At 41.1% G+C, this 72,089-nt stretch overlaps 1 protein-coding gene across 3 annotated transcripts; it reads left to right on the top strand.

Moving 5' to 3' along the window:
- Window positions 1–15,545: 15,545 nt before the first annotated feature.
- LOC308167238 (paired box protein Pax-2a) lies at window positions 15,546–41,810 on the top strand (the record flags this gene model as incomplete). Of its 3 annotated transcripts, none has more annotated exons than XM_080541624.1 (10): window positions 15,546–15,594; window positions 17,383–17,548; window positions 18,321–18,518; window positions 22,357–22,436; window positions 22,658–22,777; window positions 29,559–29,734; window positions 32,317–32,431; window positions 39,515–39,622; window positions 41,306–41,392; window positions 41,670–41,746. In XM_080541624.1, the coding sequence occupies 10 exons, from the start codon at window positions 15,552–15,554 to the stop codon at window positions 41,744–41,746; spliced, it is 1,170 nt and encodes a 389-aa protein (XP_080397750.1). The 3 variants fall into 3 exon arrangements, with proteins under 3 accessions (XP_080397750.1, XP_080397748.1, XP_080397749.1); XM_080541622.1 differs by having other exon boundaries at window positions 15,552–15,594; window positions 41,689–41,810; XM_080541623.1 differs by having other exon boundaries at window positions 15,552–15,594; window positions 29,523–29,734.
- Window positions 41,811–72,089: the final 30,279 nt, after the last annotated feature.

The raw sequence follows: 72,089 nt of genomic DNA on the forward strand, positions 1-72,089 counted from the left end.
CCCAGGGGCTCAAACCAATCTTTCTTGTCTCCAGCCAGTCTCTCTGCCTGAACCTGCAACGGCCATCAAACCCATTAATCCATCCGCCGAAGATGACTATGACTGATTTGGCCGCCAAACAATCAATTTGTATCTCTCTCACTCTCTCTCTCTCCTTTTGCGGATGTACAAAATATCATGAAAGAGTGTCAGTGGTAATAGTTCCACAAGAGTGAGATAATAGAGTAATAAGGCAATCAGCGTTTGACCTTGGAGGACAGCTAATTCATCGGCCCATCTATCTTAATTATTTCCTCTGAAATGGGTACAAAAGAGAAACTGAACAATTCATTCATTCTGCTATGACAATTCCATTTTTTATCCCTAGTAACGGTTCTATTTTTTTTTTTTTACCTGATGCAGCAATTCCTCGCCTTGAATTTTTGGGAGCTTTAACAACAATAGTAGTGTGGGAGCTATTGGAGATGAAGGAGGGATAGCTCCTATCAACTAAACTAATTACATAATAACATTTATTTTTTTATGAATCAGGTCCCTACACACATGCAGTAGAAAAGTCTATATTTAGAACACTTTCAACCAAAATGTATAATGAATTTACAAGGCTGGCTAGTGGCTAATGATAACCAAGAAACAACAATAAGTAACTTTCACATTTTACATTTGAGAAAGACTCTGGCTATGTAAACCACATAACCTACCTAATGACATCATAACTGGGCCTAATACATACATATACTGAGGTCTGAAGAGATAGAGCACACCAAGTTGCCTCTCCATTCTCGCTAGGCTATCATACAAGCATGCAAAGCAGGCCATCTGATGGATCAGAGAGCAGAAGGTAGGAAAGCATGTGTCTGGGGGAGAGACTGTGGAGGAGCATTTGTCAGGAGTCACAGTGACAAAAGGGGGTTGAGGGGGCCTTGCTCAATGCTATTCACAGACAATTTGTAAGCCCGGCTGTTGAAGCCAGGCCAAAGCCTTGCGAACAGCTGGAGCCCCACCGTGATTGATAAACGCAGGCCCCCAAGAACTTCATTTCGATATGAATGAAGACAAAAGCGCGACAACATTCAGTGAGTGTTTAATATTACCGTCATTAAGTGGCAACAGTGGACAAGCCCCCCAGTCCTCAGCTGGGGATACACAAAGCCAAAAGGGAGGTCAGCACCCCCTGTTAATTAACATTTTTATGACAAAATACCCTTTTTGTAACAGTTTCATAATGAATTCACATTTCAGGCTGGATGATTAAATGGACGTTTAATCTGGATTTGAAGGATCTCTTCTTGGAAGTGACGGCCATTTAGCTCACACACAGGAAAACAGAGGATCTAAGGGGATAATGTCAAGTACCCCCATGATCTCCCATTTTCCATTTTTTCCAAAATTATTTAGTGAAACATTATGACCATCCTGCAGTTTACCTAAATATATTGCATCGAAAAATAACTCCTTGCCAATACTGCTAGGTTCCTTGAAGAAAGAAATACCTTTAACATGGTTTGTCATCTTCATGTGAAGGAAGGTACCATTTAACATTATCACACATATCTGTCTAAGAAATAGATAGCCCCATTATAGATATGCTAATGCTAATAGAGGTTATAGCCTTATGGCTCCCTGCCTGTGTTAGCCGTTAGCATACAGATAGACCCTGGCTAGATACATAACTCACACTACATGGTAATCCCTCAATGGTTAGAACCCCAATACTTGAGAGGAAAAAGTCTTGTCTCTTTTATCACATTAAGAAGTTAGCTAGAGCCTAATCTAATTGCATGGCAAAGCAGTTTGTCATGCTAATCATGGTATAACCAAATTTCAACTGATATTGACAGGAGTGCATAAAAGAGTTTCACTGCTTCTCTGTCACAGGCTTTTGCAGATTTTGTGACCCATGTGAGTATAGGTCATTGAGACACAGGGTGACCAGTTCAGTCATGGGTGATATTATCCATTCAGTTACTGGGTTCGCTGACTTTTAAACCTACCAGGAACAACTTTATTAACAATTGATTTTACAAAGAAAGAAGAAGAAAAAAAAAGAACATCAAATCATAAATTCCTCTGGAAGTGGCCGGTAAGACTCTTGTGTTCATAATCCATAGTATCTTTTGGAAATCCAAATAAGCAATTTTCTCCACCTTACACAGATTTTTTTGTGTCTGTCTCTAGAGTAGAGTATACTAGGCACATTCATCCCTGACCTATTTAATGGCTGGGTAGTGTTAAGGACCTGAGGAGGAAATTGAAAAGTTTTCCATCACTAAGTGAAATGTATGGCTGTGACCGGAGTCTATAAAAAAATTGGGGAATGTTCTGTTTTAATTTTGAATTCAATCTCAGGCATTCCCTTACTGTGACAAAGGAGAACATCCATCCACTAACACAGTTCAGAATCGAAGCTGCCAGGATTCACGATGAATGAGTGAATATTTAACTTTCAAACTTCACTGGATTTTTTCTTCTTCTTTTACCATCACCTCAGTAGAGAATGGGATGGGATGGGGGGAGAGGGCTAGGAGGGGTGGGGGGTGGGAGGACTCTAGGCACCTTGTGGAAAGAAGCGAAGCACCTCTCTCAATATTCAGAATCCCAGTGTTCTGTATGAGGTCTCAAAAGGAGATATCAATCTCACTTTGAAGCACTGGGGCTTCATTTGTTTGTGAAGGATGTGAGGTGCTGCCTAAATGACTTTGCCAATTCTTCAAAACCCACTTGCAGTTGACACGCCAGTGCTTCAGCATTCATTGTTTTGGGCCCAAGTTTGCAGAGACCCATGATTGAAATTGTGCCCACATTTCAAAGTCGTGTACGCAATGAAGATCTAGACACTAGCCATTGATATTGGTTACTCTACTCTACTCTTGAATTTGATATGACAAAGGACACAAAACCTAGACCTATCGAATATAAATTGATTGAAGTTACATGAAGTCAACGAAATCTTATCTAAACCATATACTGCACTGTACACCCTTAGTATAGTCTTATTTAGTTAGGGTGCTGAAAGTATCAATTTAATAACATTTGTGATAGTTAATCTTCCCAGACTCCAAACCATTTTAGGACTATTTGCAAAAGTCTTTCTAAGCTAATCCCTATAGATCCCAGCACAGACGTCTAGCCCTACACCCACACTTGCCCAATGCCAGGGTTAAAGCAGCGAGTCTCCAGCCATCCCTCTCCTCTTCCAGTTTTAGCTGTGCAATGGGCCATGCGGCTCCCTCAGAGTGTGTTTAGAAGAGGGCCCTCCATGTCTGCTCAGTTGTGCCTGGTTTACCAACACTATTGATTGCAGGTGATGTTCTGGACAGAGTCCATCTGACCTCTGGAGGGGCTTAAATACATCATTGTCCGAGAGGAAGACCTCCTGAGACTCTGGTTATACTGTGTGTGCAGCCCTGGTGCCTGCCTGCACTCCTAGACATACTGATAAAGTGGCCACAGGAAAAAAGTCAACAGGACACATAGATAAGCACTTCTTTCTCTTTTGAAATATACTGCAGAATCTAAAAATATAATCATATTTGTGGATGGACTATTTTATTGGTTGAGGGTCTTGGGGGTACTGGTTCATGCCCAGAAGTATGACTTCTTACCCAATGTTTCGTTGTATTTAGTTTTGTTGTCTTTTATTATTGTCAATATAATGTCAAATGTATTTCATCACCATTGACAAGAAATCATCCATTGTCCAGGTATGACAATATGATCCTCTACCTTATGTTTGGGTTGAAGGGGCAATCTCCCATGTACAGTACATATCCTGATCTTTATTGGTCTGTTCTTCCTTTTACTTTGCCGTGAATACTAATTGGGATTATTAATAAGCAATCATGTTAACACTCTCTGTAATCTGTGTGGCAAGCCTTTCTCCCCAACATACCTCAGAGCCGTTGATGGAAACCCAATGAGACATAGGCTTACCTGCCATGAAAGTACCTCAGCAGTCGTCAACAACACATTGTGTGGGGAGTGGGGGAAGTACGCTTTAAATTAATTAACATCAGACCTCGTGTAGCAGTTCATTTCTGTAAACAAACATTCTAATATGCAGTAATTAATTAAATCTGCCAAGCTTCTCTGTTCCTCCCATTGATCTTTCCCTCACTTCACTTTCTGTTCATGTTGAAGAGTTTATTACTGCTGGTGAGAGGAAGATGCTGGACACGTAGCCTTCTGACATGTTCCTCACAAAAGAAGAAGCGGGAGACCTGGGCTATAAGCCTCGATACAGTATTTTCATTTTCAGCTAAAATAAGAGGGAAGTAAGAGGGAATATTAATGCAGCCAAGAGCTGCTGCGAGTGAGATCACACCTCAGCTGTGTGCATATCGTGAAAAATATATTTGTCCACACTTCTCAGAAATATTTGTGAAATAAGTATACTGTATGGACTGAGCGGTGTGCCATGCGAGATGTTGGCTCAATGAGACAAAAGGAAATGACTTGAAAATGTGTGACATCAACGTGCAATTGCATACCACAAAAGAACAGTGTATCTGCGAAATGGAATTTTTTCAAAATACTAATTCGGGAATATCATTCACTTCACATGAGGTAACTTTTCTCTGGGTCTATGTTCCACAAAGGAAAACCCTATCTGGTCTAAATAGAAGGCCACTTACAGCTCTCCATGCCTCCTGTTTGATATCTGCAATGCTCACACAACCAGCTCTACATAAGAGCTGCTCATGGGTGATGATTTTGGAATCGATTTGCCATTCTCACAAACGAAGGGCACAAAAGGCTGAGCAATCAGCCCAAGGCTGGCTGCCTTTGGCCCAGAGAGAGGGGAGATGCTCCACAAGCGGAGGGCAGGCATGGCTGGTCTGAATCATGAAGAATAATGTTTAGCCTGGCAGATGATTAGGGATGTTAATTTTGGGGGGTAGGGGGTTGGGGGGGGGGGAGAGAGTTGGGAGGGGAGGGGGGTGATAGAGAAGGGGGTTGGCGCTTTGTGATGTCACTTTGGATATCTGAGCAATCTGGCAAGGCTGATCCTGGCGAAATGCTGCTCAATTTGCTGGGTCTCCTGCTCCATTTGCCTGTTAATGAGCACTGTTGTTGGAGGTACCCATGTGTACCATGTCACGAGGCTAGCAGGCAGCACCTTCACCTGACGCTCTGACCACAGAGGAACATGGCAGCCAGGGTGACAGATGTTTTTCCAGGCTGGGGGGAGAAATCCATGAGAGACCAGTACAGTCAGAGGGCTTGGATATATAGCAGGCAACAACTGCCACAACATGTGTCTGCCTCTAACATCCAACATGCATACAAAACAAGGCCTCAGCTGTTTTTTCTTTGAAAGGATATCAAAGAGACATGACAAATATGTCACATAAGTTTGCTGAATATGTCTCTTGTGATAGTAAACGACAATGCAAAAAGTCTTGGATTAGAAAATATCAGTGAATCATGAATAAAAAAAACATGTTTCTTGGTGATGATGCAGCTCATTACAAAGACAATGAGAGACAAATGTATACAATTAAAAATCATATCAGTAAAATGTAGTAGAACCTAATCTAACATTCAACATGGGTAGAGGTATTACTTGATTTGAGTTTGATAGCTGTTAGCATGTTGTTGTGGCGCTGTGACAGCTATTGTGTGAGTTAGTGATTTACTGGGAGGGGCTCTCTCCTGAGTGATTCCAGTGTCACAGGATGGATGGGGAGACTAAACTCATTACGTCACAGCACGACAACAGTAGTTAATTACTAATGAAAGGGTGAACTCTCCACAGTCCTCTCTACTTACTGGATGGGACTGAGGCCTAACGCAGGGCCCTCCCTGGCCATTATCAGTGCTAAAGGTTGTACACACATACTGGAGATGGATGGAGAGAGTATACAGATACTAAACATGCATTATACTAAAGTATCTCTCATGTATAGGCCTCTATTTGTTTGAATTCAAAATTGGATTCTGAAGAGTTCAGTTGAAGGTTGAAGTTGTTATTTAATTACGCTCCCGAATGAAATTGTGCCTATAGCTTTTCTGTGCATTGCAGCGATATTGCACAGTGCTTCATTAAACAGATCCATAAAAACAGCCAGGTTACCAGACCAAATTTTAATGACAAAGCACTGATCTGAGATAAGTATAAATATGGTGTAATTCAGCAAGGTTTCATGCCTGGTTAAGCATGTACATCTTTTGGCGGCCCACAAACTGATATTACTTCAGTGCAATATTTCAGAGCTGCACATCAACACCCGGGTGAAATTAACTCTGATGTGTGAGCAGACCCAGGTCCAGCGCTCCCAACTGTCTTCCGATTATATCGAGATAGATAGAGCAAGCCGCGTACAAAGCTCCCACAATCTACAAGCTGTCCCAGCACATTTAAATACGCCTTTAAAAAATGAAGGAACCTCCTCTAATGTTTGTGCCAGTGGAAAAGTAGGTAATGGATGCAATGCCCTGAGACTGTTACGGAGACAGTTGATTTCTCTCCCCCCTCTGATTATCCAAGCCGGCGTTGATATACAGATGTAAATATGCTTCTTAGAAGTCTCCCTTCCCCTCCCTCCCTCCCTCTCTCTCTCTCTCTCTCTCTCTCTCTCTCTCTCTCTCTCTCTCTCTCTCTCTCTCTTCCTCCCTCTTCCATCTGCCAGACAATAGCTTAAAATTCTTAATCCATGAGCAACCATTGAACATTAGTGAATTGCAAATTACAGATGTTTTACTGTCTCCAGCTTTTTTCTGTTTGGGTTCCTGCATCCCACTGTCACTCAGTGTCGTGCTCACGCATCCCTCGCGCCTCTGCATTCATTAGGCGCCCTGTGCCATCATGGCACCATATGACACTGTCATCATTTGGTAATTAAACCTTTGCTCGTTTAAATATGAAAAGCTGGCATGGGTGTGATCATAAACAATGTCGCGCAAACCAGATTTTCGAGACTAAATGAGATTTCAAGCAGTATCATAGCAGGTTTTCTGTTTTGTTTTTCTACTTGGAACAAAACCGTCGTTTGCACATAACCGAGACACATCCAGAAGTTGCACTGTGTGTGTGAAATATGTCCACTTTGACACACATCTGTTGAGATAAATTACTTCATCACCTCATTTGTACAGATTCACAGTATTGCTGTGTTTTCTTTATTACAGTAAAAGTTGTATTAACAATAGGCCTATTCTTGTGTAATATTGTTGCCAGAGTGTGGTCTGAGGAAATAAAGCTAAAAAAGATCATACCAAACAGTTCGATGTGATATCATGGCATTGCACTAACATAGCCTAATAACAGAACTCATCATTTCAATCATACTTTGAATGACAGCAGGGTAGGCTATACAAAGTAAAAGAGGCCTGGAAAATTAATGCTTAATGCTGTTCCAATGAAGGAATACTTGAAGGAATGTCCTTTCCAATCTCAAAGAAGAAGTATAGGACATAACACTATGGCTGAAGCCTATTCCCAAAATACAGTTAAGAGCTCAATGATGTAAGAGGATGCACAATAAAATCCAACCAATGCCTGAGGACGATCATCAACAACTCCCAGAGTCTACATCTACATTCACACAGGGCGTGTATCACAAAAGGCTTAGCCAAATGGGTTTCAGAGGAGGAATGCCCGAACCATTTCAGCCCCACTTCTAGCTTTTTATTACCACTAAACAATCTTAGTTGGATCCCTCCTTTGGCTTACCTCCATGCTCTGGGCAGTGAAAAGTATGTGGGAGGAGGCCATTCAGTCACATTATGGCTTTCCATAGATCAAGGTCACAATTTTCATGATCATTACACCACTGAAGGTGACAAGAAGCATTTACAGAAGTGATCAGGAGCTTATGTGGAAACTGCTCATCCGTAGATTTCAGGGGAGAGCCATATAAGTGTATACACAGTGTCTCACACACAGAGTATCACACATACACACGCACACACACACACACACACACACACACACACACACACACACACACGCACACATGGAGAGCACAAAAAATATAGAGAGAATTTTAAATACCAAGTAAATAAAGACTTCAAAACATTAGAGACAACCTGAACATATCTGAAAGTGTCACCAAAGACATTTATTGACTGAAGATGACAAAGAAGATACCAAACAATTGTGAGCTGAAAGGTTAAGAATACACACATTCTGATATTTGCAAAGACAATTCATCATGGCACCAGAAATATGCTAATGGACAAACATAATACATTCACTATTAGCCATAGGCTAACACATGTCACAGGCCCACCGGACAAAGGCTCTGTTCCCCATATTGCTGACATGTGATGGGAAGCTGTTCTCTGTCTGCTTGGGATAGAGGCAGCTGGCTGGCCACCTCTGGGTAGCCTCAGGGCGATCTCTCCTAGACACACACACTCATACACTGATTATAAAGACATTGGATGAGCCTTGTAACTTAGCATTACATCAGGAGCTTATGTGTTACATGTCTGTTGATAGTGAACCCTCTTCCTCTCTGAAAAAGTGTTGTATTATAGTATTTTCAACATCAATATTCTGGTTTTGTTTTTGTTTGTTTTTTAAAATACTTTTGATCTCATCCATCTGAAATGTGACGGTGCACAATGTTGAGAGGGGTTGGGTGGATACATAGATGTGTCTTAGTTATCACTTTAATTGCATTAAATATTTGTTCATAATCTAATAAATAAATAAATAAATCTGATATTTGTGTATGACTATAGACAAATAGACAAACAAATAAATAAAACATATATTTTTTATTAATTTGGTTAACGGAGGGCCTGTTGTATCAGCAGGCTATAGTATACCCAGTGTATTCACAATTAGTTTTAATGACCTATATGATACCAAACCAAGTCATTACAAATCCCCTCTGTAGTCTTTGTGAAGTTCCGACCAGAGGGGCACATATTTGACTATCCATGTGGAAAGTTTGAGGGGGGAGGGAAACTTCACCCCTTTTCCCAGTACAATGCTGTACGGAGAATATTTCTGAAATGACATGAACATAGTCCTATTTTTAATCCGGCACTGCAGGGCACATTTAACAATTACCCCCAAATCTGCATATTGTATGAACTGCAAGAGTGCATTTTAAGTCTTTAATGATCATATTTTATCCCTAAGTGTTTTAATTCTAGAGCGATTAAAAAAAATAACTGAATCCCTATTATCACAATGTATCATTTGATTGACAGTCTGGAATAAAGGCCCCTAACATACAATAAGGGTGAGGTCATACCATGCCATGTGTCAACTATCAAACCATTATACAGTACAAATTGAACTTCAGATGATACTTTTGGCCTAATCGTTTAGTCAAGGCATGGTGTTCTCCATTAACTGTTCCAGTGTCAGATCTAGTACGCTAAAGGAAAGGTGCAGTGCAATATTTCAGAATTTAAAACTTCCAATATAGTTTATTTTCACTTTCCTACTGATATGAATATCATAAAGTTTTGAGCTATTCCAACTGTCTAGGAGTTGGGTAGGCCAGGGGTCCATATTCATGAATTGGAGTGCCCCTTCTGGTCAAAGTAGTCGGTAAGGACTCAACCTGTGGATAATACGTGCTGTATGTCTGACAAAAGGGTTGTAGCCGATAACGTAAAGAGGCTATTAATTATTCATAGTAGTAGTAGTAGTAGTAGTAGTAGTAATAATAATAGTAGTAGCAGTAGTAGTAGTAGAATTGTTATTATTAATAATAATTTCAATAATAATAATTTCGTCAATCCACAAATGCGCACAGTACTGTATTCATTCGCGTTTTAAATGCAAATAAGATGTTAATTTTGGTTAATCATTTGCTGTACCCGGGGCATGAGAGCTCAGAAGCTGTACAGTCTGACTGCTTTTGTGCTTAGGGTATGAAAAGTAATTTAACAAAGTGTATACTAATCAAACTAATCTAACCTGAATCCTCATTTACTTGCATTGGATTTTTCTCTTACAGCATAATGGTATGAATAAGAACTGTGTGTGTGTGTGTGTGTGTGTGTGTGTGTGTGTGTGTGTGTGTGTGTGTGTGTGTGTGTGTGTGTGTGTGTGTGTGTGTGTGTGTGTGTGTGTGTGTGTGTGTGTGTGTGTATGTATGGGGAGAGAAAGCGTCACAGAGAAAGAGTAAGAGAGAGGCATAAGATGAACCTATTGCTAGCTGTCATCTCATCAGTTGAATGTATTTCAAATGGAATAAATGTAATATATGGGTTTAAAGGTGTCGTGTTTTACAGCTGCACTCAAAGATACAGCCATACTCGGAGAAGCAAGTCCGATGTATGGATTTTATCATCTGAAATATGGCCCTAAGTTGTAAAACTTTTAAAGGGACTTTTATTTCTATTCTTAATTTTTGACGATTTCCCATGAAAGACAGTAACATTAAATGGGCTGCAGTCATCCACGAGCAACACTTGAATTGACATATTTCGTTTATTTCGGTTCTAAAGTAGACCTACAATCTACAGAAGCCTTCTTGGTCAAGCAGGTTGGGACTGCTATTTGAGCCATAGTCCTCGAAAATATCACACCTTAACGTTGTGGAGCTCTATTGGTAAATTATATGACGACAGGACTTTCCTCATCAGTCAGAAATATCAATGTCTGTAACTACAACTTGCAGAAATACAGTACGGTGAAACGTAAATAGAGTTAATGCATTAACGGTTATCATCATGTGGAATGATCTACCTCAAACGTCGAAGAGAATCAAGACGTCCAGCCTATTGGATAGGTGGGCAAGAAGGCGGACCATTGGATCACTGGACAAAAGTAATAGCTCTAAACTTAGGGAGTATCACACATCATATGAGGTCCAACCGTCCCGTATAGGCCTATATCTGAGTACACGAGTGCACCCAACACTGGAGAATTGCCCAATGTGCAAACTAAGTCAGAACTGGATAAGTTTATGTCTGTATAGCCTGTGTGTGTGTATGTGTGTGTGTGTGTGTGTGTGTGTGTGTGTGTGTGTGTGTGTGTGTGTGTGTGTGTGTGTGTGTGTGTGTGTGTGTGTGTGTGTGTGTGTGTGTGTGTGTGTGTGTGTGTGTTATTAGCCTAATTATAATTATTAGTATTATTATTATTATTAGTATGATTACTATTATTATGATTATGATTAGTATGTGTATTATTGTTGTTGTTGTTATTATTATTAACATTATTATTCTGTGTATTATACTTATTATGTTATTCTATTCTTTTTTTTATGTTTTGGAGTTTGATAAGTTTTCAGATCTTTGAAAGTTCACATTTGGTCAATACGATAATTCATGCATTAACATTAGTCCTTTGAACCTATCTTAATACTTTTGAAAGCTATGCTTTGCTTAGTGCAAACTGTGTAGGGGGTTTTGCATATTCATTTTGGCGAGCAGTTGTCCATATTGTTGTCCCATGCGGTTAATAGAAAACATAGATCACATACTAATTCACCTTTTAATTTTGGAATTAAATGGGAAGATCAATGGAAAACAGTTGTAATGACCTAATTAATTATGGTAAAATTAAAAGCAAGTGCAAAATCAATCTCTGATAGTGTCGAGGATGGAATCAAATTGATGCTCCATCTGTTCCCCAGGACGCGAGGAAGCTATTTAAAGTCGCAGCTAATAGAACTGAGCTCAGAGTACCGTTTCGAAATACAATACTAAATAACTCTCTTTTAGCATTTTGCATATGTATTGCAATTTAATCTAATTGAATTGAAGCCTAAACTGTTCGAAGAATCACTTTGAACGCAAAGTATACATTGCAAAAGATAATGTTGATGGTGTACATGGTGTACACTTCCCAGTGTGTCAGAACGGCAGACGACTTGGGTTCCACGAGACCTTCATGTTATTATCTCATATATCAAGAAAGTTTTGAAGAAAGCAATGTAGCCTTGGATGACATGTGACATCACATACAAACATAGGTGTATAAGACCTCATCTTCAAATGCTCAATATTGAAACTCATTAAAATATTAAATCATTCAGAATGTAATAATTATAATGCCAAAAATAAATGAAGGGGAGAGTTTAAAACGAACAGAATGTGTAACACAATTGAAAAAAATGCACATCAATAAAAAAGGCTATATCCTTTCAATAAGATCTACAGTATGCAAACGCACATATTAGCCTGCAAATACACATTTTAACCAAGACATTGTTTCAAACAGTGTACGCTTCAAAACATTTCTTTATTCAAAACTGAGACATTTGCTGAGGTTTTTCATGTTACAAACATTCACACTGCTGATCTATCTAGAAACAAGTGATCGTTTAGACAGCAGCTTAATGAAATATCTAAATCTCAACAAAGTATTCCTCCTGAGATCCAAAGGATTAATTTTCGACTTACAACCAGTGATGTCAGCTCCCAACTGAAGTACACGCCAGCTAGAAGGGAAACTGATATCGATTGGTGACGTTGACATAATTATACGAAGGCAAGCGAGATCGCGGGCCAGCGGTAACCGATACCTAAAAATATATTTTTCTCTCTTAAAAAAGAAAAAGTTAATGACTGCTCACTTGCCTTAATTCTGATATCGCGTCACCGAAGAACTGAAAAGATGAAACCTTTTGATCTGGACCCATCCTGCGTGCGGAGCTCCCAACTCTGTGCCATTCCTCCTCTTCCCTCTCCATGCCACTTATAGGCTGCACAGGCCATTAGCAAGCAGGGCTAAAGATAAATTGCTCTCTGTCAATATCAAACCTCTTTTAATGGGTGTTATAGCTACCAAAACATTCTCAAAACTCTAGGCGTCAATCCTTCCCGTTATATGTTATCGTAAATTATTCAGAATAGTAGCCTATACAATTCAAGTGTTGCAGAAATGAAGGATATATTATCTATAGGCTATTTAGGACTTCATGCTGACATTCCTATATTCATACCACAACATTACACATTGTAGTCTTTTTATATTGGCCTGTTGTAGTCTACCAGAAATGGATTGGGTTTGCTCAAAGTATGGACCAGAAATGTATTCAACTATCGTCCTGCTTAATTTTCATTGAATAGCTTTTAAGGGGGATCTGACCCTGTGTAGTTCGTGAATGGAGTGGCCCCTCTCTAAAGAGAGAGGCTACATGACCCAGGGACTGAACAGAGGGTCAAAGACGGTACGGTACACGCGTGCTATTTAAATGATGTGCCAATAAAAAATAAACAAGTCCGAATCCTGTAGTCATTTACCATAAGTGTTTACAATAATCTTCATATTTTGTCCCCTGATGGAAAAAGGCATTAACGTCTAATTTTTGCACTGGCAGACCAAATCGCGCAGAGCACAAGGGCAGGGAGAAAGAATTGGGGGGTCTTATAGAAAAAAGAATGTAGCTTTAGGGGAAATGTGCAGTCGAGTGTGAAATTACAGCCTATAGTGCTACATATTGTACCAGAAGCTCACTCCAAAAACAGTAACAAAAAGAGAAATCATCCCCTAACCTGACCAGAAGGCAAAGCACTAGATGTGGCCGCCCGCTCCTCAGAAATGTCCCCGAAAATGCCCAAATATCAAGTGCACTTTCTTCAAAGACTGTACCTTCGTGAGGGCTTCCCTACAGAGCTTGGAATTTAAAATCGAATTTGAGACATATAGGCCTATTCACACCAATTCAATTTGGACTGTGGAATATCTAATTCTCTATAATAATATCAATCATTATCATTATGATTATGATTATTATGATTATTATTATGATTATTATTATTATTATTATTATAGCTGTTGACCCAAATCATATCACCATTATCAATATTCTTAGCATAATTTCGAACAACACTTGCCTCAAACATAAATCATCCTTATAATGTGGGAATATATTTTTTCAATAATATAAATGCAAACATATACATATACAATGCAACAATCTAATACTTTTAAAAGTCTTTATATAATTGAATATGTTGAATGATTTAGTTATTTTCTGGGCTAAAGGTATATGTTAGGGAGGCCTTTGGACTATTTTGATTTATTTCTGGATCACTGAAGTAATAACCACAACTGCATTAGTTATACAACACGATTCAATAAGTCACTGTCTCGCTTTTTCCTTATTTGTATCAAAAATGTAAACATATAAATATTCATATTAGTTTCATCATTAGGCCCAGTAACACCCAAAGTTTCCCTTCTGGGGTGGACTTCTGTAACACCACTAGTGTCGGTTTAAAGGTATATGACAAATGAAACGAAGGAGCGCCATCTACAGAAGGTGTGGAGCACTGCGAAGTATTGACACACTTGCCATCACCAGTCCAATTTCACCTACAACCCCTACATTCAACCCCTACATTCCTACCCAGTCAACGCAGGTTGTACATCAGGAAGGTGGTAATGATCATAGAATCAATAAGGAATACAAAAGGTCAATGCATCGACGACCGATTGTCAAGTCTAGGCCTCCTTACCCTTTGCAATGATGCTTCATAGCATAGCTTACCTATAGCCAATTCCTCAGACAACGTTTGTTTACATGAAAGTGTAAACAGATGCATTGAGCTATGCATGTATATTCCATGAATCGAAAAATACTTGTACGAAATGCATTCATGTCATGGTACTGTATTACAGCGATGGCACTTGAAGTCCAGAACTTTAGCAGCCCTAAAAGAGAATGTCAACTTATACAAAATTGCTTACATGTGTTATTTGTACAGTTATGTCAACTTCTAAAATGTCTAAAACGCTACTGTAGGATACATTCAATCAAACCTAACTGTAAGCTATTCCCAGATGTGTTAGTGCATAAAACAAATTAATGCATGATTTGAAATATTCAGATAATATTAGTCAAAAATAGTTTTCATTTACCCCCTCATTCCGTTATAATGTCTGCAAAACTCTGATCGTAAACTCTGAATGCAATTCCATGTTTATTTCCCTCCCCTTTCGGTGTGTCAGACCAAAGGACCTCCTCATTTGGGCTCCAGGTTTTTGCGTTGGCGAATCACAAAGTGTTGGAATCTATTGCCTTTGTCTGACAAGTCATCCATATAAGCAAGGGTGTCTGCGGAGGGGAGGGGGGTTGCAGCTTTTAGAAACGCACACACTCGGAGAGGGGCTTCATTCTCAACCCAAAGATTCAGGCTAACGCATCCCTGCATTGTAGAGGGAAGGGGAAGCCACCAGACTCCCACAGTGTGTCCATGTTTCTCCTGTCATCTCTGTGCGCATCTGAACGTCCCCGCAACCGGCACATCAAGGCCGCCAGGATCTAGGAGATACTACAAACTGGACATGAGCATTTTTAGACACATGGGTCGTCTGTTCTGAAATCATCATGTTCTGAAAATACATCTCATCATTCCAGGTTTTGAAAATATTGATCAACATTTCACGTTTATGAACCAATCGTCGGTCCATGTTCTGCACCTGACCAGCCTCCATTCTCCGCACGGACCGTTAAACAGAAGAGGCAACTTACTTTTGGAAGAAGTTCCTCTCCCCTCTCATCGGCTAAGGACGGGGGGCAAAGCGAGACTTCAATCAAATAGAATCTTCCGTTTCTTCACAATTGTATCTGCATCACGAAGGCGAAACGGCGACTTCAGTTGATTATCCGTCTTTTCTTTGCTATCCAATGGATATTCACTGCAAAGCCGACCCGTTCTCTGCGATGCACCGTAAGTATACCCAAAGAGTTTAGTTGAGATTAGTCCTGGGTTTACACACCATCGGAGTCCGACACTAGAGCATACTGTTAATATCATTATTGAGAAGAATTCCCTGAACATTTCATTGAAAATACGTCAAATACAATATCAGCCTTGCATGCACCTGTGACAGACGAGAACCTCCTACATCTTCGTTTAGTAGCCTATACATTAGTAGATCAAATGCCAATTAAATCAAGTTCAATAACCAAAAAATAATCAAACATGGTGTCAATATTTTAGTCATATAGCCTACTGTATTAACACATATTATGTGCGTTTCTCAAGGCCGTCGCACGTGCAAAGATGATGTTTTTTTTTATCCACCTACTCTAAATTGCGATGCTAAAAGGCCACCAAATACTAAACAAATGCTTTTTTTCCTGAATTTAACGTTTAGCTTAAACACAGTAAGATAAATGCAATTAGTACATGTATTGGCAACAGAAGAGACACGAACAATCATAAGATCCCGAAGAGTCAATGACAGGTCCATGCCGATTTATTAGGGCAATATTATGTATATATAAATGTATATTAATTGTTTAGCCAAATAACACTTAGAAATAAACAAATCCAGAGAAACAGTAAGTTACAATATTGAAATAGCTGGCAGATTGTAAATGCATTTGGAGTAATATTGTGTAGGCTATAGGCCATATGTATATTTTTAGATGTTCTTTTGCACATTTATTTGAATAATTAATCCCCTCTTCATTTACTAAATAATATGTAATATGAGTAATCAAGGCACTTTAATTATTTACAATTTCTGAGCAAGGAAAATGAAAGAGCGTGTAACTTAATATCCGACGACCGGAGCCGTGGGCATGCGTAGACAATAAGGGGTTATAAACACGTATTATAATGTTGGAAGGGCTTATAAACACGTATTATAATGTTTACAGCGTTAGAACATATAGCAGGCCTAATCAACGTATGGTAAATCTTCAAATTATCTCATTAACAATCTGTGCCAGTGGTTTTCCCTCAATAATGCCTTAATTAAGCCTTTCCTTAATTGAGGTGTAAAATGCAAGTACAGTATTGCACTCGAACCGATTACAGTGAACTTTATTCCCTGTACGGTTAGATGCACAAACATTACAGTATTTCACTGTTATGAACGTATCTAACATGATGTTGCCTCCTCTCGTCTGATGGATAAAAGCATTAGTCTACAATGATAGTATGTTACTACTTGACCTTGTCAAGCTCCTCTCTGAGTACAAACTTAACCAACATACAAAACATGGGTCGCCTATGGAATGGAATAACTACAAATGCTGTAGTTTAGACTGCAGTCTAATATCGTGACGTTAGAATTATAAGGTTCTATCTCCATTTTTGTCAAAATTGAGTTTTTTTACATAATCTGATCCATTAGGTGTTTATTAATGCCTGTGTGGTGTTATTTTTAAAATGTCGACATTTTTGAGTTAGTAATTCATAAAAAAACAAAGGCTCCATCTCACAAAACATAATGGAATGTCAAAACTTTGACGCTCAATATCTCTGAACTGCCCTAAACGGAGATAGAACCTTATAATTCTAAGCTCACGATATGGCGGCAACCAACTACGATTAAAATCACAATCAAGGCCATACATGCATATTGCATATTGCGCTTTTAAATCTATAGCTACTAGGCCTGTGTAATACCACCAATGCTGATAGGCTGCTAGGCTGGGGTGACATGCTACTACAAACTGTATGTAATGTTGGGGTTCTCTGTCTGTGCTGTTGTGTCCCACATAGGGCACGGGGGGGTGAACCAGCTCGGCGGGGTGTTCGTCAACGGCAGACCCCTCCCTGACGTGGTGAGGCAGAGGATCGTGGAGCTGGCCCACCAAGGGGTGAGACCCTGTGACATCTCCAGACAGCTACGGGTCAGTCATGGCTGTGTCAGCAAAATACTGGGCAGGTAAGAGGCAAACCAATCATGTGACGCACGCACGGTGTTGGCACATACGACAGAATTGACCCCAAATACCCAAACACATTATGGAAACGTTGACAGACGAAACATGCAAGTGGGTATACATATACGTATATAAACAGTAGGTTGGATTATCTTGAATAATTCCTATACATCTTGACTTGAGAAGAGACATTTCACTGTGTATGGATACACAGTTAAACTGGCATCCCCATGAGTGAAATAATAGCGCCAATATCAAATTACAAATTGTATTCGGTTCGTGTCAGTATACGACATTTGAATGTTTTTAAAATATTTTTCAGCTATCAAAAGGATTTTAAAAGGTAGCTATTTGTTTTATGCACTTGGAATGTTTGTCAAAAGTAGTAGTTTATCAACAATTGGTAGCATGTCATTTTAAAATAATTGCATGTTTCCTTTAATTTTTGGCACTGACGATAAACTTGGATACCATTTCAATTGGTTGTATCGGGATAGCATATACATAGTTTGGTTGCCAGTCTTTACCAATGTTTTGTCTTTACACGGATTAGGCTATGTCACTCTACCTCTTACATGACATATATTGTAAGTTTGCCTCGTTTTTTGGAGGAACATTTTTGAAGAATTGATCAATCAAAACTAGACGCGCCAAACCGTGTTGGGTGCATATCACTCGAGTTCCTTATTCACAAAACTGAGATGGAGCGGTTTTTTTGTCCAGAAGTGCATGGTAGATATGTCTCGATCAATTTGTTGTTCATTATTTTCACAGATACTACGAGACTGGCAGTATAAAACCTGGAGTTATTGGAGGGTCCAAACCAAAAGTGGCCACTCCAAAGGTTGTGGATAAAATAGCGGACTACAAGAGGCAGAATCCCACCATGTTCGCGTGGGAGATCAGAGACAGACTGTTAGCCGAGGCAGTTTGCGACAATGACACTGTTCCAAGCGTCTCGTCAATTAACAGGTATGGCCATAAGGTGCATTTTCTTTCTAACTGTCATTAGCCCATTATGTGCTCAACACGCTGGGAAATTGATCGTGATTGGGGAACTAAATCCCCCTAAATCCAGTAAAATCCCAATTATGGTTTTATAAACTGCCATGCCTCCGCCTATCCATATGGTTCTATTTTTATGTTCAACAATCGATATGGTCTATAATATTGGGACTAATCCAAGCTGAAATGTTTTGAAGTTAGGGTTACAATAATATAATATATGTATTTGGTGTTGCCCTTCGGTGCAGTAAATCAAAGATGTTGGTAAACGCTATTAACTACTGCTTGGTACAATACAGGCCTATATTAGAAGGGGTCAAAGAAAGGTAATTGGAAATAGCCAGTAATTCATCACAGTTTTTTTTCTTCTTAACTTTTTTCGGTTGACTGTATAGGCCTAGTAAATACTGCAGAATATAGCCTATAGTGTTTGACAAACTTTTTCGCCCACCGAGGGTGGTCTCAGAGGTGCAATTCAATCTTTCAGTCCAAACTCCCTCAACAATCAGCAGTACATCTAGGACTGAGTGAATCTGTCTCGATGAAAACCGATCAATATACGGTGACCAGATCCCGTGGCTCTAGAGGTATAAAGTACAGCAATTGTTCAATAGCAGATGTAATGTATTAGAGTGGAATTTTTCTTTCAAATAGGTTAGATGGTTTTGGTTCAAGCTTTGTAAAGCAATGGAAATATGCGTCCCCTCTTCTTCTTATGAAAAATGTAAATATATTGACAGACGTTCAAGAGGTATTAGCGTTGGAATACTGTTTAATAGCCTGTTGTAATGCGACATCAATCCTCTCGTTCTTCTTCTAAAACATTGCACCTGTAATTCAACCTCTAATCTCAGTGTCAGTTGCGTTGTGTTTGACTTCTTCCTGTGTTGTGTATTGTAAATAAAGTAGGCACATACATGGAAAAGGCTAATAGCCTGCCAAAACATTACTTAAACCTGCCTGGGACGACACGAAAGAGCAGTTGTAATTTTTGTTTAAAAAGCATATGGTTTAGAAATTAATTAGAAAATAAAAATTAAGTAAATATATTCTTAAAACTACTACAAAACGATTAATTTGGAGAGGAGCCCTGTGCATCATGTCTTTGGGGTTCAGATAGTGTAGTGGGCTGTAATCAAAAGAGGCCCATTTGTTTTATATGCTTGCACAAAGCTTTCATTTTTAAAGAGTGATAAGTAAACATCACGGCCAAAGACTATAGGTATAAGATCAGGGGCAGTGAGAGAGGGAGAGAAAGAGACCCCCCACCCCCACCCCCTCCCTTGCCCCCCTGCCAGAGATCCCCGGTGATGAACTTTGGTTAAGAGGCAGTGTTCCATAGAACCAGCATCAGCATTACATTTTAATGAGCTGACGGGAGAGCATGGACAGCTTCACAGAAGACATCTTTTAAATAGAGAAAGGCTGAAGAAAAATTCATTTCATGCCTCGTGGTTGCTTAAAAAGCCCTATTTAAGCAGGCTCAGACACATGTATGTGATAAATTCAAAATGTACATTAATATCATTAAAAGCCCCCTGTAAAGTTTTCAATTCTAATTAAATTCAAGATTGGCTATTTGGAACTAGAAAGCCCTATGTGTCTTTGTTTATGTGGGAAATTAAAATGTGAATACAAAGAAATGTAATTCTATTACCCTACGATGAGAGCTACTTTGAATTTCTTTTATTGCATAATGCTGAATATCTCCCTTTGTGAAGTAACCTTTTAGCAGATGAAAAGAACAGTTTCAATGTGTTACCACCTTATCCTTACCCTAATGAAACACACATACAGTACATATATAAATGCGTATGCACTGCACGAACACAGTACACATACTACACACACTGCACTCACGCATGTGCACACACACACACACACACACACACACACACACACACACACGCACACACATACACACGCAAGTCTAAAATAGTCTACAGAGAGATTTCTCAGTTTCAGCTAAATAAAACACATCAAGTGCACAGCGGGCTGGTATTTACTTCACAGTTGTTGAAATAGGGGTTCATTTCTATAAACCAGGTGAAGCACATGGGCATTTGTTACTATAACACCCCTTAGACAAAAGAGAGGTCTGTGGCAGCTCCAAGGTGTCTGGCAGACACACTGACCTCAGGACTGTTGACAAAAGAGGATGTTCTAGCTTTAAACACTTTTCCCTTGCATGCATTATTAAATGTTACAGAGATGCTGTTGTACTCGGTGTCTGGGCCACCGCAAGGAATTACCCACAAGTAACGGTACCTGCTAGTAGACATAAAAAAGGTCCTCAATGGCGTTCAATAATATTGATTCAGAGGTAAAGCAATTTTAATATTTCTTCAGGGGATTTTCAGCAACAGCTAAGTCATTAATTCATTCTCCCAAATTGCTTATTCAATATCAAGAACATGGATTCCAAATAAAGTCTTTGAATTTATGTTGCACACACGAGTCAGAGGGTCAAATAACTGTTATGGAGAGAAGTAAAATAAAATAAAATAAAATATTGATATGTGGTCTCTGGATAGGCTTGTCGTTTTGTTGCTTTGCCCTAAGGAGAGTTTTGACAGTGTTGGATATTTTACTCCTTGCCCTCCTCGTAACCAATGTCAATATTGCAGTTATCTTAATACATCTTTGAATGTCCTCGCCCTGAAGACAACAGACATTTTGTCCTGAAGTTTAAAATCTAAAATCTAGGTACTGCAAACATTCCATTGATCTATTTGATACCAAGGCATAGCATTTCGATTAGTATCATAATCTACAGGAATATTTTTTTTTTTATATATACAGTATATACCATACCTAGAGTCAAAATTGAATATGCAAAGTCACAACAGAGCCACCGTATGTGAAGAAATCAACTAAACATGAACTGTGGTGTTTACCAGTACAGTATGGGTATGAGTCCATACTCAACCTTTTATACCTTGTGTTCTAATAGGTAAACCGTGTCATACATGATGAATAGTTTTAAAGTTTACAAATTATTGTGACACCTCCCTTTTTCCCCAAGTGCCACTCAGATTAAAGGAATCTAATGCTGGCGTAAGCTTGTGCAAGGCAATAAGGAACTATTGCTTTCCTGTCACATATAATTTATAGCTTTCTATTTGCATCTGTTTGCGCGTGTGACTAATCCCCAACTTTTTCTCCCCAAGCCCCGATCAATACAACCTCATCCACATTGGCACAAGGGGCTGCTGGTTCTACAGAGATGTTTGATCTGGGAAGCAAAGGGCCAGCAATCTCAGATACCCCTATAAACCCCTCCAGAGTGGGAGGGAGGGAGCGAGGGAGGGAGGGAGAGAAAGAGAGAGAGGGAGAAAGAGAGAGAGAGAGAGAGAGAGAGAGAGAGAGAGAGAGTGAGAGAGAAGGAGAGCTGATTAGTGTGGGCCAGGTAGAGTCAGTGAAGCTGATCATTGAGGTGAATTGATGTGATTTCATGCTTTGTTTGCGAGATCACTCAGACCAAAATTGCAATGAAGACTTTTCTCTATATCTCACCTTAAAGGTACAGTCAGTGAGTTCATTACATGTACTGGTACTTCTATCTGGAGCATTATTTGATTGGATCCATTCATAAGGGGTGTCTGTCTGCAGCTGATTTCTCTCTCTTCCGAGGAATTCAACACAGTGGACTATATATAGTACTAGATGTTAAAGAAATACGTATTTTAGGGTGCAAAAAATAAGTTACCAGTGACCTTAAAAGCAATGGTAAAATCTGAAGCTAATGAAAAAAAGCCAGTCAATGAAGAACAGCAATGACGGTGGCCTTTTCTTTACTGTGCAGGATCATCCGAACAAAAGTCCAGCAGCCTTTCCACCCGTCTCCTGATGGAACCTCCCTGTCAACGCCAGGCCACACCATCGGTAAGATGGCAGCTCACTCTGTCAGCTCAGTCATAACAAACGTTTGCACCATATTATTTCCAATGGCTTGGTGGGAAACATTGTAAGATCACTATATCCTACACTATATTGTTACTATACTATATGGCAACATAAGAAGAATGAATATCATATGCTGTTTTTTCAGTGCAGTTTGTTTGTGCTGGGTCAGTAGATTTCATTGAATTGTTTTATTTTCTCAGTACCAAGCCAGGCCTCGCCACCAGTCACTAGCGCTTCCAACGACACAGTGGGGTCCTACTCCATCAACGGCATTCTGGGTATTCCACGATCAAACGGTGAAAAGAGGAAACGAGATGACGGTAAGAGAAAGGGATTTCTTTGCGAGAATATGCAAAAATGTTGTGTTGACTGACTCTGACAGAGCATGTTGATGTGTTCACATAGCTTACCTAAGACAACATAACACTGCTCAAATCACTTTGTTTTCATTCAAAATTTAAAAATAATGGAATAGTATTATTTGATCTCACAAAATGCAATATTCACAACCACAGCCACAACGCACAGAGTAATAGTGAAAATCACAAGTGCAAAAATCCAAGATTTTAATACTACTCGTGTCAATAAGAGGAGGCCGCTTTTTTGATTTGAAGACATGACCTCCACTGTTGTCTTCTGCAATTAATCTTTGTTGAAGTGATTAAGAGGGGCTTAGATAATTACATGTCAAGATGATGTAGCCAACCACCTAGGTCAGTCAACGAAAGCACTACCACCCTGGAAGACGTTTTCCACACAAGTACCTCATCCACTCCTCTCTTTCTCCATCTGAAAGACTAGGCTAGTGGGTAGACGAACCCTGGGGCCATATAGATTATTGGTTCTGTAAGCAATATGCTTTCTAATGTCACTACATAAGCGTCTGGAGAGAATAATGAAGCAGGTGCTATACAAACCCAGCTGTGTTACTGTATGGAGGGAAGGGACTGATTTCGGAAAAGGGCAGTTATGTCAAACTGGGTTGGGAATGAGACTCTTATTTTCCGCAGTACATCGGGAGGTAGATAATTAGGGTATACGATATAGGTTTGCATACTGTCGTTTTCTTTGCCCTGGCATTTGCTGGGAAGCGCAGGGTTTGTGGGATACTGAGTGGAATCGATGTTTTATGTGTGTGCATGGAGGGGGAGATGACTAATGACGTGTCAAAGGTAGATTTCCTGGCAAAGATATAAAAACCAGCATGACGTGGACATGGCAAATGACATAATCAAGCCTTTCCCGGTACGAGATGCGAAATCGCAGGGCATAATGCAAACGTCTGACATTTTCAAGAGTTCATTTTCAGACATTCTCATGGACCTTTTCATATTAGCCAGGGTGTAATGTCTAGTCATTGGATGATAGAATGCACATTTCTATGCAGATTGATACTGAAGGACAGAGGGGTATTAGAGGGCATAGGGAAGAAGAAGAAGGACTGTGAGAGGAGCTGGCCTGTTTTTTGAGGTCCTCTAGGTGACAGCCCATGTTTCGATGGCTATTCAGTCTCAAATGATCCCCCTGATGTGCTGCCATTTCCGTGATTTAAGTGCTCGGCCAGCATTCCGATGAAAGAGCAGAAAGCAGAGAGTGTGGTGTGCGTGTGTGTGTGTGTGTGTGTGCGTGTGTGTGTGTGTGTGTGTGTGTGTGTGTGTGGTGTGGGGGTGTGTGTGTGTGTGTGTGTGCACATGCGTGTGCCTGCATGTGTGTGTGTGTGAGTGTCTGTTTGTAGGGGTGTCTGTGGTTCTTATATACTCCCTTACCAGACCCAGTCAGTCGCTACCTACCTGGAACCACAGATAGTTTGTCTTCCCAAAAGATAAACCCCAGGCCCCCGTCCCACACAACTCATGCAGAAAGTGCTTTAAAAACAATGTCTCGCCGCAAGCTACAGTTTGTAAAAAATAGTATATTACACCCGACATTGGATAGTAGATAGTATTGGGCTTTTAGAACCCTGCTCTGTATTTTTGTGAATTACATCTTGCAAAATCATCACATCAAGTTATGTAGATTGCATTTACGGGGACAGAAGACATACTCAAACATAATATTTATTCATTATCCATATCATCATTATAGTTGTTAGTCTTCATCTCAAGCTCAGGACAGTTTTTTTGTTTTAAAAGCTGTTTGTTATGCCGTATTTTTGCACGAGTGTGATAGAAGGTACAGTAGTCTGTCTGGCAGTTAATGCAGGATTTGCACAGTAGCCAAAGAGTACCTGAGTGCTATAGTATTTAACTTGGTAAGCCTCATTACAATGTTGGCACAAACAGCCATTATCACGGGTGAAAAACATTGGCAAAAATCAGCCATAGATGGGTTAACCTAAACAGTATGCACGCAGCACGTACAGTTCCAGTAAAATGGATTGACTGTGTAGTCCAGAGTATTTGTTTTAGGCCTCGCTGTGGCTCCCTGCCAATGGGGCAGACAGCTCCTAAGTTCCAAGTCAGCAGTGCCCTTAAAAAGAGGTCCCCATTACAAGAGGGATGTTGGGATAATGTAGTGTGACACGCGTTATGTACACTGGGTCTGGGGAAGAGGAGCTTCAGGGACACAGGTGTCATAAGAGCCATTAATCTGCCATTGTCATGTGTTATTGCAAATTAAAAGTAGCATGTTACACTTGGCAGCTATTGTTGCCGATGCAGTGCGGAGAGAGAGAGAAAGAGAGAGAGAGAGAGAGAGAGAGACCTCTGGAGATGGTGTCTTCGGTGACCATGGCTGTCCGCAGCACGCTTAACAAAGTGACATATATGAGAATTTGCAATTCCGCCGAGAAAAGCTATTACCTCACAAATTAACATCCAAGCCCCCCCCTCCCCCCAATCCCCCATCCTCCTGTCCCCTCGCTCAGATGGTCTGGCTACTGGAAAGACAAAAGAAATAGCTCAAGGGCCTGAGATTCTCTACTATCAGAGAAGGAATTGGCAAGAGGAAATGTGTATACAGCTTGTGAAATAGAGAAAATATTTTTGCCCTAATGAGAATGCACCTTAACTTGAAGTTGTTTCATGAATTATGTACTGAATGAGAGAAGGTTGTTTTCTAAAATGGATGCACTAAAATGATTAGTGAATATCAATTATTGTTGGTCTAACCTACTGTTAGTGGAATCAAGCTACCGACCAACCTGGCATTTGGTGGTGTATTCTATTGGGCTCAATACAGCTGGAACGATTATGACAGATATAGCTCAGAGGTTTCTTGTGGAAATAATAGGCGATGAAGAGAATGATAACCCATCAAGTGTGTCCATTCTTTCAAAATCATCTCAACTAGCTATTCAATATCACTCACAATTTGGACAATCATTATAGTACTCTTATCAAGTGGGCATTATTAATTTCGATCATTCTGAAACGCCTTGTCTAAAGCTTTTTGCTTGTATAATGTGAGAAATATTACAAGACAAATGACATAAGAAGAAGATCATCGTATATTTCAAAAGGCAACAATAATAGCCAGTGGCACCGTGGATAAATGTGGCACTGTGCTTTGGTTCTGGGTGAATTAATTATGTCTCAAAGCTGAGCGTTGTGAACAGTGGGCTGAGAGTAGAGATGAGTGATGGAGTAGCCCAGGATCATATACAGTTCTGAGTTTGAAACAGATGTTTGGGTGAGAGAGAGAATTAACAGATGAGCTCAGTTCACAATACCAGACTCTCCATAATATTCTGCTAATGTGGAGCCCTTCTCTCTGAAACCAGCATAGCCAATAGGGGGAGAGTTGTCCTTGTGAAGTGTCTGGGAGAGTATGTACTGTATACAAACAATGAGATAATATCAGTAGCATATTTGCATTCAATTTGTATTTGATTTGGTTCACATTATCAAAACATTAAATTGACAAATGCGTATGAACATTTCCAATTTGACACAAATGAGTTTTAATTTGATGGGATTGAAGCAATAATTGAATCTAGTTGTTAATGAGGGAGCAGTATTACAAAAAAAAACAGCTCTGTAGTGTCTGGGAATCATGAACATATGTGTTTTGGCATGTTATTCAAACAATGGACAAAAAAAAGAGAAAGCTCATTTAGTTGAAAGGGGCTTGGTATGACCCCAAGGTGCCATTTCACCTCCCTTTGCCTCTAGTCTGGGCTAAGAACAGGTTGAATTCCATGAGGCTAGTGCACCCGATATATAACAACAACTTATCAAGCTCATATTTTCATGCCATGATTCTCTTCATTTTGTGCCATGATCACATGTTGTTTGACAATAGTAATATCTATAGCATAGTTTTCTTGCCTATGTCTAGCGTTTGTACTGATTTGTTTGGCAGGTAGTCAGTCAGACAGACTCTCTCCAGAAGCCCAGAATTGCGTCGGCTCAACCTCCTGCCGGGGGTCGTGACCTCCGGGTGCCAAACCCGCAGAGAGGAGCCTGTTTTATAGAGTTGGTTATCTGATCTGATAGGGTCTGGTCCCTCGTTACCAGAGTGTTAATGCAGAGTGATGTCAAGATGAATACACTCAACTCTGTCACTGATCAATAATATACATCGCAGGGGACAAGTCAAGTCGACACACAAACAAAGCCATCGCGGTGCAGGATTATGACTACTACTATTACGTAACAGCGAACATGACAAACTCCCCAGAAAAAAACATGTACCAGGCACATCGTATTTGCAAATGCTGTGGTGGCTGCAATTACAAAAAGGAAAAAAACCGGCCTTAAACGTATTAGAGATTCGTCAAACTGATTTATGTACCTTTAAGAAATGTAATAGGGTGGTTAAATTGAGCTTGTAAATGTCACGAACCAAAAGAGTTTTCCACCGCCACTACCGTCACCACCATCTCCACCAGCATCACCACTTAAAGCCCCATCACCACCAGACATGGGATGGGGAAGATAGTGACAGTAGCAGCGGTGTCATAGGAGTATGTGGTATGTGGATTACAAATGTCCTGGAGAGTGATAGTAAAGTGACGAAATGGGACCTTCGCCTTAACTTGAGTGCAAGCAGGCGTATGGAGGTTGACCTGGGATTGTTTGTCGTGTGTGTGGGAAGTGTATTCTCCACCGTGGTGAATGACAAATGTGCAAGTATTGATCATGCTTGCGACTCAGGGCTGCCTGATGGAAAGGAATTAATGACTCTATTTGCTTCGGTACCAAAGAGAACAATTGAGTTTGATAAAGCAGCAACCGACTCTAGCTGGATGAGAGGCCCCCAGTGGAGCTGTCCAGCAAAGATGCCCCCTCAAAAATATGCGGTCAGACTCTCCTTCACTTCAATTCTGAAGAATATAGTTCAGCATAGTACAGAATACCGGATATCTAGTCCCCAGTGTCTAGTCTGTACAGTCATAGATCATTCTCCACAAAAATAGAGTAAGCTATCTCTTACATAGAACTGCTGAAATGTCTGAAATGACATCTTAGGATGTAGTATCTGTATATGCACAGTATTTCATTTTGTGTTGACATGATCAAAAAATTTTTTTTTATCAAATATTTGTAGTCCAGGTCTTTGTAGCTAATCCAATAGGGCCATGTGTTTTCAAGCACCTTGCAGTTAAATATTCAACACATGCACAAACACCACAAACGTCACATATACTGTACACACCCACTTCTCCACTAAGGACACACGCACACACAGACACACACACACACACACACACACACACACACACACACACACACAGACACACACACACACACCCGTGCACACATACAGACACACACGCACACACACACTCACACACAGACACACACACACACACACACACACACACACACAGTCTATATAGCCCCTTGATATGTTTTGTTCTTCATGGGAGTCAGGTTCATCCTCTGGCCTCAGCCAGAGATATAAAGGTCAAGCAGTAGAATGGAATGGCAATAACCCTCCGAAATGGTACCATCAGAGAGACATGATTGATCAATTGAATTCCATGGCAGAGAAAAATGTGGGATTAAGTAGAGTATTATACGCACAATGAGTTGAGGCATGATGTTCATTTCAAGTTCATTTCAGCTCCCTCTTGCTACCAGATCAGGCAATCAATAGGGGCCTTGCATATCATATATCACCGCTCTCCCGCGGACGAGAGAACATAATCTGCCGCAAATTTAGAATGACAGATTTGTAAGGGAGCTGAAGCTTTCTGGGGATCCATCCAGGAGGAGGAGGCTGGGGGCCTGCAGACACCAGCCACTGCAGCCTGCCTGGCTGTGGGGGGTGGAGGGGGGGTTGAGGGGTGGGTTGCAGGGGGGGGTTAGGGAAGGGGGGGACGGGGGTGCGAGGCTGGAGGTCTGTAAAGGGTTTAAGGCGTCGCACACAAGTGACAAAGGGAGAAGCTAACGCATCCCTCTCCCAACAGCGGGGTAATCAGGTCAGGAGTCAGGAGAGAACGAATGCCTCTGTTTGGAGAGGAGAGCCCATATTCCTCTGAGAGATGATTGCACTAGACTGTACCATTTTATTCAGCCCTCTGTCCATTGGTGTTACCAAATGAAATGCTACTCCTGAAAAAAAAAAAAAAAAAAAGAGAACAGTATTAAATTGTGAAAGGGAAATTGTGCTTTTAAATCACAGCTTCTTGATTTCCATGAGCGCAAAGGGGAGCTGGGGAGCTGGGGAGGGGGGCGGGGGTTGGGGGGAGGATGGGGGGGCAGGTTGGTGGAGTGAAGAGAAAAAAAAGGGAAGTCCTCTGCCTGGGAATGAAAAAGCCACTGTAATAGCTGCAGCTTTCATTAAAATACATGGTCTCCACAACAACTATATATATTTGCACTGATGGTAATCCATCAATTACCACAGGGCTTTCACATCATGATGGTGCTAATACTGTGTGGGGGGGCAGGAGTCTCTCTCCACTGCTGGCTCTGCCGGTACATGTACTGTACGTGATGCACTGCAGCCAGTGGCTCACCGAAACCCTTTAAGAGCCATTCCAAAAAATCGTCCCTTACTGAATTTGCACCATATTTCAATCTATCAGTATAGATAGTACAGTCTCCCAAGCCCTCACAGTAGTAATGTAAAAAGCCATGGGGTGAACATATAGCTTAAGTGAAAGCCAGCTTCCAGGGGCAGAATCTCGATTGTTGCTCTTTCTTCTTGTAGATGGTTCAGATGGTTCTGGCCCACACAGTGATTCTCAGGGTAGTGTGGACAGTTTACGGAAGCACCTAAGGGCCGATGCCTTCACTCAGCAGCAGCTGGAAGCTTTGGACCGGGTCTTTGAACGCCCTTCGTACCCCGATGTCTTCCCCACGTCGGAGCACATCAAACCAGAACAGGTTAGTACCACCAAAGCTTCCCACCACCACCACCACCACCACTGTGATGTATAAGTCTGTGTGTCTGTCTGCAACACTCATCTCATCCACATGTATCCTTTTCTCCAAACAGTGATATTGTGATTATGCTGTGTAGAATCATTTCCTGCTGTTCTAAAAAGTAGATCTTCCAAATTCTCAAAATCAAACTGACATCCCAGAAAAAAATATTTTCATGTTGAGAGGTTCTGCTATTGTATTTACTTTTAGCCAGAAGGCCCCAGAATATTACACTGCAATCTAATTAATCTGCTCCCGCTCTCAAACGGGTACAGAAAATAAAAGGATGGTTAAACAATAATTCCACTGTATTACAAAACAGCATGTAAAATGCTGTAGGGATCTCAAGGAAAACTCCCACATCGTATTGATTTTGTGATGAAAAAGCACATTCTTTGGATCCCCTATAATTGAGAATAACAGAAAGGCAACATGAAATGAATCAATATCTAGATTTTTCTTCATTTTTGCTGTGTTATTCAACTGGACATGTTTGCCTTATGCCCTGGTTTTCTAATTCTATGTCATTCCCCGAAGTGCAATGATTGAAACTCGTATATGAAGCCTATTATGTTGTAAGATTTATCATTTAAATGATTTTATAAATTGTAAACAAAGCAAGTAGCCCAGATTCGTTTCCACAGACCTGGGCATTGGCTGCTTTCTCTGTTTGATGTTAACGCCACTAACACAGCCGTCTATCCATCTTCATTTACTAAATTAAGAGGCATTCTGAGAATACCACCCCCACCAAAAGCGACGACAAGAAAACCCTTATATGTACTACTTCTTATTAACTTCTTATTCGGCTTATTACAATGGATAACCTTTATTTACTCTCATTAGACTATTAAACAACAAGAGACTATTAATTTCTCCCATGAAACTACAAGTCGGACCCATAAAGCAAAAGCAATCGCCTAATTGAGTTCATTTTAATTTCTCTCCAATCGGGGCGAATTACGCAGGTGATAAATCAGTGGGACAGGCCTCACCTCCCGAAGAGGGCCTAATTTGCAGCTAATTACAAAACTGATTTCTACTGGAAGATCAATACCAAAACGAATTGGAAATGACTTGCAATCACAAAGAGCGTCACAGAGAGTATTAAAAAGAAGAGGAAAAAAGGGTAGAGTGAGAAAAAGAGGCCAGTAGGAGGAAAAAAAGAGTGCCGGGAACAGTCCAGAAAAATCAGTTTTAATTTAATGCAATATTAATCAGAGCATTTTCCCTTTCATGGATCCCTCTCTCTCTGTTTTTTTTTCACTCTGGAAAATGTGTCCCTATTAGCCAGTGTCTGGGTTCTGTAGAGGGGCATTAAAAACCCATTCTGGAGATGCAAAACTCAATGGATTCACCCCTCCCACACTTCTGCTAGCCATTTGGTCATCCTTTTCAAATCTATCTTTTCAGGGGGGGGGGGTTTCTCTCTACCCCTTTATCTGCATGATAAAACGTCTGTTCGGCGTCTGAGGCCTTCAAGAATAGAGGAAAACATCCGCAATTGTGCCAGTGAACAGTTGTAGCAGACAATTAGAGTTTATCTGTGATAGAAGCAGACAAGAGTGGGGTCACAGGCATCCCCTGTGGGACCGCGGCCCACTGAGGCACTCAGACACACACTGGGCTTTGGACAAACATTGTCAACACAGAGACTCCGGAAGTCTGATCTCATTAAAGAAAACTGCTAACATCTGCCATGACTGTCTTCAACTGCTTGACAAAGGAAAATCAGTCAGTGGAGAGAAAAACTCTTTCCAGCAGAGTATTGTATTCAGATCTAAATATAGAGAATGTCCCATGCTTAATATAAAATGTTTGTTTTTTTTAACTATGATAAAACATACTTTTGTGAATAGGAGGCAAGATGGATAACACATTTGTTCGTTGAATGTGATATTCATTCGTGTGATAAAATGCAGTTTAATGTTGTGTGAGTAGCAATGACATTTTAAAGCAAATTCAAAATTAAAAGCAAAAAGGTGAATGGTGTCCCTCAAACAGGGCCACATGGTGTGTCTGTAACAAAGCAGAACTGCTTTTTCCCTTGGCTGATCAGGGGTATGACTGCAGTCAAGCACAAAGGGCCAGCTGACGCCTTGGCTTTTCACTCATCTCAAAATCCTACTTCCTCTCAGACAATACCAAAATACATTCATGATATGCTTGAACTGCCTCCCTGCAGCTTGAAATAGTGAACACACACACACACACACACACACACACATGCGTGCACCCACACAAATACGCAGACACACACATACACACCAATACGCAAATGCACACCCACATCCACCCACCATTCCAAACACCCCACACCCACATCCACCCACACAGCACACACAACCACCCACCCACCAACACACACCCACACACACAGACACAAATATACACACACACACACACACACACACACACACTCACACATGCACGCACACACGCACACACACACATTATGAGAAGGAAGTGATTCAAGAGGAGAGGATTTTTTTCATCTTTTCAGCATCGTCTAGTTGTGTAATTATTCAACTCTTTTTTTGCAGGCTAATGAGTACTCCCTCCCACCCCATAACCCTGGCCTGGACGAAGTCAAGCCCAGTTTGTCCTCCAGCACCAACCCAGACCACGGCCCCAGCGTGTCACAAAGCTACCCTGTAGGTAAGATCAAGTACCATACAGTACGCCTGCAATTACGCTGCCAAGCCACAGCTTCAGCTAAGGAGATTACTGTTTAGTACATTGTAACAAACGGAAAAAAATGACATGTTGTGCAATGCAATTACATGGCATTTATAAGATGACCTAAAAATAAAAACAAATACTCAACACAAAAAAGAAAGTCAGTGTGCAGATTTTTTAATAGCATTGTTGACTGACTGAGCTGATCTGGGTGGTCTGCTGCAGTACAAGCTGCAGCAGCCGTCATCCATCAGATTTTGCTGAGCAAGTGGGTGATCAGAGGGTGCTGTTTTGTCACTGTTGGACAAGGACCCTTGATGTCAGCACATCACAACTATGATTGTATACTACTGAGCTGCGCTGGCAAGGTCTTTACGAGTCCCCGGGAGTTACAGACCGTTTGTTTCTCACCGCTGCTCTTCTTGTCCTTGTGGTTCGTGACTTGGGAGTTTTGTAAAACACGGCTTCTACCTTTCAAACCATGAGTAATTTGCTAATTCTGTAAATACACCATAGCATCTCTGCTGTCTGACTAAAACAGCCTTTGAACATTTTTCTCTCTCCTCTCACTCCCTTTCTCACTCTATCTGTCTCCCCTCTCTCTCTCTATCTCTCTCCCCCTCTCTTCCTGTCATAGTTAATGACTGCTCCACTAATTGAAATATTGTTTCACTGTTGCCACTGTTATTACCAAGAAGAAGGTTAAGTTTACGGAAAGTTTACGATTACTGTCGGGCCCAAGATTAATATACAGAGCTTTTATTAAAATTCATATAATTATGCAGCAGTCATCAAAGGCAATGGGTTCTGTGTGGGGGAGGACAGAATGATTGAAAATTGCAGCGTCCCCCATCTCAAATGATAGCCAGGCAGCCTTATGAGAAAAGAAAGAGGCCTTTTTCTCATTAATATGTGGGTGGGAGGTAGATTTCCCAAGTAAGTCAGGCCTCGTGAGAAGAAAGGTGTGTGTTTGTCCTTTGTGCTCGGCTGGTTCTCTGAGAGCAGGCCCAGTTAGGGTCGCCCACTGTAAGGCAGGTGGCTTTGTTTGCACCTGGGATGTTTTAGAGGGGGTATTTCTCTACTGAGGGGCCCACAGAGGGTTTGCTATGTCCCTTTAAGAGGTAAAGACCCCAACAGGAGAGAGAGAGTTGGCATTCATGTGCTCTAATGTCATTTGAACTAGGAAACTTAAGAGTTATTCTATTGAACTTTAGTTTTATATTTATTTATTTACAACCATTCACCAATCCGACTTTTCTGTATGCCGCAGCTACCCACTCTACCCACTTACTTTCCCATGGCAAGTCATTCTTAAAACTTAGACAATACGCATTGAAATCAAGCAAATGAATGTGGATCAGTTTGCATTGGTTTGACTTTCTGTTTGTAGCAGTAATTATTGTCACTTCTACTTTTTGTTTTTCCCTTAGTGGCAGTTTCTACTCTAGTGATAATTCCTACGCGGTATGTTCAGGTATATGGCCTCAGTGATGGCTGAGCGTTACAGTTTACGTGCTAGCGATAAGCCCAGCAGAGAAATGTAAGTCAAGCTAAAAGTACTGAATTATCTCCAGCATTTAGGCTGTGATCCAATTTCAAATTAATTGTGCCTTTATGGGGGAAAGAACTGGAGATTATGTTCATCCTTAAAATGTTTTCTAACACCAATTAAAATGCCTGCAGTTATTGATCTTGTTGATTTTATGTCCTGGAATTTGCATAATCTATTAAAAATGAATGATTCATGAACTGCTCATTGCCAGCAGAGATCGGAATTCTCAGTGAACTGAAAGGCTTGAGAGATAGAAATCTTTTGTGTCCTCTGCTTATCCTATTAGGGCTCAAAAGTACCTGCAAAGCAGGCTCAAATAAGGAAGGGATTTAAGGCATTATGCACATCATCGAAATTCAGAGGCAAGAAGCCACTTCCATTAGAACAGTTTTTTCTTTTTCTTCCACTCCTCCACGTTAATACTGTATTACCTACTAAATAGTCCCTATTACCCAATAAAAAAACACCTGCAAGTCCCCTGAATATGTGAATGGGACAATCGTATATTGTGTGGTAATTTCTATTGTTGATATGGGAAGTTATTTCTTTTGATGAATTTCCATAGAGAGATGGATTTCATTTCAAGTGCATCTTATTCTTGTTCTTCTTCTATTTAAAACTGCTTTAAATTCATAAAAGGTGAGTCTTTAGGGGTAAAATGATGAATACCAGGAGCCAGGGCCACTGAACTTCCTGTGTGTTTTGAAAAATAAATGGGTAGATTACTTCGATTACCGGTAATTGTCCTGCATTTCTACCATAGTTCTGTGTGTTTCTCCTACTCAGTCTGCATGGCAGTGTCTCGGTGGCTTGATGGTGCTTCTGAACCATCTTTGAAGACTGAGCCAATCCAACAATCCCTCGGGCTTTCAAAAGGAGTTTTGCACATTGCTATAGAGAGTGACCGCGACCGCGGCCGCATACTGAGGCCTCTTTAAACCCAATCCCTGCTGGGCCTGTTAATGGGAGTCTCCCAGGGTGCAATTTAGTCCCTGTGTCAATGACACCCTCCCCCTTCCTGAGCTCTAACAGGTACTTCTGAGGACTCACTTGGCCTTAATACAGTATAGTCCCTAACGTTCCCCTAATATGGTCATAAGGAACTAATTGAGGCCAGGGCGGAAAAATGATCAGATTTCCTCATTTGAGGCTTTGAGACAACAAATGGTCTGCAGTAAGTGCTGCTGGGGATGTGAACTAGCATGGAACCCCAAAGACCCGCTGTTGTCCAGTGAGCAGCAAGCAACAGTCAGGCAGCGAGCCTGCCGGTCCTGACGTGTGGCCTAATGACAAACGGCTCTCCTGCCATCTCACTGGGGAGCCATAGGCCCAGGCTCCGAAATTAATGCTTATTTCGTCTTCACAAAAGCAAACTAACCTTTGAGCACACATTTGATAATGAATGACTTTCAGCCAGTGTTTGGGGAATTAAAGCAATTTGGCTCTCCAAACATTCTTTACTTAGTTGTAATTAATTAGGGTGCAGAGATTTTTTGGCTGGTGATAAATTGCTTCATTCTGCGTGTAGAGAATGGAGGTCAAAAGATTTGGTTGTTGTTGTAGCAAACATGAAGGTGTCCCTGTCATGGTGAATGTAATACTCCTCCTACCAAAAGAGTCATTCGTAAAGGACTTTGTCGCTGTGCCAAATAAAAACAAGGTCAACAGTTTTTTCAGTCAGGTTTTTGGGAAGAACCAAGCTGAAGTAAATACAGTGGTGGACATTCTGGGCAACTGTCTAGTTTTTCTTCACGTTGCGATGAGGGTGTTGGGGTTGAAATGAGACTCATGGGTTTCGGTCTGTCTTTCATACAGTAATCAGAAGTTGGCAGATCGAGTTTTCGAGGGTTAAGCTCAACTGTCTTCAGAAACAGTCAGAAACATCATATCATTAGTTTCTATGTTCAGTGATCTTGAACACAACATATATAGTGTAGGTCAGTGTTGATGGTACCCTTGTCATTCAGATGGACACTGCAACTGCAAAGCTGAAAAAAAACACTAGTCTTCTCTGTCAGGTAGTGTAGCTTGTTTTGATTTGATGGTTTGGCGCATTTTCCAGTCCTTGTATAGCACAAGAATCAGATTATATACAGAAGAACTTAACATTATTAAAGACAGCAAAGTAGTTCAATAATGTCTAATTGAATATCACTTATCATTCACTAATGTAGCTTGAACAAACACTGAAGTTATTTTCCTAATTGGAATCAAAAGAGCCCAAAATATGCTCCTTCCTCAAAAATCAAAAGATTTATTTTCCATTCCCCAAATTACAACAGAAATCAACAGGCTCTCCTCACAGCAAACGTCGAAAGAATCTTTGAATTGATTTGTGTGTGGAGGGAAAGGAGGGCAGGGGAAAATAGGTTGATTTGCTGGCGTTCAATCTAAGGGGGCTGTCAGTGAACCAGCCGATATAGAGAAGGCCTTCTTTTAATGAGGAATCTCTACACACATCTCTGTTGTACAACAACAATGGCTAGGAAGCAGCTAATGAGGCTATCATGCTGTACTGAGAGCTCTCCCAACTGGCCCCTCAGTGAAAGAGGACTCTGAAGGGGACGTGAAGTAACAGTCACAGCACCCACTGTAACTGGGACAACAAATAATATGGATCTGTATTTAATCAAAGTTAATAATGTAATGAAGGTGATGATCTTGACTCAGTCCTGCTAAGTCTAAAAAAAAATAAAAAAATAAAACATTTATGGTGCATTGGTACATTACCAATTGCTAGGGGAGTTATAGTTAAAACAATTAGAATAAGATACCCCATGTCTCAGGAGCTTATCAAACCATTAACATTGCTTTACAATTCTCAATCAATCAATCAATAAATCAATCAATCAATAAGGCCGTTCATCATAATACATCCATTATCTCCTCAAATGCTCATTCATGGACATGTAGTTGCACCCTATCGTGATGACTGAAGGAGGCTTTAACCGCACTCTTGAGATGTGACAAAAAAACATCAGCCCTCAAGGCCTTAATGAAAACAGGGACCCTTCAGCTATTGTGCAGTGCTTAGTCCCACACACAATGTGCTCTGTGTCTGTCAGTCCTCTGTGTGTGGTGCTGTTGTCCATGCGTACTGCCCAGCTACCCTGCTTTACACCACCCATGCTTGACACACACACACACACACACACACACACACGCAAGCATGAATGTACGCATGCATGAATGCACGCATGCATGCGCACACAGACACAGACACACATACACACACACACACACACGCACACACACACACACACACACACACACACACGCACGCACGCACACACACAGGCGCACACACACACACACACACAGACACACACACACACACACACACACACACATGCACACGCACGCACGCACACACACACACAGGCGCACACACACACACACACACACACACGCACACACACGCACACACACAGGCGCACACACACACACACACACACACACACACACACACCACCCTTCCTGTTGGACCCCCCACCTATTCCCACTGTTCCCTTTGACTTATGTGCACTGGCTTGTGGCTGACTAATTCTTATTACAAATGAATGACCTCACTCATTCATGACCTCACTCCTCTAAGGCTTAGCCACTAGAACACAATGGTTATAATATATAGCACTTTCACACAGAAAAATAACATGATCCTTTTTGCTTTGTGTTTCACATAGCAGTAGTTGTCATTTGTAAACTACAGTCTTTGATAAATGTACATCCATCACCTACTGTATATGTTTTGACAAATTCATCATTCATTTTTTTCTCTTCTTTCCTGTGTCTCTGTGTGTGTGCATACAGTCCATGTGCATCCACACATGTAACATGTACTGTATGCACTCATGTCATTCTCTCATGTTGTGCCTCTATGTATCTATCTCTCCCTCCATCCGGCAGAAGCTCTCATCCATCCATCCTCAGCCTGCGTAAAGCAGGAGCCGTATGAGGCCTCCATGGCTCCTTTCACCCCCTCCTCCTCCCTGGTGGAGCTCCAGCTCCAGGCCTTCCACCCCGGCCTCTCTCTAGAGGCCCCTGCCCCCTCATACACTGCCCATCATGGCCCCAGCTACAGCCAGTATGCAAGCCAGCCTATACTAGCAGGTACATAACAATCACCAGGGAGATGGCATAAAATTAAATAAGTGGTAGACTTGATTTTGCATACGCTGTGCAAACAGTGATACTGTGTTTTGGGTAGTTGGATTTGCAAGTAGATTTGTGCTTCTTAACAATATCAATTGAAAATATGATTTATTCTTAGATGGTAGGCATACTTGGCAGTTAAATTTGCTTTGTGCTTGTTGTGGAATTCTTACTAAGTACAGTATATTCCAGGAGATATATAACATTGATATTCATATACAATATGTATATATAAATTATGAAGAAACTAGGCCTAGAAGCAAACACTTTAGAAACCCTGAAGTTAAACATAATATTACACCCACATACTCAGAAAGAGGCACCAGCAATAGCTGGATATAATTTTGCTGGTTGATGAAGGGTAACATTTGAATAATTTCTGTTGCTGTGTGTTACTGTCAGCTGCCATTAACTGGAAAAACGGAAAACCCGCATTAAGCTCAGTTGATGCCCTCATAAAGCTACAGTAGGCTCTGTGGTATCATGGGGTATTATGGCTACTGGCTAACTCATTAAGGCCTATTTGGGAGCTTATTTTCCCCCCTTGAATGGCGGTGGCCCTCACTGCTAACAATGTAGCAGAGGGGCCTCTTCAACCCTGGCCTTGGCCAGACCGGGCTACGTGCGGCGGCTCAAACGGCCCGGTGGCTGGGTAGGACACCCGGCCGTCACTACCAATTACAGGTCCTGAATACGGAGCGCCTCCGTGCAGCCCTGAGTGACGCTCTGTAGAGGGGCCAATATGGACGGGGCTTTACAGCCGCGCTCCGACCTGCCCTAACAGAGGATGAGGAGAGGAGGAGGAGAGGAGAGGAAGAGAGGACAGGACGGCTCTGGGGTTCAATAAAGCGTGCTATGTTTAGACAAGTTTGAATGCGGTAATGAAGAGGCTTCTTCTCCCCACATACAGCTGGGCTTTGATTCTGCTGTTCCTCCCATGAGGCCATCGGTCTGTCTCTCAATTCAATTTAGTGTTTGGAGACACTTTGTGTTTGCTTTGACAGTGTAGCGGACTAGGAGGGAGCATTAGACGAGGATTCCGCTCACTGGTTTTGTGATTCCAGAGACATATCACGAGACTCTTGCTGTAGTTATTTTTCATGAAATAATAGCTATCAATGTACAAAGCCCCTTTGCGCTCAGCGGGACCACTCATTTAAGGCAATAGGGGGATTCCAAGGTGTGAATTTAATGCCTACTGACTAGTGTGTATGGAGGTCGCGGTACCTATGGGGAGGAGTCCGTCTGTCTGTTCAAAGGGGTGTGATTACAGTGCATTGTCCTGTTGTTACTCTACAGGAGGTTTTGTGTTTCCCCTCTGAACATGTATTGATTTCGCGTTTGTTTTCTCTCCCCAGGTCGAGATATGGCCAACACACACACAACCCTACCTGGGTATCCCCCTCACGTACCTCCCACGGGCCAGGGCAGCTACCCCACCTCAACACTCGCTGGAATGGTTCCTGGTAAGTGGATTTGCTCATATTAATGTCAGTTAACAATTATGTACAATTATTTATTTAAACAGGTAAAACCCATGAGAATGTTATCATGTACTCCAACTGTACGAAATAGTAACAAAATATCATATACTGTATACCTAATAACAATAAGATATTGTCATTTAAGGAAGCACAAAGAGACTCACACAGGTTATCACACAGGTTAACACATGCTGCATCGACCAGTAGGATGGACATTACACAGCATTATATAATATGTAGGGTTCTGTATATGAGTCGATCAGACAAGCTCAATAAGTGATCAGAGACTCAACCTAAGGACTGTTCCTCACGGCTAACACTCCAGCTTCTTAGCTCATTATCCCCTTGTGTGGGCATTCTCAAGGGCCATCGATAAACAGCTCTCTGAGCCCGTCTCCCCCAGCCCCAGCGCTCAGGAGCACATCCCTTTCCCCCTCTACTTAACCTGCAGTTCAGGTTCACAGCAAACAGTTAAGGGTCACAAGGCAGAGGAGCATGGGAGTCCAGCAAATATTTAAATCACTCTCCGAGGGGGCTAGGCTAGTGTTTCACTGCCAGCCACCAGGATGAGATGCATTCTGGTCCTGGGCTGGTGCCCCTCCCCACACACACACACACACACACACACACACACACACACACACACACACATACACACACGCCCCGACGCACACCAACACCACCACCATTTTTCTTTGAGCTGATTAACCCATGCGGAAAGGAAAACCAATCGAGTGCACAGCTGTGTTAGCAAATCATTAACCGATTACAATATGCATCAAAGGACTTCAGCTGGATGTAGTACTGCTGAAATGCATACATTTGTTCTGCCATATACTTTTTTTTATTATAACACAGATTACAACAACAATTAGCAAAAAAAAAAGTATCATTCATCACAGAGAAAGAGCTACTTTATTGTTGCAAAAGTATTTTCACCTTGCATTATTCAACTTTTCAAGTAGATCCAAAAATGTTCTCATCAGTCACAAACAGTAACATGGGGGAGAGAGATCCTCTTAATCCTGTGGGTTATAGGTCTGTGTGCTCCCTCATTCTTCTGACCCACAGAGGCTAAGATTTAGTGACAGGCCCCAAACACTGTTAAACCAGAAGCCATTCCTCACCAGGTTCATATAAAATCTTGCCTTTATTGTCACATAAAAGAAAGAAACGTGGTGGACCAACAGCATTGCTCACTGACATGGTCTAAGTTACTTCCTGGGCGATGAAATTCTGGAGCACAAAACCCAGTAGACCCGAGGGTGGGAGGGGGGAGGAGTTAGTTTCCTACAGGGAAACGGTTTCCTACAGGGAAGAGTTCATACTAGCATGACAACCACTGAAAAATATGCTAGGAAACGTGCTCATACCAAAGCCAAAGGGTGTTTACAGTATTTCCAATGGTTCACAATAGGGTGTGTGAGATAATGGGTAGATACAGTATGTAGTAAGTGAGACGGGTAAGACCACAACTGTCTTTTACAGCACATCTTGTATTGTTCAGTGTTGCATAATTTAAATGAAAAATAAATACATTACTTGGTTGACTAGTCTCAAATTGAATTACTCCATATATGGTGAGGAAGAACAGTAAATGAAAGAGTTTCACAAGATAAATGCATGATGCTTGAAAAATGCTAATTGTTTTGTTGTTCTTTTTAGGGAGCGACTTTTCAGGGAACCCCTACAGTCATCCACAGTATACATCCTACAATGAAGCATGGCGATTCAGCAACCCAGCATTACTAAGTGAGTACTGTATGACTGGTTGGTTCACAACTACAGTTATGCATTCAGTATGTCAACGCAAAAATACTAAACAACACACAAACAAAATGTTTTTTTATTGGGCTAATCATTTTACAATAACATTTATTTACATAACACTACTTACAGTACACATACACACAATACTTACATACAGTATATTTACTGTGTTAGAATATCTTCTGTTAAGTAAGGTAATATTGTTTTCTGCCGTGCTTAAGATGTTGTTTCAAACAGTCCATCTTCTCTTAACTTCCAGGTTCCCCTTATTATTATAGTGCCGCATCGAGAGGATCCGCCCCACCCACTGCTGCTACTGCCTATGACCGCCACTAGTTACCATGGAAACCAAATCAACCTACAGGACCATGGCTTCAACCTCCATGTGGCCCCGGTGTGAATGGCATGGTCTACTACTGGACAGAGGGCAGCTTCACATGCAGTATACTGTACACACTACCATACTCACACCACCAAGAACTTGTAATTCGGAATACCAGACAACTCTTTCACCAACCAACACCAATCTGGACCTTCAAAGTCAATCTCCAATTCTACTCATCTGCAAGATTGTACATTATCAGAGACTTTGAAAAAGTATACGTATATACACAAAACAATACACAGCGGTGACTGAGGTAAAAGAAAAACAACGTTTAAAAATGGTGAGATTGGCGGGAATTTTCCTTTTTTTTCCTTTTGTAATAGTCTTTTTTGTCCCTTCATGGATCAATACATTCCTTTACTTGACTGATCTCACTGAGGAGGCCGTCCAGACTGATTGGACCGTAGCAACAGTTCCTTCTACTTCTGTCTCAGCCTCTACTCAAAGGGCAGTGCAATGAGACCCACGCTGAAGACATTGGCATCAATGCGAGCAGCAGCTTGGTTCTTTTCTCCATTCAAACATACAGTACATACAGTCATTTGTAACCAACCAAACATTGAGCATGAATAAATCAATTGCTTTTTGACGATGCCATGAGAAGATTATTAGGACATGTTTTCTGTGATACACAATCAGATGTAAAGAAAAAAAAGAAACGTTGAATTGAAAATAAAGGAAACCATGACATATCATGGTCTTCTATTTACAAGATTTTAAAACTAGTAAATATATTCTTAAATAATTTTTTATTTCGTTTTTATAATTGTTGTCGACATCTTAATGAACTGCAGATTGCTTGACTTTTGTTTTTATCGTTTTTATTTTTATTTTGTCAGGACACTAATGATCAGGCGAAATATGTTTTGTATTTTGTTTTTAATTTTGCACTATTTTGAGGTTTGTAACACTGGAGCGGTATTATGCAGACTATGACACTGATGTCTTTTTGTGTTGTTTTACAGTATCATTATAAAAAAACATTCGCTTAAGAATAAACTTAATCCCTAACGTAACAATATTCTTTGTCTGGAAAGGCACTTACGGCTTCAGATTTTGTTGCTTATGTTAACCATTTCATTTATTTCTACAGAATTATGTTTCAAAATTCTTCACTAATAATTCTGCAATTTCACAAAGCCCTATAGGGAGATTTAATTAGTCACTGCATTAACATATAGGCTACTATCCCCACATCTCCAATACACTAAATCTTGAGTTGACTTAAGTCTTTGGCTCATTTTTACTTTATACATAATATAATTTTTTGCAATCGGATATATTCTGAGACAAACTAATTCAATCATTATTGGTGGTCTACATTGATGGTAGGAGTATAGTTCTGAATTCATTATGATATGGCCATTACACCTTGATGTCAGAATATGACAGGGCAAAGACTTCAAATAAAAGCAGGGCAAATACTGTTTTTCAGTTAATGCCTTTTATGTTTTTTCCACAAGGTTGCAACTCTCTTGTTTGTTTGTTCTGAGATATCATGTAACTAACTAAGTTATACTTGGTCTGACATTACAGGTAATTCATACCTGGAAGAATGGGAAACATTTAATTTTCATACATACCATAACTTAATTGTCAAGTGAATGTATTTTTACCGCATTTGCCAAAGACTTAGTTCTTGTTAATGTTTTATTTACAGCCTGCATATGCATTGTGAGAGCAGTATTATAGGAAAACACAACTTGTCCATAATTAAAGTATTTGTATAAATTCTATGCAGAGCAGAGATGGTCATCATATGCATAATTAGCTGTAAACCTAAATGAAAGTGGAATTTATTTAATGTTATGTTATTTACAAATTGTTGATTTGTAGAATGATTTGTGTGTAATGTGAAGACACTTCCTCTCTGTAAATACAGTAAAAAGATAATAATATCTACATTCTGTCCATCGGTATTATCACTTTCATATACTGGTCTCACTTGTACATCAATAAAGTGTCTGAAATCTTCTAAGTAAGGCAAAGCATGGTACTACTTCCCTGAACATGGACCACTCACCCAGGTCTAGCTGTTGAAAGGTGGATTCTATTTTTGCCGTAACTTTGGTCTGGATATGTTTTTTCTTTTTTTATATGTGCTTGTACAAAGATCACTATGCAATAATGGCTTTCACTAATCCCCCCCTCCCCTTCACACACTCACACACACACACACACACTTTACCCATGCCCAATGGACAACAAGACCATCGCAGACCAACTCCTCAGTTTGAGAAGGGTTAACATGCTATCATGATTCTAATCTAATCTATTTAATCTTGTAATCCACTGAAGTGTTTTTCGCAGATACCGCCTGTTCCAGATTCTGTCCATTCCTCATCGTCTTTTGTGAAGTGTGACTGTGCCCAAGCTGTAGCGACAAGAAAGCCAAAGAGCTTCCTTGGACACATTCAGCAGAAGGATTTTTTTATTTTGTGAGATTGGGGGTAAAAATGACACACTGGTAACATCCAACAGATATGTGCCATGGTAAAACCATTTGAATAGAGAGATAATTTGACTCCTTTAAACTCGCAACACTTGGGACTAATAACACAGACTGCTACAGTATCACTACTACAGTATTAGCACCTGCATCTCCTTCCTCTCAGAGAAGCATTATCACATCACACTGATTGCATTTGGGACAACAAACTGTTCAATATTTCTCTCTTTATCTTATGGTTGAGCTCTCATATTGTGCAACCGAGAGCTGGAGACCTAGAGAGGCCAGCTACTGCAGGGCAGACCAGAGGGACCTCCAGTTGTAAAGATGATGCAGGTCAAGTGTCACAGCTCTAACTAGGATTTTGATGATCTATAACTAAAAGCCACGTGGCGTCAATCATTGTTTCAATTATGTTCCTTCTTTTTTGTGCACATGAGAAATACATTTTGTATGTCAACTCACAAGATTGACTCCATGAAATTAATTAAAAACAGTGGTAAAAAAAAATATATAGTGGTTGAGTATACTGTATGTGTCTCCATAATAAAGTGCGCTTAAGCTGACAAATCACTTAGCATACAGTAGTGAGTGAGTCTACCACCCATGTTTAAACAAAGTAATATTTTGAAATAAACGACGGGCCCGGTGAGTTCGGAAATCTAATTAGAACATTTCAAGATAAATGTATTTACTTTGAGGGACTAAAAGATCACATTGTACATTGGAGGGCTGCAGCAAGAATGCCTCCGAATGTTTTCTTCATGTCTTGGATCACTGAGCACATAAAGTGTTTAACCCCTCTATGCTTTGTAAAGCAGAATTATTATTTCCAGCAATGTGGCTGAATTCAATTAGTGTTAAGTTACAGAGAGAGATTTATTCAGGAAATCCCTCTTAGAGCCTATTTTCACTCTTTATTTTCCTAATCCCTCCACCACTCCACTCTAGAGGATTTATTTACATCATTATTGATTTACAATAAGAAAAATAAATCTGTTTCGATTAGCATGGTACGATGTGAAAAGGATTTCAGTTGTGCACATGAGATTACGGGAAGTCTGTACATTTTGCGTACCTCCTTGTACGTTGACTGGAATATAAACCCTCTGAAAGAATTATATACGTACACAATGGTTATGAGGAGCTCACCATCTATCCAATATCCCCTCCACAGGCTTTGCCACAGACCACCATGTGCATACTTGTACCGTGGTGATGGCTACAACAATGCAATGGATTTGCATAAATTCTAATTTTGAAGAATCAGGCACTGCTTGAATTTTGGCCAGATATGGTAAATACCCTCTTTAGTGATGCCATGTTTTATCAATTAATCACTTAGATTATATCAAGAATAATGGGTTGGATAGCGTTGGGTGACCATAATACCCTCATCCCCACATATCACAACCATCCACTGAATAAACTAAAATCATAGTTTAAGGATTTCTTGAGGGAGCTCGAAAAAAAACTGCACCCAGCTCGTTTGAGAAAATAAATTCTGGCTAAGAGTTGGCTGGCTAGTGCACTCTCCCTCCAGCTCACTCCTAAAGGAGACACTTTTCCATTGTAATTCAATTTTTCTCTGCCTGTTGTTTATTTCATAGCTCCCCTGTGAAGCATCAAAAGCTGATGTTCTGTCAGCCTCTAACTGTCGTATATGTTTGTCATTCACAGCCCTTGTTAAAAGGGAGAAAAAAACACTTGACTCCTTCCTTTCCCCCAGCTGAGAATTCCCAGTAGTAAAATTATTCCATTTAGATGGAAACTTTTTTTGTCACTCCCCTGTCTAAATTGGCATATCTGGCTCTCTCGCAGAAACCAATAAACTGTGAACCTGGATGCATCCGTCAATCAAGCTCATCTTTACTTCAGCATGGCAGATGACAACAACAGAAAAAAAAGCATAACAGAGATAGGGTGAGCTGATTGGCTCTCATCAGCAAGGCATTACAAAAAGCACCTGTCACTGTCTCTGCTCCTCAAACAGTCTGTAGGGCTCTGAGGAACCCAGCTACAGGAAAGGATCCAACCAAAGACTAAAAACGCTGAGTCTCTCTATATAATGTTTTACAATCCCACCTCTTTTGACAACATTTCAAATGCTTGAATAAGAAATCCATACCCGGGTGCCCTTCAATTTCCCAAGTAAAGCAAATACTGTAAAATGTCCCATATTATAATTTGACAAATGATCAAATTGAAATCATGTATTTCAGTTATACCACGATGTACAGTGCTGAAACAATGATTTACAGTGCTTGGAATGGACCGATTAGCAGCTAAAAATGTTTAATTCATTTGTACAAGGTAATTATATCTTGAGTTTTGGCTGCCTTGCAGACTTGGAAAATGTAATTATTTCTCATACTGAGTCAGCAGTAATTCTCTAAATGCATAGAATAAAGTTCTGGGGCATTCCTAAGTGCTCTCTTCGTTACTGTTGATCCATTTGGCTAATTCCACATATTGATTGGCCCTAAAAAGTTGAATTATGAAAAGTATATAGAGGTTAGGAAGATACAAGACAGAAAAGCTTTAATGTAATGAGACAGCAACAGAAAGTAATATTTCATAGAAGTATTTGTTTAGTATTATGTCAGGGGGCCTAATATGGTGGAAGAACAAACTACATTGATCAGGTTGTCTCTACAGCAAAAAGTATAGACATACACTAATTAGGTTTGCTTACAGGAGAACAAGCGAAGTTCATGTTGATTTTGACAAGTTAAGAGAAGTTCTAATGGTGCGAGACCATCTATTATACAATATACAGATGACTTACATAGGTCTTACTTCTTCTACACAGAGACTGTCATTTCCTTAACAGCACGTGATTCTTGCTTCCAAGAATATGCCTCAGCAACTGAATTATGATTTGGTTATTGGTGTGTCAAATTCATTATAAATCCTTAGGATGTTATCATTTGCAATGACACACTGAAAAGAGAGAGAGAGGGAAAGAAAATATTAAAATGTATTTCATGTCTTTATATCCCAATACCAGTTTGACATTATGAAACTGGGAAATACATCTGCTGCTTTATGTGCTGTATCTAATTGGATATGGCAATATATAATATGAATCTCCAGTATCCATCAATTCCTGTGTTGGGTCTGTTTGTATGGTGGTGTCAGTGGGGCAGCCCAGCTTGTTATGATGCCTGAGCACTGTGAGCAGCAATTATGAGGTAATTTTTGACTCTTGCTGTGTGAGGCCATCCAGGAGACACTTCAGAGGAGGTTCCTAATGAGTGAACATTGATTGATTGAACATAATAAATGCTCTGCTTGAGTGAGAGTGTGTGAGGAAAAGAGAGGGAGAGAGAGATAAAGAAAGAGAGAGAGAGAGAGAGAGAGAGAGAGAGAGATGGATGGGGCCAGAGAGAGAGAGAGAGAGAGAGAGAGAGAGAGAGAGAGAAGTCTCATCGTGTCAAAATGACAGCAAATCTTCAAATGAAACAAATGGCCAGTTATTACATCCATCATTACAGGTGACTAACTGACACAGCCAAAAGAGCCCGCGCTGACTGGTTGGCATCCCTGCCAGATCACTGCCCCTGCCCCTGCCAGCCCCAGCCAAACCTCATTTACCCTCCACCAGTAAATAATTATCCTTAATGGCTATTGTGTGATACATGATGCAATTAAACCCCTAATGCAGCGTGCCTCACTCAGTGAATATGTCAGGCACCATGCAGCACATACGAGGGTTGGAAAGTAGTCCCAGGGTCTGGAGGAGCGATGCTGTAGTAGGGGTTAACCCGACTGGCCAATCAAGAGGAGATCCTCTAAAGCAGACAGAAGAAGTACTCTCTAATCAGCAGAATCTGTCAGAGAGGCTTGTTTGTTTGCAACCCAGGGAACCCTGAAATATTCTGGAGGAAAAAAATCTCTCTCACAGTTTGACGCAGGCTACCTCTTCCTGTTAAGAGGGCTAAAACTGAAGAAAATAGAAGTGGATAGAAAAAAAGGCAGAATCATCAACCCCCATCCTTTTCCCCCCTAACCCCAACTCCTCCTCCTCCCCTAACCCCCACTCTCCCAACACCCAGTCACTGTCAGGCCAAGCACATGATGAATTGCCCTGTCAACAGAATTCATTCAGGGACCAATTAATTCAGCAGAAATGAACTAGAGCCATCAGTCGCTGAAAAACTCAGTGCAAAGAGAGCAAAGTAGCTCTCTTTGGAAGAAAGAGAGAGGGAGAAAGAGAGAGAGAGGGAGCAAGGTGGAGAGAGAGAGAGAGGGGGGGGTGCCGAGGGAGTGCAGTGGAAGTTAGCCTGACAGGAATTGGTCATTTAATGCTTTAGCGCACTGGAGACAGCCCCTGTCATACAGGAAGCCATGACAGGGCTCCCCTGGTACTTTATTTATTAATTACCCAGAGCAGCGAGGGGCATTTAACTGTCTCACTCCAGGCCTGTCAACTCGACTTCTTGTCATTTCCTCTCCATAAACAGATCCTTTAACACCGCACAGAGGTTAATAGAATGAAATCCACCCACCGATTGAAAATATATACATTTTTCAAGGGAATGCAGTTTGCTGAATGTGGGATTCTCTATCTGCAGTTTTCATTTGCTGCAGAGATGTAGCGAAGACTGAAGGGGGTTAGCCTGTCCAAAAAGAAACAGACCCTTTTCTACTCAGGGTGCAGTTCACAAAAGCAAATGTTACGTTTCATCGTTCAAGACTCTCTCTTTAAACAATGGACTCAACTATTGTTAATATTGTTCTACATACCATATGACCCTTCTATACTATACTATACTGTACATACTTTGTATCATTAGTAGTTTTTCTCTAGCTCTTGTTAAAGATGTCTGGAATGAAGGGCAATGCAAACTAACCCGTCACTTATTATGGCCTGTAGTCTAGAGTCATTGTGATGTCCATATGGTGGATGCTGCGGCGCTGCTAGGAGGAAACTCTATGAGACTGCAGTCCACCCATCCAGCCAAAAGTTACTTTGATCTTTCCCATTATGTGGTGTTGATCAGGGGGTAAATATTTGATGGGGCCCTTTCTTCAACCAGGCATGCATCCTTGTGTAAGAGGAGGATGGAGTGGCAGCTGTGAAGCTGCTTCAGCTCGCAGGTATTCCTTTACCAAGATCATCAAATGCAACTTGATGAGGCCAATCGCTATTGTGATGCACACGGACCACCCCATAAATTCATACTGCAGCTCCTGTGGATAGACTTGTATGTAAATGCATAGTGTGTATAAAATGTCAAGCGTGTGTGTTTGTGTGTGTGTGTGTGTGTGTGTGTGTGTGTGTGTGTGTGTGTGTGTGTGTGTGTGTGGAGGGGGAAGGGGGGGTTCTGTCAGTCTGTATGTTTATTTGTTTGTTTGTTTATTAGGATCTCCATTAGCTAATGCCATGACATTAGCTAGTCTTCCTGGGGTCCGTCTGTCTGTCTGTCTGTCTGTCTGTCTGTCTTGGGTCATATGAATTCATATGGCGCTTTCAGAGATCACACTAGCCTATCAATTGGCAATTAACATCAGGACTATTGACTCCTATTTGGACGTTCTGTCACCCAAACACATGTAGTGCCAAATGCACACACCAATATGGGACACTGAATATACACCAGTACATCATGGAGAACGGATCTTCATCGCAGGTTCAAAGAAGAAGAGAAAAAACACCATAGAGGAACCATAGAGGAAGCCGGAGATAAGGAGATGTGCTGCCGTATATAATTAATTAAATGAGACTAATTAGGAACATGAGAGCAGGTGCCAGGCTATGGGCTGACAGCACAGACAGCGAGACAACAGGAGAAAAAAACACTACGGGTAAGGGGTGTAACGTGACAAGAAGAGGGACAAAGCAACTTTCTGCATTTTGTCATATGAAACCTCCAAGGAATATATGTGACAGAAACTGTAGACCCAGACGCCATGGGGGTCTCTCCCTTTGTTTAAGACAGATTTTCATTTCGCCAATTGGACGTTTATGCAAGCGAGAGATTTCTCTCCCCCCCTCATTATTTCAGCATATGCTGAGCATTGCCTGTTGTACTTTCTGCATCGAGTCAGGTGAGGCTGTATCCGATATGCTTACATACAGTATTCCGTGTAATAATGACCAAAATATTCCTTTTTCTGCATGTAAAAGGTCATCCCAGCGTTGCTACTGACACTGACTACACCAGAGGTTCATATGACATAATATGGTTTCCATTTGGTCTACTGTTCACGTTCAGGGAATGTGTTGCATGCTACTGCAGGTTACCGTTAAAGGACTAAAATGGGTGTTATTCCTGAAGAAATAACGTCACAGAAATGGATAATTGCCAGTTGGTCACGTCTTTGCTATCATACCCAAACACTCACTTCTTTTTATCGGATGTCGGGGTCTTCTGTGCAATCCAGTATCTGTAAGCAGAGGCGGGTAATTGGTTAAAAGCTGTATTCTAGACAGTCTACAGACATTTAGAGAAAAACCAACCCGTATTACAGCAGTACTGTCAGTGACCAATGCTAGGGAGAAAGTCCAGCTTCTGTAAGAGAGGAGCTCAGAAGAGGCATCAGCCTATTTTATCACAATTTGCTCCCTAACCAGTTACAAATGTGGCATGTGATGACAATAATGAGGCTTGATGTCACTTAGCCTTTGGGCCGTGTGTGTGGAATAGTAAAGCAGGGGGTGTCAATGTGCTCTGGGTCTCACACTCTGGCACTCAGAGGGTCTCCTGCATACAAGGTGACAGACACCCAGGTTAGAGAGAGAGCCGCCTCTCTAACAGCATTATAAATTACTGTAGATCCTATTTGTGTCAGTGGAGGCAAGTGAGGGGAAAATTCAACATCAGCCTATTTATTCATTTACTTATTCCCGTCCCAGTCTCTGTGAAGCAGGCGGGCGGCCTGAGAGGAGCTCCGAGACGCCACACTGCTTCAGAGCAGAGCAAATGTGATGTGTTTAGCAACACGTTAGGGTATTTTAGAGCCACTACTGCAATCAAAGGAAATCGAGACACAGGTGCAATATTAAAGGGCATTTCTAGTCAATAGATATGAAGCCCATGATTTTCAGGAATAAATGCAGTGTAATAATAGACAACTGTCTTAACTCCACACACACTGTGGGCCTTTACCCTTAAAGGGGCGATATGGGATTGGTACATACATTTTTTTATTTTAAATTATAGCTATTGATTCTTGATACAAAATAAAATACAGCTTCACATTTCCTCATGAGCTTAGTTCAACTGTCTTGGCCCATCAGAACCCAACATATTGTTGTTTGAATCCCAGTTTGCCCCTTTAACTGCTAAAGAAAAAAAAGCATTTCCAGGCTGTGAAAATGAGTGTGTTGACCACTTGAAATCTCCTTACTTAGAATCTCGAATCTGTGAAGTGTTGATGTGTTAACCTATAAACCAACGGTTTAAATGAGCAACTACCTATACATCTCTGCTTCAATCAACTTTTAGACCTTGTCTATCTATAACATAATAATCCCTTTACAATGATTGTAATAGATGCCTTCAGCACTATAAATGCAGGTTCATCTGACTAAATGTAAAAAAGTAGAGAAATTCACTGGGGCCGGGCTATACGGAATGTTCTAAGTTCCCGGTTTGAGAAGTCGATAATGGGTGACAGAGAATAGATTCTAAAATAGTAATTTCCCTGCAAACAACGCCACAAGTGATTTAGAGAGCCAAAGTGAAAGACAGTTCAATATTTTTGTGTGTGCGAGTCTGTCAATTCACCCAAAAGTTAATGCTGAAACAGAGGGGGGAGCTTTTTTTTAATTACCTAGGGATGGCTCCGACTGTGCATCATCATTAGGGAGACTAAATAGCAGCGGTCAGTGACTCAAGTAGTGGTAAACGGCACAATTAACAGGCTGAACAGGGAGAGGTATATTCAATTTGAAAGCCTTCTTTCTTAATCCATCTCCTCTGATCATGTGAAACGCTGAGCTATGGGCTTTTACATTCAATTACACTAATCAAGTTAATGCCAAGTAAAATGTCAACATTGTAATCAAGAACTAGCAAACTCGAGCAAAAACTTAAATGTCTATGAATGAACTTGGCCTAAATCCAATCGGGTCTTTCAAACTGCTTTGTCTCAGTATTCATGTTGCCATGTTGCCTTCTTTTCAAATGCATTCCAAATACAGACTATAGCAACAGTATCTTGGGTAGATCTGAACCTAAGAGCACACAAAATACCTTTCCGGCTGCAAAGAAAGTAGCATCATGTCATTAAGCATATTTGCGTAAAGGCTAACTTTAATCTACATGGGAGTTTCAATAATGAATACCTAAAGAACAGACACCAAGGAGGTGTTGACATGCTTTCTTAACACAAATCTCTGCTGTTACTTGTTCTCCATCTCCCATAGCCCCCATACCCTTGCGGTTAATCCGGGAGTGCACTTGCTCCATAACCCCAGCAGGTGCACTGGGAATTTATAAACACAGCTGTTGAGTCTCAACCTTTAAACTGTCAAATCTACCAGAAAACCCCCCTCAACAGACACACAAGCACACACACACATGCACGCATGCACACTCATACGCATGCATGCACACACACACACACACACACACACACACACACACACACACACACACACACACACATACACACACCACCCAAGAGCAACCCCATTTTACCAGCATTTTGCACACAATTAGCCTAAATCAATCCCAAACACACAACACCACGGGTTAGGAGAGAAATGCTTTCCAGCGAAAGGAGGTGTGAAATGACAAATAGAGGATTGCGGAGACATTTGTAAAGCATATCTACTTGCTTTCGTGCTACATGTGTTTAACCATTTCAATGGCATCTTCTATGGGTCGTCAAACTTCAGGACAATAGTAGATGTCAGTCTCATTCTGTTTGAAATAATGTTCGACTTGGCTTTTCTTTTAAACTTCTTAAAGTGTCATGGTCTATAACAGCCTCTGGGCGTTAGTCCTGAATTAACTAGGAAATTCACTGCTGTCTGCCTTTAATCAGACCGGACAGAGGTTAGAACAGCTCAATAGAAGAGATAACCAGTCTTTGATCCAAACAGCCATGCAGAACATACAAGCAATACCATCAGAAAATGTACTGTCAGGCATTTTGGATTTAAATTACACCTTATTAACCCAAGAGGAGTGAAGAGGAAGAGTCTGGAGGGCCTTGGACAGTAATGGAATGTGCAGTGGACATGAATCAGACGAAGAAGATGCCATTTTCTTTCAAAGAAAAGAAGCCCATATATACACGTAGGTATTTACTCTTAATGACCTGTTAATAATATATACCATAAGATCAGTTGTCATCTCCAATAATACAAATGCAATTATAATATTTAAAAAGGAGGATTGTTACATCTCAGCAATGAGTGGTTTCATGTATCTGTCAATCATTTATCTCTATCTTGAGAATGTTAGAGGTAAGAACAGCCTTCTCTGATCAACATCAGTGAACAATCTAATGTTGACAGATGTCTACTAGTTTATTTCCATAAAATGTCTACTCTACACACACAGGCCCGTTTGCATGGAACATGTTTATCATGTGTTTTCGTTTCGACTCATTCGAAATACGGTCCGATAACCGTGCTTGTAGAAAATGGTTACAGTCAATTAATTAATGATATCATACAAAAGAAACATGTGATTGCGATACACTCCATTCCAGAGGGAGAATTTAAAAAATCTATCACTACTAATGTATTTCCCCATAGACTGGTATGTAAAACATATCTATAGACAAGAAATGCTAATCCTATTACCCTAATGAAATAGCACGCCTCTAATTAATAAATGCCTTCTAAACATGATTGTATTTTCAACAACACCACTGGCCTTCAGCCTCTTTTCATTCAAAGTGTAAATTGATCCTAAAATCAGTGGTTGTTTTCAAATCCCCTGGCTCCTGGAGGTTTCTCAGCGGGGTCAGCTACAGTAAAAAAGCGACAGAACTTCCAAAGATGCCTCTAGCAATGCCATCTGACTTGACTGAGTGCTGCACCTTCCAAAACACCTGAGGGTAAAATGATTTTTTCCCTATCACAAGGCAAATGCTGTTGATTTCTGTTAATTTACAGGCCTTTGTGTCTTCTCATTTGGAACACGTCTCCCTGCTCGCTATCTCCCTCTCTCTCTCTCCCTCTCTCACTCTCACCACCCCCCACCCCTCCCACCCCTCTCTTTCTCTCTCTACCACTCTCTCTCTCTCTCTTTCTCTTTCTCTCCCCCCCTCTATCTCTCCCTCTGTCTCTGCTCCAGGGCAAGTAGAGGGAGAGGCTAGTTCCTCTTCATCTCGTGGCACTTAAATTAAATGGAACCAACTTGATTGCTGGAAACCACAGGGCTAGGTGATGAAGCAATTAAGGCCCTTCTAATTCCTCGCCCGGGGAAGGGACAGCCAGGGCCCAGGAGACAACTAATTTATATATAATGAAGTCTCCTAGCCTGTTTTATTCACATTTTTGTTTCAACTGCTCTTTTGGGCAGTTTCTGCTGATCTTCCCTCTCTTTTCTTGGCCTGTCGGAGAGATGAAAACTGATCTGTAGATAATAGGTCCTCTGTGGACAGATGAGGTCTATTAGTGGTCATTTAAAATTGACTGGGTAGACCGGCTGAAAGAGGAGCAGTCTAACTGGTAGCCACATTGACCAGGACAGTGGTGACATGATGGGGGATCACCTTTACTTGCTACAATTCTAGAATAAGGCGTGCATAGAGGGTTTGTATACAATACAATGAGGCTTAGCTGGCTCATATTGGAATTTTCTTAGGTGTTGGTGTAGGTCAATATGGAAAACCTGAGGTATAATTTCCTATTATTTCTACAGAACATATTCAAGTCCGTCATGTATATTGAGATTATCTTAACTTACTTAGGGTGCTTTTATTCTTCAGTTCCTTCGGTTATTGTAGTCTTCATTATGTGTATTTGTTTACATTATGTACATTACTGTATTTGTTTGTTTTTATTCATGTTTTATAAAAAAATTCTGTGAAGCGTATTGTATTGCATCAGTGTACAAAATGTGCTATTTAAATTAAATTCTATTTGATTTAATTTGAGTATTTATCTGCATCTCTAACAAGCAGAACTCAAGGTTGTTCTCCACTAATGGGTGTTGTGACATCAGTTTACTCCACATGGGAGTAGTGTCGACCTGCTTAACTTGTGATCAATGGTATTAGCATGTCATTTAGCAATATGGCCAACCACTATCCCCAAGGAAGTAACTAAGGCCTCACTAAGGAACGGACAAGGAAGAACCCGCATTCAAATAGCCATAATCGCCTGGTAATTATGGGAGGGAAAAGGAGTTTTTGTGTGCAAAAGATTCTCTCCCCAGCTGGCTACTTTATAGATCATGAAAATATACAACTTAAATCAATGGGCGACATCACCGACATAATAGCATCCCTGCTGTCCAATGATGGCCCTCGTATTGGGGATAATCTAGGGAAGTCATCAATCATGTCAAGAGACACTTCAATTTAGAAAAAACATAGCCAGTTTAGAGGCTAAAAAGAGCAAAAAAGCAATGGCAATTTCTCTATCAATGTAGATTTTGTTCAGAGGAATGTTAATACTGATGTAGCAAAGCAGCCCTCATAATTTAGAAACACTGAAGTGTAAAAAGAGGGTTCCAGAGGAGCAACAAAGATTTTATGATCATACTGAGTGAGAATTGTAGATTACAGCACCAAGGGACCCAATGAGGCAAATTGCATCTATAGTAATTCACTGTAATGCACATGGAGAGGCAGTCATTTTAACAGCCAATAGACTCCCTCCCTGAGGTGGGAAATATACAATTGACCCTGCCATGATTTCCAAAATGGTGCAACGTTGTGACCTGCGGGAATGTGTTGTCATCCAAATGAGATAAGTTTATTTTCTGAGATCTAGCATTTGTCCCATCAGGCGGGGAGGCTATAAAGCTTGAGAAGGATCAGTGGGGAGTCGAGCTCGGCACATGTGGCGAGGACGAGAAGCCGCCACGGAAAAGGGTTTGGCCACCGCCCAAATCTCTGCCTCTACCTTCTGTGCGGGTCCAGGCCTTGGAAAGCAGGAGGCGGCAATATTGTGGAACAAATTTCCTCTAATCTGAGCCTGCTGGTCTGTGGCTCCAGTGGGGAAAGATGCTCTCCTGTGCCCTCCCCGCCTCTCCTAGAGATCAGCCCAGTTTATCCTTCACACTGCCAACACATTGTAAGAGGGATGAGATGTCAGCGGGGGGTTAGTGCTGTCGGGATCTCCAGCCGGCCAGACCGGCCAGCCCTTCCACGGGTGGCCCACTCATGTGTGCTCTCAGCAGGCCTTAGCAGGCCTGTGCCTGCGGGGAGTGGACAAGGAATGGCACTGGCTCTGGAGTGGCCTGGGCCCACCTGTACCGTAGGGAAACTTCAGCACCTTAGGGCAACTTCCTCAACATTCAAACATTACCTGACTACTTTCAAAAGGGCACATCAAAGCAAAAGGCGGTACGGTTCATTTCTTCACCAAAGTAATACACATTGATAACATAACTCCACACCAAACCTTATTTTCTGTTTCCCCATTTTCCCAAGCCATTGAAATAATGGAGAACATAATATATTCAGAGCCACTGGCACTGATAGGAGTGGGTCACGTGTACCAGTAAAGACTGTATCCATCAGCTTAGTCATTTTCAGCAGTAAGCAAGGCTCCGCAGCCCACGATGGATAGAGACAGGAAAGGAGTGGGAGTGATGAAATGTATAAGAGATAATTATTTATTGTGATGTATAACTTTCCTCCAGCACTTTGCACTGAGCTTCTCCAGCGTGCTCTGCGCTCTCTCTCTCTCTCTCTCTCTCTCTCTCTCTCTCTCTCTCTCTCTCTCTCTCTCTCTCTCTCTCTCTCTCTCTCTCTCTCTCTCTCTCTCTCTCTGACTTTTGACACTTGTTATGGATGCGTACTCTGTTGTTGATTTTTTTCTGGACGTTCCCATATGTAAAATGACAACTTTGAGAGAAATTCCATGTCTTTTGATTGGCTGCTTCCAAGTCATGGATTTGCTTTGTTTTGGAGAAATAACTTTTCTTGTGATTGATTTTACCTATGTTTCTCCACAGGGACATAGTCTACTGCAGTATGTGGTACTGAAAGAGAGTTTTTAGTCTGACAGAATTTCCATGATATAGTTCCATCCATCTATAGTTCTACCAGCCATAGACCTATCAGCCATAGTTCTACCAGTCATAGACCTATCAACCATAGTTCTACCAGCCATAGACCTATCAGCCATAGTTCTACCAGCCATAGTTCTAACAGCCATAGACCTATCAGCCATAGTTCTACCAGCCATAGACCTATCAACCATAGTTTTACCAGTCATAGACCTATCAGCCATAGACCTACTGGCCATAGACCTATCAACCATAGTTCTACCAGCCATAGACCTATCAGCCATAGATCTATCAGCCATAGTTCTACCAGCCATAGTTCTACCAGCCATAGTTCTAACAGCTATAGACCTACATAGAAGGGCATTGTGTGACGTTTTTTTGTCCTCCATCTGTTCTCATCATTGTGGTATAAACGACAGACATTTGCGTGAGTGATACATCTCTCTCCCTCCAGCCCACACATCTCTCTCAGTAGCATGCATAAGAGCACCTATCCAGACCAGAGTGTTTTACATGTCCTGTTTGATTCACAGTGAAAAGACCAGATGATTTGTTTTTACGTATACTGAGCATCCTCTTCTGCTTCAACATGACCCCTCTACAGCTTGCCCTCTCGACATAATGAGCATTACTTAAACATTCTGTAAGCTGTGATAGGAAAGAACAGGATCTGCAGTGTGCAGTGCTGAATCACTTATATAGGGTCCAGATAGACCTTCAAAAATCTAAACAATGTTTTTCAGTTGTTAGAGATACAGTATGAATTTATTGAATGATTACCTCACAATGTCTACTTATATTCCATCTACGATTCTCAACAAAGGTTTGGTACATTATGAACCTGAATGTTTAGTTTTTTATCACTCACAACATGGCTTAGGGATGGTAGGGATCATTCCAGATGCAAAGCCTAGCTGAGCACAGTTAAGCACTGGCGTGTTCCCCTAGCCATCTTCCATTTGCAATAAACCAGTTTGAAACAGAACAGAACAACAGAAAAAGTGGACTTGTTAACATGGGGAGGAGGAGGAGGACTTTGGTCTCAAATGAGCAGTCTGGGCCATTTCCATGCTGTAGGGGTGGGAGGGGATGTGGTTGATGGGGGGCAGGGGGGTGGGAGGGGGCGATGATTTCCATAGCAACAGTCAGGTCCCCAGCTGTCATGTTTGGGCAGAGATAGGTGCTGTGAGCACAGGGACCACTTAACCCCAGCCACACTTCAACTTAGGAAGGTAAGATGCTGCTGAGTGTCTGTGCCGTGCCTCACTTAAAATGCAAACTCTATACCCCTGGGAAGATAAGGGAATGCTGTTGAATTAACCCAGGAATACAAGAACTGTTTAAAAAAAAAAAAAAAATCTCCTCAGAAATAATTAACCATCAAATGGCTTGGACATCATTGAATGAAGTGTGAAGAGAACAGTGACTGGGTTAAGACCAGCACTCGAACACAATTCCCAGTTTATCATAACGTCACTTGAAACACATTTGGTGAATGCCAATTACAGTAGCTAGGGTCTATTGTGCAGTAACCCCAAGCAGAAACATTTTCAGAAGCAACTTAATGAGTGATGCTAAAAAAGTATTTTCTAGAGGTCTAGGTGTTTTATCTCCGACAACATATGAAAGAAAAACCGGAGAGCATAATTTTTCTCTGTCCTGAAAATTATAAATGACATCATTCGAAACTGTGGGAGGGAACCTTGAGTTCATCGATCAGCAAATACAGCAAAAGTATGTATGAATATGTAAGAATAACCAGAAAGAGGAATCTTCTTCAGACGGGATGTTTTCCGAGGTATTTTCCTTCGCAGTAGCATACGTTGCCTATGACAGGTCAGACAGAATGTTTTGCGAAGGGGAAAACGGTGTATTGTCTCCTAGCAGTCCCCTTCTGGGGTGTGAATGGCCATCTAATCAAGCTCTCCCTTTCACTGCAGCTGGTTTACAGCAAACGAGCGGCAGGGCCAGGTCCGACCTCTGAGGGCCCCCCCCCCCCTCCCTCCTCCCCCTGCTCCTCGTCCTCTGGGACCCTTCAACGAGCTTTAGAGGCCAAATGAGGTGTAAGTCTATTAAAAGGGAGTTTGTGCGTAGATCACAGTCCCACTGGGGGCGGGGGCCTTTGCCTTGTCATTCAGGTGCGGCTAATTTCCTTCTGCTTGACACACGCAGCAGACTCTGGCCTTAGCCAGGGGGAGGTACGGGGGAGACATGAGGGCTGCTCATGGTACTCCTCACCCGGGACCTGCTACTTGAATGCGAGATGACCGCAGCCCATCTGACATGTTCTCCATATATGGCCTATAGTCTCAGTCTGTCTGCTGTGTGTGTGTGTGTGTGTGTGTGTGTGTGTGTGTGTGTGTGTGTGTGTGTGTGTGTGTGTGTGTGTGCGCGCGCGTGCGTGCGTGCGTGCGTGCATGCGTGCGTGTGTGTGTGTGTGTGCATGTGTGTGTGTGTGTGTGTGTGTGTGTGTGTGTGTGCATGTGTGTGTGTATGTGTGTGTGTGCATCTCACTTACAGAAACCTTTCATGTTATCCCACTGTCCCATTCATTGCATACAAATTCTCTCAGTGGGATTTCAATGCTGGGCATTAAAAGAACTATGCAAATGACTATGTAGAAGGCCAAATAATGACATCTACGCTCGCATGTTGGAATTCAAATTCTCATGGCATGAAATCCAGTCCATGGAGAGAATTTGTTGAGATGGCAATACAGCTCTGCTGATAAATACTGTATTTGGTCTTGTTCAGTGCTGCTTATTGAGCTGATGGAGAGGGAGAGGCTAGACGTTGACAAGGGAAAAGGAAATGGAGGAACAAGGCTATAGGCAATGCTTGAGTGAATGCGAGTTAGAATTTGTGGCATAAATTGATTGGAAGTGAGTGTTGGCAGAATAACATGATGTTCTACCAATCAGAGCACTATAAAGAGATCTGTTTATCACTCCTAGTGAGGCACCTGCATCCTCACAGCTCCTGCATTCATTCATACAACATATAAACAGGGCATGTCTGCTAAAACACTGGCAATGATGTATTGTACACTACAAGTAGGTGAAGTTTATGTCATCTTTGCCTCTATATAAAATATCTGCATGGGTTAGGGTGATTATTTCACTTCAGCTGTCTATCAAGTGTTGGTATGGTATAATGTGTTATTGTGCTCTTATAATATTCCATAAAATTCATGCATTTGGACATTTCTAATCTAGCAACCTCCACGAGGATGAGCTTTAGCAGCGAACTCTGAGATGTGAGGGATCCCGCAACGAGAGTATTTGTCAGAAGTGACGGAGGTCAGGGAGGCCAGCATTAACCTCTAGGAGCCCATCTTTGTGCAGGGCATTAGTCACCGAGGGGAGGGGGGATGTCCTGGCTGTAATAGATTATTGACCAGCGCTCAGCGGCCTCAGCACACCATGTGGTCCTAGTGCTGCTGCTGACCTCTTCATCACAGATGGAGGGACCCACCTGCAGTCCAGAGGCAGGGTTGGTTGAGACTGGACCACACACTCCTCTATACCGCATACCAGTAGATATACCACAGAGAGGTAGCTCGTTCTCCTCAGAATGGACTAGAAGGTTGCTGAATTTGACATTTCCAAATGCATGAACTTGATGGAATAGTGTGATAACAGATTCCTTGGTTTCTACATTTTCTAAAGGTAGGCTATGCTATAGTCTGAATTATTCACTAGGAGCAGAATAGAGAAGTAGAGTAGTATTCCATATTTGATTACAAAATTGTTAAGAGGACAAAGACCTGAAGGCACAAAGCAATATTCAATCAAAACTACAAAATAGAATTGTTGGCTCATCAAATTGAAAGTGCTAGGGAAAACAACATTGCATCCATGAACTACCTAATTAAGGGGAGGCAATTTCTCTCTCGCTCTGAGTTGAGCTCAGAATCTTTAATTGAAATGAAAATGAATACAACTACGAGAATACAACACCACAAACAGGAGGGGAGGAGTGTATTTGTGTTCTCAACAGATGGTAACCAATGGATTCAAGTCATATGTTCAGGGTCAGTTCACAGGACTTATTTTATTAATATTTAATACTTTGGTCGGTAAGACACAGATGATATTTTGAGCCCATATGGAACAAAAGCTAATTCTAATTTTATTGCAGTACCAAAACTAGTAAAACTTTGCCAAAATAGTACAGAAAACTATAATAACAAGGATTACAAAACATCCCTTTAAGAGGCAAAAGGAAATAAAGCAACATAATGGACAAATTGACTTATCCCCCCAAAACATAACAGCATCTACAAACCATTGGCAATATCATCTGTCCCCTGTTTTTGGCTCAGCCAGGGATTTTTAATTGTTTGATAATTCATCTTGGAGCACTAATTTACCCCCTACTGTTAGCGTTGTATGTTCGACCATTTTGTGAAACATTCCACAGAATTTTAAATGAGCTGGTGGCATATAAAGTCTCTCTTCCGGGGAAAGCACCTATTTATGGACATGTTTGTTTGCCTTTCCATCAACATTAACCCTTTGGGCAAAGAATGCCCATATGCTGTCTTTTCTGAACATTTTATGAAAGTCCTTGTAAATGCTACTTTCATTTCTATTGTGCTGCATAGGCCGATTCTTCTTTTCCTACACTGATCAAAATAAATCATATGAATAACTATACATGTTCAACATTACTGCAAAATATTTGTATGTATCTCATGTCTTAACCAATGTAATCTTTCTGATCAGCCACATGGCGTGTGTAGTATGTTTTGTCCCGTACCACACAGCCATGTCAACCTTGTACACCTGTTGTTTCTCTATTCTTCTATGGCTCACCTCACAACACAACGAGGTTCCCCATCTCTTCCCCCTTCAGTCATTTGAATGGTCACTGTTTCATTCATCAAGGACGTCTATCGTTAGTTTGTATCCATTCTCATCAAACCCCAAAAAGCAGATCAACCGCACTAGAAGGATGCTTCTCTGGGTCAATAAACATACACCATGTTCCATTGTCTGAAGTGAAGGCACTCTAATTAGAGGTCAATAAATATATATTTCAGAGTTGTCTGCAGAAACCAAATGGTGCTTCCAATGTGCAGTTGTGAGTAAGCCCACCCACACACGCCTGAGCAGAGGCTTGAGAGTCTGGAGCCATCGGAGCTGTGCACATTACATTGACTGGTGGAGGTCTTCACCATTTAACTGGGGCTGCCTGCTGAGGTTTGCCTCCTCGGCAGGCCTATAAGAGTGGGTAAGTGGTGGCGATGAGACACTGTCCCCTGTGCCTCCTTCAGCGCCATTCCCTTTAAATTGAAACAGAGTTCTGCAAATAAATGCCACATTCTGAGCCTGAAAATGCAGGAAAGTTGTTTTTCCACATAAGCACCCGTTGGGGGATTGCAAAAAGCAGCACACCCGATCTGCTTTATTTTTTGTGTGTGATCTGTATGGTAACGGCAGAGAGAAAGAGACAAAGCCCAGGGTCACACCGGTTTCACTTAGCTTGTCTTTACCTGCTTGTTAAGTCGTGACGTATTTCCGGGTCCCAACGTTGGCTGAGGCGCTGTCTTCGAAATGGAGAAATAATAATAATAATTAATTATATTTATATAGCGCTTTTCCGAGGCTCAAATACCCTGACAATATGGAGAAAACGGGAAAGTGCTGTGTCCCTTGTTGTATGAATAGATCCGAGTCTAAAAAACGATTAAACTGTCATTCTACCGCTGTAGTTCACAGGTACTCTGGTGCGGAGAATTTCTGGTTTAGATCCGGAAATAGTTAAACTTTTGACGTCAGACTTAACAAGCGGACATGGTGCTCCTTTATCGGGCTACTGAGGAGGTAAGTCATAGTTTTAGCATCTCATCTCCTCAGATGTGAGACACATTTTGTTGTGACCCAAAATCTGATTTAACGCAACCTCTACTTGTGCTCCCAACAATACTACCTTCTTTGAGAACAACCCACACAACAATTCACAGAAATAGCATGAAAATTCGGCAAGCAATCCTGACTTTTGCCTTCGCAGAGATGGTGAAACTCGCACCTCTGGCTTATAAAATCATAAAGCCTGTTATTTTGATGCAATGTCCCTGTCGGTATCAACACACATTGTTGTACCCCCCTGTTCACTAGGTTTAAATGGTATCTCCCCTAAAGATTAATTGGAGCTGGAATAAAAGAAAATGGCTCCCAAGGGGTGCCCCACTGTTTGTTATTCATGTTGGTCTGAAAACGGCAACAGTAAATCCTCTAAGTTGTTGTTAAGCTGGGGTGTATTAACATATGTGTGCTATTTTCATGGAGTGACAGACCCCTTGGATCAACTGGGGACTATTGATCCTGTAGCACTCCATTTCAAGTTAATTGTGCTTGAAATGAGGTGCACACACTCAAGCATACCTGCATTGGGAACCCTTTATTTATTTATATTTGTCAGGCTCCTGATGTCAGATAAACAGAAAATATTCAATTCATGTCTTATTTGATTTCAGTCAAAAAAGCAAGTTCTGCTGTAGTATGTGCTGGAGGAGGTTGAGACAGATTGAAATAGACCGTCACTTTCCAGAAAGCAGTTTCCAGTCATGAGATATAGGCTAATACCCTAGATAAACAAAGCATACATTTGAACAATATCACATGTCATATTGACCGAAATAATACAATTAATTCATATTGCCAGTAAAAAAATAAATTAAAAAAAGAATACATTTTTAAACCAAGTTTTTTCAGTGGATAAAGAACCCATATGAATATCCTATAGTATGTGAACACCCTCTCCCCCATGGACTTCTATGGTTTTGCTGTTGAAGGTGTCTTACAGCTCTTCTGCGATAGGAGGAGGGGTAAGTGAACCTGGCTGTAATATTTCAGGACAGGGTTGGGGTGCAACCTGGCCTCTTCATGACCCCTATTCCCTCCGACACTAACAAAGCGGGCTCCGGGGTAACCAGGCATGAAGAACCCAGCAGAAACGTAGAGAGGAGAGGCTAAAAATGCCAAGAACTCCTCAGCAGACATCCCACTTGCCCTTCAGCGTGATCATGTGCCAGATTATGACTCCAAATAAGCTGCTCAGTCAACAAATCATTTATCTCCTTCAAGAAAAGCAGGCTAAAGTGAATAAGAGAATAAAGGTTGAAGAGCAATAAATCTAGTGAAGGAGATATTTAAGCTATGAGATATATACTATACAAGAGGCAATGTAATGTGATGGCAATGAAACATCTGTTCAAAAGTGTAGGAAACAAAATAAGGTAATATTGGAAGGCAGGATACGTTCCCCTTACATTATTATGTGAGCAGTACAAAGTAGTTTTCCAACATTGAAAAATTGCATCGCCTATTCCACAAGGGAGGACATTTTGACACATGCACAACAGCGGAAGGAGCTGATGAACTTCTCATTTAGTCACATTTAAAGGAAAATCTATCAATTAACTACATGACTATGTGTCATGTCATAGAACTAGATAAAAGAGGAACTCCTAGATTAAATGTTTAATGTTTCAATCCCACCACAATCCCAGACACGGAGAGAACCAGTGACAGTAGAGGCTGAGACTCTTATCAGAGAGAAACATGACTGCTCCCTCCTCTGGACCCAAGGCCTATCTGCAGGGAGATAGCATTAGCTAGGCTAACTCTTCTCTTCTCTGCGTGAGCCCCATTGACTGAATAATCACCTCCCTCATGTAGGGGCCAGTTTGTTTATAAGCCTATTCTGTTATAATAATAGATATAAATAAGTGAAAGTGTGTAATGGGTCGCATTAAACAGGCAGGCATATTGAGGCAGGATTTAATTTGCATGCCAGATTAGCTTGCTATTGGTGGGGGCAGTGCCTTAGGGCACCCTATTCATTAATAGGATCTAGTCCTCCTTAAATCCATTAAGTCAATTGAACCCATACATAATCTGATTTTGAATACACCATGAAAATGGTGAACTGGTAGCCCCTGTTCTCGGGAGGTCCTGATCATTGCCTGCGGAAAGTTGGTGAGACTGCTCATGGAGGAAGCATCCAGCCTCTCAAATAACCAGGGGAAGGGAGATTACTAGGTCAAACAAACGAAAATATAGGTTATATTCCAAATGGACGGACAATCATAACATACTATGCTGAATGAATTTAGCACTTAAGTAAAAAAAAAAAAAAAATGCAACATGCAACATGCTACTGCATCATTTGGCGGGATTCAAATCCTTCAGGGTTCAAAAGAATTTCATGAACTTGGAGCACTTTTAAAAAGTGCAATTCTCTGAAGAAAAAAACAACTCCACAAGGCATACACCAGTGGACTGTTAGAACCAGTGAATCAAATTCATGTTAACAAACTAACAGGGAGATGTGGGGCGTCAAGTTGACCTAAATCCTTGTTTGTGAGCTGAGCTGGCCAGGGCTGAGAGGGGAACACTGCTGGAGGCGCTCTGCGCTGTGCTCTCTCAACACAAGGCCTGACATGGCCAGGGTCATGCCTGAGTAACCCGGCTAGCCCCAGATTTATACACTGTACACACACTCACAGCTGGGCCAACTGGGGGCCAGACTACCAGAGAGAGACTCACACATACATTACACACACACACACACACACACACACACACACACACACACACACACACACACACACACACACACACCACCCAACTGTAGATTTGAAGAGAGGACAGGGACTCACTGTGGGGAAATCCATACAGTTTATAATTGGGAGAGACTACAGAGAGAAGAAAAGAACCATAACAAATCTACACAAGGGTGCACACTGGGCTAAACTGACTTGAATTCCTAAAAGCAGTGTGTAAGTGGGGAGATTTCAGTTTGAGGAGGGAATCAAAATAGCATTGTTTTGAGATTCTGTATAGTACTTTCCACATACAACTAGGCAATTAATGAATGTTTATATCAAATGATAATCCTATGCAATATAAATATAAACGTAATCTAAAATATGTTACGATTGTTCATCTGATCAATTGAACATAGTTGACCCTTACGTACTGTACAGTAAATAGGCCATCTCTCCATACTATTCCAATAAAAACAAATTCAAAAGTAGGTAGTGGGCCCAATGAACACACAAATAAAACATCCATCTCCATCTGCTGCCTTCCTCCTCAATGGTGCATCATAAAAGTGCTGAGGTTGCCATACATTACTATTGTTATATATTTCTGCATATCATTAGCACTGAACGCAGAGTACAAGGAGTAGACATGTGTAAACACTTTATGCAAGCAAGAACACACAGTGTTGTTCATTCATGTCATACTACAAATCTATAGTCTAGTACAACGCTGCGTCGTCTAAGTTTTGTTTTGTATGTTTCCCGGAGGATCCCTCTGTGATGCTCTATAACATGCCCATCAGTAATTAATGTTTGGTCTCCGACTCCGAGACAGTTTAAAGCGGATCTATCCACCTGCCACGGCTGTCAACTGAACCACCGGCGTACACGTTCATCATCACAGCACACCGATAAGAACCAATACCTCCGCTGTTCTACGCAGCTGTAATTTAATTTGTAAAACACCTTGCACAAAAACTTCACAGTGGGAGGCAATTAGCCGGATTTCTTCTTTAGGACTTCAAGACTTCACTTATTCCTAACCTAACCAGAATGGTTCTGTCAAAGGATTTGTCCCCTTCTGCTGTGAGGTCTTCCCGGCTTTTCAAAATACACAATAGGGGAAAAAAATTAAATCCTCCTCTGAGGATTTAGGCACTTATATAACTCCCAATTATAAAAAATAAAAAAAACAGTTTTTTTTAGAAGCCTCACAGCCCTCCGTTCTGTTTATATGACTCACAAATATCTAATACTGAACTGTGTATAATGCCAGTATGCCCACATGACTACAGAAAAAGCTCTTTTGCTTTCTGCCCCACTGAGTCAGACATAATGGGAGGCTTGAAAGGCTGCAAGCTTAAACCAGAGCAGTGTTAACAAAGCCTGGGTGGCTAGCATCCTTGGAAGTTGCCAGAAACTAATTTTCAAGAGCACTCAGCATGGTCTTTAAAACTATCTGATGGCACCGCAACAAAACCATACTTTTAAGACACTACTTCTGGGTAATTTGCTGACAATGAGGGTGGAAATGGCTGCCTGGACCAAAGTAATTGCTCTTAGTAAAATTGTCATATTTATATTTTAGATATAAAATGTGAGCCTATTCCAAAATTTGAGGGGGATACTACCATGAACCATATCTCCTTTCTGTTTCATTTTGATGATTATCATAACTACACAATATTAGAATATCTCACTAACTTGATCTTTCATCAGGATTCTGAAACTGGTGTAGTCTCTGAGCATGTGTTTCCAATTTATCAAGACAAATATTCCTGTGGAAACAAAACTGCTTGAGGGAATAGCTTATCTTTTTCATTTGGCTTACCAAACAGTTAATTAAACCAAAATGCTTAATCATGTTCTGAATTCATTCCTAATTTCTATACACACAACCCTCCGATTGAAAATATACTCTCACCGAAACCTTGGCTATAACAACAGTTCCTCATACAGGTCAGGTAAAAAGAAAAACAAATCTGATACACCTGAAGTAGCCTGTCAGGAATTTCTGGCATTTACTCAAACCTAAAGCCTTGTCCTCTTAAAAGACCAGTATAGGACACATTTCATAATAAGCCACAGCAACAGTGAGTCATTGAGAGATCCCTAGCCCTAGCCTCTACCCCCTACCTGGCCTGGGCCCTGGCTCTGGCCCTGGCCCTCCCACTCCCCTCCTCAGGTTTCAACCCACCTTGATGTACCTGTTTAGGGGATACTGGGTGGTCTCAGAGTCGGCCATGGCTAAAACAAAACCCCTTTCCTCTCTGGAGATCCAAGTTTAGAGTAGCTGTTAATCCGATTTCAGGAAACAGCCAAAAGCTGCCCTCTAGTTTCGCGGTTTGTCTCTGCACTATATGGTATACATACGTAGGGGGTGGAAAAAGTTCGAGGGTGGGCATATGAAGGGGGGCAAGGGGCCTGTCCCTGGACAGGCCTCAGGACCACCTAACCTGTGGCTTCCATTGCCGACCCCACAATGAGGGGGTGAGGGGAGTGGGGGGGGGGGGGGGGGGAATATTACCTTTTCACCGACTGTGCTTCCCCATATACTCTGACCCCACAGAGACATTACAGTGGGCAAATATAAAGCAGGGTTTCATGAAGCCTGAGCTTATCTGGCCTCTGAAAGTATGTGAGACATGCCTGGGAACAAAAGGCCGTCTCTCAGCCCGGGAGCAGGCCGAGGGGATCTCTTTCAGCGGCCACAGATTGCCCTGTGTTTTCTTAATTGACAGGCCCTGGCCAGGCTTGATAGAAATGACATGCAGCTGGCGTGGGGCCGCGGCCTTCCAGGTAGACCACCTTTCAGCAGGAAAATTGTCCTCAATCCACTTCATAAAAAAGCCTCATGGAGGTCTCTCTCTCTCTCTACCCCTCCCCCCCTTTCAATACTTGTTGGCCGGTGGAAGGTTGATATAGTATGGTAGCTTAGGCTACATCTGCGTGGGAAAAGTTTCGTTTTTCGGCTGATGGGAATGACATTGTAACAGGTAGGCTAATGCTTTTAAAAAAACCATATACTTTAAAGATTAAAATTGGGAGATATATTGTGATAATTTGGCATTAGCATTAAGATATTTTTCAATACAAATTGAAAAAATATTTGTTTTACAAAGCAATTGTATGGGCGCTTAGGTGGCGTAGTGGATTAAGCACTGACCATGTACCGCAGGGTTCCCGGTTCGATTCCAGCCGCGGACATATCCTGCATGTCATCCCTTCTCTCTCTCTCACCCATCCTTCCTGTCATAATCTCTACTATATCTGTCATTAAAAATAAAAATATGAGTGGGACAGCCCCACTCAGAAAAAATAACTTAAAAAAAAAAGCTATTGTAGATTATATACTTTTACATTTCCAACATTAATAATTCTGCATTCCGCTTTTTAGCTTTGTTTTCTAAAAAGGTGTACAAAACCACAGATTTCCAATTAGTGTATTTACTCATATCACTATAATACAGTGGTATTGGGGATCTGCCAGGTCTGAGGAAAGCATGTCCTCAACTGGACAGTTACAGTAGTGCAGTAGTGCTTCTTTTTTAACTGTTTCATCCAGAGCAGGAATCATACCAGCCGTGTTAAAGAAATGCAGTATCTTTGTTTACAAACTACTGCCTGCTGCAAGTCTTTATCTGAAAACATCTTGCAGTGCACGAGTACAAAAAACATGTTTTGCATGATGCATTGGGCCCTAAAAGTAATCCAAACCCGAAAGATCCAACATATCTTGGACGAAATGTTTAAATATTTTCCAATCAAAAGCGCTCAAGCACTGATTTTCAAGAAATTGATAAACTGTGATAGTAGCTGCAGCTGTAAAGATATAGTACCCAAACAAATTATTTTTGATCATTAAAAATGATTGTGAATGCAGAAAATGCAAATAAAGATTATTTCTCACAGATGCTCCCATCCGGTATAAAAAATAAATAAATACTGTCCTCAAATGCCTTTGTCACAGCCTTCATTGTCCAAAATCTCTGGTGTACATTTAGATACTTGGCATCCCAGAGGCTCCAACTCCAGTGGGAATAAAGCGGGCCATATGGCATTCATCTCTAGAGCTCCTATCATGCGCGGTGGCCGCTCCGCTTCCTCATCCGGCCTATGAAGAAGGATGAGGAGGGGGCCACGCGGCCCAGGTCCCCTACGGACGTTAGTGGGCCAGGGCAGATAAGAGACTGGCTGGCCCATCTCAGTCAGTCAAGCAGCTCCACTCCCAGATAACAGTCAATAACAGGACCCTCACTGCTCCATCTGATGGCTCATCATCACTCTTGTACTGGCCACTGACGACCTTGATCCAACACTGTCACCCAAAGGGATGGCCAGTATTGGAGAGCACAGCTCATTTGCCCTTTGGATTTGTTGATATTGGTTGATATTCAATCAACATTTGCAACATTGAAGATGTATTCATAAAAAATTTAAAGACATTTAAAAATATCTATATTTATTTCCACAGTTCCCATTTATTCTCTGAATATACATGGAAGTCGTAAAAAAATTAAAAGACAGGAATGTCATGAGCCAATTGCAAATCACTGATTACATTTTTTGTATCCAAGACAGGAAATGTGAGAAAGACTATTACAAACTGTCTTGTTTGTAATACCACCATATATGCTCAAGTCTGGAAAAGTGTCTATTGTCTCCACAACATAAAACACTCAGCCAAAGAGGCCAACAACAATAACACTCACAATTTAAGAGGTCATTTTCTCCCAAAGTCCTTAGCGCAAGAGCAGGCAGCAAACAACAAAACAATTGTGTATAATAAATAAAATAAATTAAAAAAGCATATCTTCTCTCAACTGCAGAATAAATATACTAGTAACCACATCAGTTGTTTAATGGTTATTGGTTATTGGTTTAATCTTGAATATGTCACCATCAACACCAACTGATGGTTCACACGGAGTAGTACATCAGTGTTTTCTTTAAGCGATGCTTTCGCTCATTTAATATCATGCCCTCATTTCTGGCACAAAGTCAAAAACAAATCCTGTTTTACTCAGCAGTGTCTAAATCACAGATCCTAATCAAATAAGTTGTATAATTGACATAGCGATGTCATTCGTAAACATTACCATTTCAGTTGTTTTCACTCGGTATGATTAACAAAGAGCAGGCAATGTGACACGGTTCTCATAAGCAACAATGACGTTTATGATACACACTGTGATACACACTGTGTTCATGCCACAGTGTGTATCAAGTAATGTACGGTAAGCTAACATAAAGAGCTCCTAAAGCTAGCTCCTAACACTACCTCACTTCTTGGGATTCTGGTATGTTGGTATGTTCTGACACATCACACTCTTTACGCAGACATTTTTATTTGTATTTTCTACTTAAGATTCTCATTTATTTCTAATGTTACTGTCCAATGAAAAGTGGCTTCTGTAGTATGACTTTATTGACTCTAAAGCATGACTTTATTTGGTTCCTGAGGTTGAAGTTGGCTCTTACTGTAGGTCTATACTACTGTATTTGCTGGTGACTGAGGGTAGAGTGCAGGAGTAACCCTGCGTGTGTGGGGCAAAAACACAATAGCTCAGGTTCTGGGGTCTGAAACTGTACACTTTAATAAAGCTACTGACAGAAACTAAGGAGGTGCCTGATGAGTGGGGTTACCACCAACAAGGGCTGTATTATGCTTGCAACCTTCTATAACACAGGACAACCGATAAAGTGTACTAAGGGCAATGAAATGAAACCTTAAGGTTATCTGATAACTTTAGAGTGAGATATTAAACAATGTCCAAACACATTAGCCTTTGACCAGCAAAAATATCCATAATACACAAAAAATATCAACCTATAAGACATAAAGTAAAAATAAATAAAGTAGATTCATCAGTCAAACAAAATAAAGACATTTCCACTAAATATCCATAAGCTAACAATTCTACTACGTTTATACAGTATATAAAGTGCACAAAAACACCTGAGCAGCAACCAGCAGAGCCATACTCCGACTGGCTGACCAGCAACAAAACTAAACTTCGGGCATGACCAAACACTCAGACTGGCATACTTTAGATTCTTGGACAGCAGGGGTTCACAAGCAGATGCCTTGACCTAAGCTTCTGCTTGAGAACAAAACAAATGAGTTGTCTGATGGAGTC

This window comes from Nansenia antarctica (assembly GCF_963989245.1).
Source record: "Nansenia antarctica genome assembly, chromosome: 11".
Lineage (NCBI taxonomy): Eukaryota > Metazoa > Chordata > Actinopteri > Argentiniformes > Microstomatidae > Nansenia > Nansenia antarctica.